General features: G+C 46.4%; 3 protein-coding genes and 1 non-coding gene across 4 annotated transcripts; 3 read left to right on the top strand and 1 right to left on the bottom strand.

The window, feature by feature from the left end:
* Window positions 1-8692: 8692 nt before the first annotated feature.
* On the bottom strand, window positions 8693-31152 carry DNAJC8 (DnaJ heat shock protein family (Hsp40) member C8). Its single transcript, XM_052663406.1, has 9 exons — window positions 31060-31152; window positions 27596-27697; window positions 20228-20284; window positions 17027-17093; window positions 16415-16509; window positions 14803-14874; window positions 12001-12092; window positions 10920-10995; window positions 8693-9514 (listed from the first exon to the last, which is right to left on the bottom strand). The coding sequence occupies exons 1-9, from the start codon at window positions 31135-31137 to the stop codon at window positions 9392-9394; spliced, it is 762 nt and encodes a 253-aa protein (XP_052519366.1). The 5' UTR covers window positions 31138-31152; the 3' UTR covers window positions 8693-9391.
* Window positions 31153-33938: 2786 nt separating this feature from the next.
* ATP5IF1 (ATP synthase inhibitory factor subunit 1) lies at window positions 33939-36031 on the top strand. Its single transcript, XM_052635578.1, has 3 exons — window positions 33939-34108; window positions 34207-34298; window positions 35760-36031. Exons 1-3 carry the CDS (start codon window positions 34022-34024, stop codon window positions 35908-35910), a joined length of 330 nt encoding a protein of 109 aa, XP_052491538.1. The 5' UTR covers window positions 33939-34021; the 3' UTR covers window positions 35911-36031.
* A 14088-nt stretch (window positions 36032-50119) lies between these two features.
* Window positions 50120-65609, top strand: SESN2 (sestrin 2). The gene is given in 10 exon segments (XM_052661542.1): window positions 50120-50532; window positions 58327-58392; window positions 60147-60344; window positions 60800-60982; window positions 61095-61307; window positions 62091-62241; window positions 62955-63073; window positions 63673-63863; window positions 65295-65500; window positions 65503-65609. Coding segments are annotated over 10 exon segments (1497 nt in total). The 5' UTR covers window positions 50120-50469.
* Window positions 58062-58134, top strand: TRNAG-CCC (transfer RNA glycine (anticodon CCC)). The gene has a single exon. It is a non-coding gene; the product is annotated as a tRNA-Gly (tRNA).
* Window positions 65610-71162: the final 5553 nt, after the last annotated feature.

Here is a 71162-nt window from a genome sequence, read left to right as displayed (position 1 = left end):
CGGTAGACAGGTGATAAATGTTAGCTAGATTTTTAATATCAGCTTGTGCAGAGTCCCAGGATCGTCAGGAAGCAGCACTCAGCCAGCCAGGAAAGGCGTCCCCCCAGCCCATCATGCTCCATGACGTGGCCAGGACCCCCAGCTCTGCTCCTGGCTGCCCTCTCCCTGCCCCTGTGCACAAGCAGGGCCCAAGGTGGGAGGTGAGAAGTGGGGATAGCATTGCTGACTGGGCCCCAGCCCCTGCCTTAGCTGAGCAGTGCCACCAAGGACCTCGGGGCCCTGTTTGGGGATGTGAGGCGCTTCTAGGATGTGTGTGTGATTGCATTGATCTCTGTGTATGTGCGCATGTGTCTATGTGGAGTAGGTTAGTCTGCTGTGAGTGAGCAGTGGAGGGTTTTCCTGTCTGGGCGTCTTATGTCCTGCAAGGGTTCATGTGTTGTGTGAAAGTGAAAGCGTTAGTCGCTCAGTTGTCTCTGACTCTTTGTGACCCCATGGACTGCAGCCTGCCAGGCTCCTCTGTCCATGTGGATTCTCCAGGCAAGAATACTGGAGTGGGTTGCCATGCCCTCCTCCAGGGGATCTTCCTGACCCCAGGTCTTCTGCATTGCAGGCGGATTCTTTCCCATCTGAGCCACCTGGGAAGCTCTCATGTGTTATATGAGTCAGTGCTACTGTACACGTGTGTCTGTAAAGATGTATTTCGTTCTGGGGGTAATGATATACATCCCATGAGGGACTGTCGTGTCAACTGTGACAGCGTATTGTGTGTCGTGAGGAGTCACGGGCTGAGTCAGCAGATGCTAAGGGTCTGTCGTATGATGTGTGTTTGTGAAGGGCTGTGGATGGTGTCTGTATGGGGATGACACTGTGTTTTCTATCAAGTGTGTGAGGAAATGCCATGTCTGTTGGTGACTGTGTGTGATAAATATCTATGAGGAGTGAAAAAGGATGTATGCTCTGTGAGTGATAAGGGTGTTGAGTGTCCATGAGGCGGTGCTGAGGGGAGGGAAATCCCATGTGCGCCTGACCAGTCTCAAGGATCCCGAGGAGCAGCCAGACAAAGCAGCCAAATCTGACCCTCTCACCCAGGCCACCAGCCTCTTACCTGAGAAACTGCAGGAACAGTGGTCCAGGAGGTGGCAAAGAGGCTGAGGGGGAGGCGGGGGCCGCCGTCCTGCTGGCTTCTCAGGGGACTCAGGAAATGGGGCCGGGAACTGGGAGGAGGCAGAAGGCAGGCCCAGACCCAGGTGCATGACTCACTTTATGCTCCAATCCCCAGTGAGCAGTGGTAGATAATGGATTAGGGAATGCCTGGCTGCGGGCTCTACTGGGTGGACACAAGGCCAGGAAGCCAGGTCCTTGGGTGGGGCCCCAACTCCAAGGTCACCAGAAATACCCACATCCGCAGGGAGTCTTTCTCTCTCTCTGCACATCAGCTCAGCCAACAACACTGGACTGGTCCATCCGGTGCAGAACTGCTCTGGGAGGAAGGGCTAGGCCTGGGCTGGCAGAGGAGGAAGGAACTGGGCCCCTTGTCTCAGGGGAAGATGGGCCCTGACAAAGGTCCCAGCCCTGTCTCAGGAGCCCAGGCTTCAGTGGGTGCAGTCTCGACTCCAGTGACCTCCAGGATGCTAGAAAAGGCCCAAAGCTGCTCTCTGAAGATAGCCCCGTCTGAGGGGATGCACAGGCCGTCTTGCCCACAGGAAGCCACAGTCTAACGGGTGTGATAACCTGCCCTCAAGTGCTCCCAACCAAGGAGGAGACAGCCTGCCCTCAGGGATGCCCAGTTTGTTAGCGAAGAGGAAATTCTTCTTCCTGAAGCCAGCTCGTTGTAAGAGAAGACACATGTCTGCCCTCATGAGCCCCCAGTTTGAGGGAAAAGAAAGATCCTTGCTCTGTGGAGTGTCTACTCTGACCGAGGCAAAGCACCACATTTCTGTCAAAGCCTAGGACTCTGCCTGGGCTCCAGCTTTGCACATTCTGTGCTGAGAGTTACTCTTCATCTCCACCTTCACGCCCCGCCCCAACCTGACCTTCCGAAATATCTGATGGGGCTTAGCAGGAAGCGAAGCTGTCAGGCCACAGAGAAGAGAAAAACTGGGTGGTGGCATTCTCAAATACTAACTCTATGAATCTATGAAACTAAGGTTTGACCGCTGCCTCTGGTCTTCAGCTGGAGCCTGCTCAGAACCTCGGTTTCCTGGGTCAGTAACAGTCACACATACTCCCTCCATTATCCTGACACAACACCTGGCACGTAATAGGAACTCAGTAAGTGAACCTGTCCCCTGAAAAATCTGTATGCGGGTCAAGAAGCAGCACTTAGAACCGGACATGGAACAGCGACTGGTTCAAAACTAGGAGAGGATTACATCAAGGCTGTATATTGTCACTGTGCTTATTTAACTTCTATGCAGAGTACATCATGGGATATACCAGGCTGGATGAATCACAGGCTGGAATCAAGATTGCCAAGACAAATATCAACAACCTTAGATATGTGGACGATACCCCTCCTCTTGTAGAAAGTGAAGAGGAACTAAAGAACCTCTTGCTGAGAGTAAAAGAGGAGAGTGAAAAAGCTAGCTTAAAAGTCAACATTAAAAAAAAAACCCAAAGATCATGGCATCCTATCCCATCACTTCATGGCGAATAGAAGGGGAAAAAGTGGGAGCAGTGACAGATTTTCTTTTCTTGGGCTCCCAAATCACTGCAGATCCTGTCTGCAGCCATGAAATTACAAGACACTTGCTCCTTGGAAGAAAAGCTATGACTAACCTAGACAGCATTTTAAAAAGCAAAGACATCACTTTGCCAACTCCGTATATTCAAAGCTATGGTTTTTCCAGTAGTCATGTACAGATGTGAGAGTTGGATCATAAAGAAGGCTGAGCACCAAAGAACTGATGCTTTCAAACTGTGGTGCTGGAGAAGACTCTTGAGAGTCCCTTGGACAGGAAGGAGATCAAACCAGTCAATCCTAAAGGAAATCAACTTTGAATATTCATTAGAAGGACTGAAGCTGAAGCTCCGATATTTTGGCCACCTGATGCGAAGAGCCAATTCATTGGAAAAGACCCTGATTGATGCTGGGAAAGATTGAAGGCAAAAGGAGAAGGAGGTGGCAGAGGATGAGATGATTAGATAACATCACTGACTCAGTGGACATGAATTTAAGCAAACTCCAGGAGATAGTAGAGGACAGAGGAGCCTGGAATGCTGCGGTCCATGGGTTCGCAAAGAGTCGGACACAACTTAGTGACTGAACAACAAGAAGTGACAACCACTTTATTTACCTAAGTTCCTGCCTGGTGTTGCTAATTGGAAGTCAAATCCATTCTCCATATCAGACTCAATTAGAGAAATTGTTAAAAATGAAAAGCAGTTTTTAACTGTTGAAAAAAAAGAAAAGCAGTTTCTCATATTCCACTTCAAGAGTGTTTCTGAATCAGCAGTGCTGGTTATGGGACCCAGGAAATGCTTTTTTTTTTTTTATTAGAGTGAGGAGGGACGAGGACTACTTTATTATTATTATTTTATCTTGGCTATGCTGGGCCTTCGTGGTGGCCTGCGGACTTCTCTCTAATTTCAGAGCACGGGTTAGAGCTTAGGCTCAGTGGCTGTCAAGCAGGGGCTTAGTTGTTCCAGGGCATGCGGAATCTTAGTTTATGGGCCCGGGATCGAAACCATGTACCCTTCGTTGGGAGGCAGATTCTTAACCACTGGACCATTAGGGAAATCAGAGAAATGAATTTTTAACAAGCACCCAGGTGATTCCAAGGTAGGAAGGTCGTTGCAGAACAGGCTTGGAGGGAGGCTGGAAGAAGCCAGGGACTAGGCAAGGAGAGGCCGATTACCAAAAGGCTTTTGCTAGCTAGGTTCACTTGCTTAAGCCAGAGGTGTAAGGTGAAGATTTTGACATCTCTGGCGGAAATCCAAGCTCTCTCCACCCCACTACCTCCCAGTGGACTCTCTGCCCCTGCCTGAGTTTCCAATGCTGGCTGGATTAACCCGGAAGCTTGTTAAAGATCCAGTAGTCTGTCTCCTCCACCCTGAATCCTGAATCTGAATCTTCAGGGAAACCAGAGAATACTTTTTAACAATTTCCCCAGGCGACCTCCACCCTCTGCTTTTCCACCCAACTCCTGGAGCAGGAACCACCCTCCCGGAGGAGGGTTTGGGGAGAATACCCTGCACCCCGCTGTGCCAGGCAGTGGATTCTCTGATCTCCTTCGCCCTTAGGGCAGCAGATTTAAGAGATGAGGAAGCTGACGCTCAGAGAAGCTTCAAGGCTCCAGTCTGCCTGACGCCAAACACAGGCCTGCTGCCTGCAAGGTCTGTCTCCATTTGTAAGGTCTGTTCTCCAATGAACAGAATCTCAATAAACAGAATCTCATTTGAGTTCATGGAACAGGGACACAGAAGGTATTTTTAGCCTCATTTTACAGTAGAGGAAGCTAAAACCCAGAGAAGGTAAAATGACTGGCCAGGATTACAAAGCCAGTGAGGGACAAAGCAAGGTGACCCTGAGCCCCTTCTGAGCTCTTTCCTCCACACTCAGGGCCAGATGTTCCCACTGTCCCCAAACCCATTGGTGAGAAGTGCCGGTGACCTCCTGCAAGGGGAGAGATGAGGTGGATGTGCTAGGATGAAAGCGGGGCTGAGGAGTCACTGAGGTTCCACCCAGGGCAGGTCCAGACCCATCCACACACACACACACACACATACTCTCTCTCTCACACACACACATACACTCGCACACACACTCACACTCTCACATACACACACTCTCACATACACACACACACTCACACACACACTCTCACATACACTCGCACACACACACACTCTCACATACACACACATACTCTCAGATACACACACACACACTCTCACATTCACACACACACTCACTCTCACATACACACACTCTCACATACACACACTCATACACACTCTCTCACACTCACACACACTCATATACACTCGCACACACACACATACACAGACTCTCACATACACACACACACACTCACACACCCATTCACACTCGCTCACACTCACATTCACGTACATACACACACTCTCACACACTCATACACACACACTCTCACACTCACTCTCACACTCATACACTCGCACACACACTCTCACACTCTCACACACACACATTCACACTTGCTCACACTCACTCTCATACACATACATACTCTCACATACACACGTACACACATTCACTCACACTCACACATACACACATACATACACACACACTCACACACATTCACACCCGCTTACACTCACACACACTCTCTTTCATATACACTCATACACACACACTCTCTCACATACACAGATACATACACACACACATTCATACTCGCTCAGTCACATACACTCACACACACTCACACTCTCACATACACACACACATTCACACTCACTCACACTCACACTCTCACATACACACACACTCTCTCTCACACACACACACTCTCTCTCCAACCTGGAGTCCGTGAGAGGGGCCAGAAGGTGGTGCCCATCTGTGGCAGCCCCAGACAGCCTCGAAGCCGTGGGATTGGGGTGGGGGGTTTTGAGTGTCCAGACTGATGCTTTCAGTGGTTACTCCTCATTTTTATGTATTTTTCGGTTCCGCCGGGTCTTCATTGCTGTGCACGGACCCTCTTTAGTTGTGGCAACCAGGGGCTACTCCTTGTTGATACACAGGCTTCTCATCACCGCGGCTTCTCTTGCTGCGGGACAGGGGCTCTGGAGCACACGGGCTTCAGTAACTGCATCTTGCAGGCTCCAGAGCGCGGACTCAGTAGTTGGGACACACAGGCTTAGTTACCCGCAACAGGTGGGATCTTCCCGGATCAGGGATGGAAACTGCGTCCTCTGCACTGGCAGCAGGATTCCTTTACCACTGGACCACCAGGAAAGTCCTACACCTCGTTTTATTTTTTATTTATTTATTTTAACCAGCTATCCATCTTACTGATATATGTATATATATATATATATATATATATTTTTTTTTTTTTTTACTTTACAATATTGTATTGGTTTTGCCATACATTGACATGAATCCGCCATGGGTGTACATGTGTTCCCCATCCTGAACCCCCCTCCCTCCTCCCTCCCAGTGCACCAGCCCTGAGCACCCTATCATGCAACGAACCTGGACTGGCAATTCGTTTCACATGTGATAATTTTACATGTTTCAATGCCATTCTCCCATATCATCCCGCCATTGCCCTCTCCCACAGAGTCCAAAAGACTGTTCTATACATCTGTGTCTCTTTCGTTGTCTCGCACACAGGGTTATCGTTACCATCTTTCTAAATTCCATATATATGCATTAGTATACTGTATTGGTGTTTTCCTTTCTGGCTCACTTCACTCTGTATAATAGGCTCCAGTTTCATCCACCTCATTAGAACTGATTCAAATGTATTCTTTTTAATGGCTGAGTAATATTCCATTGCTACACCTCTTTTTAAAGGGTCGGTTCTCACTTGACATGTGATGAAGCTGAGGCCTAAATGCCCGGGTGCGACCCCTAACTGGCTCAGTGTAGGGTGGCCCACAGGCAGCAAGCAGTGAGCTGCAGGCGGGGAGATGGGCGGTGCTGGGAACACCTCTGTTACTCACAGCAAACTGCAGGAAGAAGCGTTAAGTGGTTCATCTAGCCTCTCATTCTTTCTGCACCCTGGCGTGCCTCCATCCAGCCTTTCCTGCCTGAGGAGCCCCCTCCACTATTCACGGATGAAGGGGCTGGACCACTTGCTACAGCCATGCCTGGCCTGAGTAACATAGCTGGTGTAGTGCCTAACACACACCTCTCTCTCAGGAAAAGTCATCGTTGAAAAGATTGCTCTGAGCAGGGTTATGGGAATGGGCTGGGACCACTGCTGACCTCCCAAGTGGGTCTGTGGCTACCCTGTGCCAGAAGGGAAATGGAAAGGCGTTAGTCCGTCTGGGAAAAGAGGATGTCGTGGCTGAAACCCAAATTTCTTATGACTTTCTGATCTCTCTGGTCTCACCTCGCCCCACTTCTCTGCTCCAGGCATGACAAAAGGGTGTTTAGTTCCATGAATTTTCTACACTCTTCCCTCCGGGGCTTTGCACACACCGTTCCCTCTGATGGAAACATCTTCCCCTCAAGCCCTGTCCTAAGCCAGTCAATCTGCCTTTCTTCCTTTCTTGCCAACAAGACTTTACTGGAAATAGTAGGTATCCAGTCCCAAGGGCACACCCTGGTCTATGGGCTGCCCATCCTCCTTTGCTGTTTTCCCAGATTTACAGTTAGAGGTGGCCACATTGTACACTTTTGGGCCAATGACACCTCCAGGGGCAAGTTTTGCTTGCTGGATGCCTTCTGCTTGGCAACAGGTGTGAGCTATGGTGCTGCCACCACCCAAGACGCTGCAACTGTAAGGTGGTGAGTCCTGAGAGGAGAGAGGGGAGGCCAAGGAAGAGCCAGGCTCCTCGGTGGCACTGCTGAGGTCATGAGCAACCGTGGAAACAGCCTGCCGCCAGACTTCTGTGAGAAGATAGGCCCCACTTGTGTGCAACTTCAAAAAGGTCACTTCCTCCAGGAAGCACTCCCGACTACTTAGAACAGGACCAAAGGTACCCTCCTCGGAGAGTAGATGCACCGAACCTTTCATGCCGGTTCACCACCCATACACTCCAGGAAGATGAGGTCAGTGGCAAGGGCCCATGGCGTTCATGTTTTATTCCTAAGCCAGGATATTTGTTGGGTTCACAAGCATACCTGGAGCTGATCACTGACACAACCTCCTTGGGGACAAAGATAGGGCCTGGTCCTCATGAGCTTACAAAAGCCAGTTGAACTGTGACCACCACATAACCTCCAGGGAAGGGGTGGGCAAGTACACACCCATCCTGGAGTGATGGGGGGCGCTCAAGCTAAGAGACACTACGGATGTTTCCAGCGCAGTGAGGCCAGCACTGCCTCAGACATCACTCCGCAGGCTGGCCAGCATTGCCTCAGACATCACTCCGCAGGCTGACTAAACAGTTTCCTTTCTCCATCCCGGTCGGGTTTTAGTTAAAACCCCACCCAGCCACCCTGGTGGTCTCATCACCTGCAGTTTGGACTCAGCTGGACTTAGAAGGACAGTAAGACACCCAAGCTTCTGCCCCCTCCCGTAGAGAAGCAAGTCAGAAGTTGGAGGATCTCTCAACACTACAAGACATTGTACCTCGGTGATTACTAAAACTCTTTACTGCAAAACTTTGTGAAAGTCTAGCTTCAAGTCACCCAGTCTCTATCTTCACATTTCAGGTGTCACCTTTCTTTCTGCATTGCCCCTCCCGAGGGCTAGTCCTGTCTCTCTCAGCCAGCAGGACACCAGGGTATATATACCATTGACAGGATGCATCCATATACTATTTCATTTAATCCTCAAAAGAATCAGTATTTTCATTTCACACAGAAATAACACTGGCAACACCCGCTGAGCACTATGGCAGCTACCTTATATAAGCTGTAGCTAATCCTCCCTAAAGGGGCCAGTGATCTATATTCCCATTTGCAGGTGCAAAAAACTAAGGTTCAGCACGTAAATGGTCAGAAGCCAGGTCTGTCCAAATCCAAAGCACTCTGTGGCTGGGCCAAGCCCAACAAGAGACCCACCCGTGGAATAATAATACCTGAGCAATAGTACATGGGTGGTTAGGGTATAAAAATTTATTACACATACAGAATATTACCACTAACAAATGCAGACAGGCGAGGACACCATGGTACGGGATGGAGCACGGCTAGCTCTTTGGAAAGTGAACAGGTCGGGTGGCTTGGAGCCTCATGCCACGCGGGTTGGCCAGTCAGATGGGAAAGCACATGCCGAACTCCAGGGACGTCAGGGCGTTCAGTGACCGCTCTGGGTGTCGGCGGCCTTCCCATCTGATCTGGGGCTTCGAAGGACGCCACGCCCAGAAGCAAGGAACTGAAGCGAGGGGGCTTCCTAAGGTGGCCCAGGCTTGTCTCTGAAGTCACGGCAACACCAGTGTCAGCAGTGTGTTTAATTGGATGATTTCCACAAACTACACAGGACGCTTCTAACCATCACACTTCAGTGAAGTACAAAACATTAAGTTACAGGCTGTGGGAAGAGAAGGCAGCACCTTCCGGTCCCAGTTGGTCTGGGGGGTAAGAGTCGGGGGAGGTTTCTTTTAAACCGAGCCCCCCATTTCAATGTACAAAAGAATTACTCTGATCGGTATTAAATTGTATTGAAAACAAAATGGACTAAAAAGCAAATACTACTCTATGTTGGGGTGAAAATGGGAGGAAAGAATGAGTCCTTCAAAGCAGGAGGGAGACAGTTGGGGAAGGTTCTGTGGCCGTGACCCTTGGCGGTCACTCACGCTGCTCCATTTTTACTTTCGGTGGTCTCAGGAAGGTCCGGTTTTTCTTCTCTTTCTTTCCTTTCGTATTGGCTTGGAAGTTTCGCCAGCTGTCCACGCGACCATCTCGACTTTCCTAAACACAAAAGGGGTCTGAGGTGAAGAAACCAGTTGGAGAAAGGAAGGGCTACACCTGCTCTGCCATCCCCCTTGTATGCTGACCTGGCCTGGTCCTCTGGAATAATCACAGTATAACAAAGCAGAGGTTTCCCCCCACTTCCATGGGGCCAAGAAAGAGTCATACCACCCCCAAGAAGGCAGGAGAAGCCACAAGCTGAAAAGGAGGATGAAATGAGTAAAACTCATGACAATGAGGCTATCCTTTGCTGGGGACCTCTGGCCTAAATATTTAGTGCTATTTCTAATAATAGTGCATGCTATTTCTAATCCTCACGTATGGATGTGAGAGTTGGACCATTAAAAAAAAGGCTGAGCACTGAAGAATTGATGCTTTCGAATTGTGCTGAAGAGAAAGCTGAAGCTCCAATCCTTTGGCCACCTGTGGCAAAGAGCTGACTCACTAGAAAATACCCTGATGCTAGGAAAGGTTGAGGGCAGGAGGAGATGGGGATGACAGAGGATGAGATGGTTAGATGGCATCACCGACTCAATGGACATGAACCTGAGCAAGCTCTGGGAGATAGTGAAGGACGGGGAGGCCTGGTGCGCTGCAGTCCATGGGGTTGCAGAGTCAGACACGACTGAGCGACTGAGCAACAACATTTCTAACCCTCACCAAAAGCTGTGGTGTGTCATGCCACTTCACAAACAAAGACACCAGGGCTCACAGGCTGTATCCTTTTCTCAAAGCCACCTGTCTGGCCAACAGTACAGTCACTCTTTCCCCCACACCCTCCTTCTGCCCACTAAAATTTGGACGGAGATGTGAAACCAGCATAATGCCTGGCCGGCTGTGCTGGGAAGACCACAGGAATCCTTCCCCCTTACAGAGGGGCCTTCTCATTTTCGCTCTCTGCACATATGCGGTGGGACAGAAACAAAGCCAGCATCTCTGGTTAGCCAATCCCTACCCTGAATCCTAAATGTTAACAGAAGATAAGACCAAATGTGGCTCAACTCAGGAAACCGGGCTGAGCCTCTGAAGGATGAACCAGGATGTCAAAGAGGAATCAAGCCCAAAGTCTCTCTGCAGGCAGGACACTAGGGGTTACAAGAACCTCGGGTTCTACTTACAGACCTCTAAGTAGGGCACTGCTCCACGTTTATCCCTAAATTAAATGTGTGAACCACTGTCTTGAGCCCACTTGGCAGCTGTGCCTGTCACACCCCTGCCAACTAGCTCCAGAGCAGAGAGGCGGCTGAGCCAGGACTCGGTCCCCAAAGCCCCTACTCTTCCCCACACGCACCACCTCCCTGACAGTCTGCCCCAGGCAGTCCCAGGACTGCCCGGCAATCAAGTTTCTCAGCTGGGAAGCTTTCTCCCTCTGGAATAAGAGTCCCCCGTCACCTTGGAAATTTACCTCAAAATTTTTCTGCCACTCCCTTTCTCGTTTGGCTTTTTCTTGAGCTTCAATCTCTTCCTCACGCTGTCGCTTCCTAGGAGGAAAACCAAACCACAGGATTTAGATGGCACTTGGAGACTGTGTTAACCATACAAGTTAGGCATCTTCCCCACAGAAGCCAGCGTACAAAGTCAGACAACTCCCTAGGGTTCTCCTGGAAAGGGCTCAGAGCACTTCACGAATGTCTCATTCTAAAACACGCAGATGAGACCGTGGCAGGGCTGTGGGGCAAAATACAGACACTGCCGTTACAGAGACAGACAGATCAGGTCATCAAAGCCCAGCCAACACTAACCGGAGGTTCTGGGCTCAGACCCTGACAAAGCCACCCTGAGAACCCAGGCCACCTTACTTCCATGAGTGGCCATCACAGCAGCAAAAGTTCTCATTCAAGAGGATTTCTGCACAAAACCCTAACCCCAAACAAGCCACTTCACACAATCCCAACTAACAAAACCTAGTTATTGCTGAACACCAATCAACAATACAAAATATGTAAACTAAATTAACCTCAAGATTTTTATTTTTTTTTAACTTTTTTGGTTACATTGCTTGGCTTCTGGGATCTTAGTTCCCTGAACAGGGATCGAACCAAATCCTCAGCAGTGAAAAGCATGGAGTTCTAACCACCGAACCATCAGGGAAGCCCCAGCCTCGAGATTTCTGATGAGGAAGACAAATCACATTTTAGGGCAATAAGTACACTGTAAGAGATCACATTGTACAGTACTAAATACTCACCAAAATTGCAGCCACTATTCACACAAAAGGCTCTGGCCTCAGTAACTGCCTACTTCACTCCAGGAAATCAGGAAGAAAACAACACGCACTCTTGATTATAAACGCCCTAAGGACAAACCTATTCAATATTTCCCAGAAGTCTGACAGAATTCCTTACCCTAGTGATTCCAAAGTTTTCCTATTTCAAGTACTTAAATGATGTACTGCAGAGTAATTGCTTCATCAGAAAAATCCCCAAAAACCATCTTGGTTAATCTAGGTATTTAGACATGGCTTAAACGAATATACCAATATATACCTTTCATGCATCTCTTTGGCTTCTCTCTCTTTCCTTTTAATTTCCAGCTCAGCAAAGAGTTTCATTGTCTGTTTGTACACTGCTTGTTTGAACTACAAAAAAAAGAACAAAAGAAAAGTAAATATTTTATCAGCAATTTGAATTAAATATTTTTTGATAGAGCCTAGGACAAAGGCAAATTAGACCAACAAGGAAAAACTGATGCTGGCTCTCTCCTGGGAGATAAATAACACATACGTCTATGAACTCTTCCACATGAGGATGATACAGAGGAGCTTTGCTCCGGTAAAAAAGCATCAGTGGGGAAAACAAAAGCAACTCAACCTGCTTATCAGAACCATGGAAATTTCAGAGGGCCCTTTCCAACTTGCAAAAATAATCTCCAATTTTTCTTTCTACACATATTTCATAATTAGTCTGAGTGAGGCCACTTGAGGCCTAGTTGTACCACTTGAGGGTGCCATCAAGCAGACTGGTCCTGGAAATCTCTCGACTGAGGCAGAGCTACTAGCTATCCCCATCTTCACCCCATTATCTCTCCCCCTTCTTGCACAATCCCTTATCTCAAGGCACATGGCCACCCAGCATAAATGCCTGCATCTCCCAGGCTTCTCTGTAGCTAGTTGTGGCCATGTAACTGAAGTTTCAGCAAATGAGTTGTAAGGAAAAGTGATGCAGCTGCTTTCTGGAATGTTCTTAGAGGGAGCACACGTCTTCCTTCCTGCCCTCTCCTTCTACCCTGCCGTGCGTGAGGGTGACCACATCTCCTGGACTGCGAGAATGGAAGTCGACACACTCGGTGGCAGAGCTACAGAAAGGAGGACACCGAGGCCTCAAATCACACAGTCCAGCAGCCATGTCCCCAAAGACAGCTACACTGGGGAGAGAAAGGGCACCAACTCGTTCAAACCACCATCATTTGGGGTCTCAGTTGTATGCAGTTGAACTTGTATTCTGACTCACACATTGACAGAAACAGATAACACAATATTATATTTGTAACACAATATAAACACTTTGTATATTTCAATATACAAAGAAATATAAAAAAATAACCCATCATGCAGATTTCATAGGGTTTATATCCTAAACTCAAAGACACTAGAGCAACGGGTGATATATGGAGAAAAAGGGAAATAAAGGAATCCTCAAATTACTATCACTTCTGAACACTGTTACCTGCCAGGCAGTGCTCAAGGAAAGCAATGCTGACAAAGTCCAGTCCCTAATAAGGACAATGAAAGAGGCGATGGAAGCCATATGAATATTTCAATATTTTTTAAAGTTCCTGGATGAACCGTTTCTGGTGATTTTAATTTTTTTTATATTTCTCTGCTTTTTCTGAATTTTCTATCATTAGCATGTGTTCCTTTATAATCGGGGGGCAGGGGGTGGGGCGGGGAGGGGAATAACTAAAAAAAGTTAAGGTTCTTAACAACAGAGAAGGACCAAGGAATATACATGAGTCTTCAGAAAAGACTAAAAAGCATAAAGAGAAGGGAAAGTAGGGCTGAGGAGAAAAAAACTACAATACTGAAATGGAGTAAACCTAAAATTCAGCAGAAAAGATGGCCTAACAGTTCTCAAGAAGCAGTGTTGCCACACAGAAGAGGGGGCCAGCTGCTGATGGAAGGAGCTGATAGGAAGCAGCCCTAGCAGGACAGCTGCCCCTCTGCGAATCGTTTAAGATAAGCATGTGGGTCAAGTTACTTGACCTAACTTGAGGCAAGATTAAGATGACCTGACATTTTTCAGGCTAGTGAGGCAATGAGACACAAATATATAAGTAGAATCTCTCTCTTAACCAATCCCCACTGAAGAGCCCACAGGATCGACCGATGCTTGCCATTTCCCTGAAGCATACTGTTACCTGAAGCACGACGGGTGCCCACAGCTGGGAGACAGCTGTGCGCCCAGAGTCACTGTGGCTGCTCCCAAGCGGACCATCCCAGCTGCAACTGCACTGTGCTTAGGCGACTTAAAACATCACAGAAATGGATGAATGTGGTCATAAAAACAAATGCTTGCTGGCGCGTTTGTTTGCTGGCTCCTCCTGACTGCATGGGCTTTTCTCTAGCTGTGGCGAGCAGGGACTACTCTCAAGCCGCGGTGCACGGCTTCTCACTGGGGTGGCTTCTCTTGTTGCAGAGCACAGGCTCCAGGCCACACAGGCTTCAGGAGCCGCCGCGCGTGGGCTCCGTAATTGAGGCTTCTGGGCTCTAGAGCTCCAGCCTCAGTAGCTGTGGCACACGTGCTTAGTTACTCCAAGGCCTGTGGGATTTTCCCAGATCAGGGATCGAACCCATGTCTCCTGCACTGGCAGGTGGATTCTTTACCACTGAACCACCAGGGAAGCCCTTGTTGGTTCTTTTAAAACCAAGTGGAATGCTTTAGAAAGAGTCAAACATAAGACTCTAAAAATAACTGCTGTTGAATTCAAGGTACAGGTGAGGTATCTGAAAACAACAATCTAGGATTCTGCTCTTGGTCTGCTTCATAGGTACCTCAGTTTGCGATGTTCTTCAGGAGAAATTAAAAGCAGGAACCATGGACGATGCCTTGAGTGTTTTATAAAGTCAAGTGTGAGCGCCAATAAGCAGACACATCCTCAAAGGAAAAGCCATAGTCCTCTGTCCCCCAAAGAGTTGGATTTTTCAAAAGGCAGAATGCATGTACGTGTTAACATTTTAAGGTAAACTGCTTCCAGCATGCGCGCATCAGTCTTCACACCTCCCTCTCTTTAACCCAGCGGCTGTGAAGCATTCACACGAGATGGCGTGGCCTTTCCCATTTCGAACCTACCAGCTCGGGGTCATCCTCCTCCACATTTGTAGGCTTTCCTTCCTTCTTTAATTGCTTTTTTCGCTCTTTCACCTAAAAAGAATTTTTTTTCCATCAAAAAATGAGCACTTATACTTTGACAATATCCATTAAGCTGCACACATATGATGTGTGCACCTTTCTACAGTTGTAACAAAAAGTCTGCATTGAAAAAAGATAAGCCCCTGCCTCCCCTCCAAACCAGCAATGCAATCGAAGAAAACGAGGAACCGGGGTCCCTTCTCCAACCTCATCTAAAATCCAACACACCAGGGGACAAACAGGGGCGCTGTCCCCAACTCACATCCCAGGCCAGATCCAAAGAGTCTTTGACACAGTGAACAGATTATGCATTTATCTTTCAGGGCTCGTGGTTATGTGTTTATAGCAAAGAAAGTAGATCTGTCAAGTTTTAAAGAAGCTACAGAATTTGCAGCATCAAATATGACTGTTTTCTGGCATTTCTACACCTGCATTCTGGGTAACTGTCACCGGGAAACCTCCTTAAACCAACAATTTTCACATCATTTTGGCCACCATTGAGATCCCCCCAGAAAATAAATATATCCATTCACATAAGAATGGCATTTACTCCAATAAATTACCATTCAGTCCAGCAAAACGCTAAGTGCCTTCCAAGCTCAGAAAGGCCCTACTGCCACCCTGTGGTCAGACAGCCTAAGAGTGGTGGCTTCTTTACAGGCAAAATACAGAGGAAGGGTAACAATTACAATAATTCGTGGACAAATGGTCAGGTCCTTTCCTGGGTATCTACCAGAATTTGGCCCTCGAATTCCAGCGTCTGACCAACAAGACACAGTTATGGCAGTCTGTCTCTTCTTTTTACTCATTTCCTTCATCTAAACTGGCCTCATCACTATGACTGGTTATACAGTTGTTACAGATACCAAAGCTCTTCAAATAAAGGGTCACATCTATATTCATTCCCAATAGAAACTGCCCTTATAAAACAGCCTCAAGAGTTTTGCCCCAGGTGAAAAATTAAAACAAAGACCCTTCTTAAGATAGCTAGTTAGAAAATAGTTAAGATAGTTTCTTAACACTTCCCACCACTCAGGAGATTTAGGCATTTAGGCAAAAAAATAAAGCCAGCTATAAGTGAATTCATTTCAGGTGAGTCCTTCCCAACCCTGCTATAACACAGACATGTACCTCCTCCTGTTTTTTTATAAAAATGTACTCACATGCCCTTGCCAGACTTTCTCAAGCCCCTGTTTCAGCTCTTTCACAGAGACAAGGATAACAGTCCAGGGCCAAGCAGCAGCACGGCTGCTCTAATGTTCCACTCTCAGAACAGGGCACAGGGCGGAGAAGACAAAAAGAGCTTTCCACACATGGGAGTGCTAGGGAAAGAGCTAGGTGCAGCGTCCTGGCCATGCACCCTCAGTGCCAGGAGTGAAGGCCAGCTTCAGGCACACACTGTGCATGACCACAACCACCGCAAAGGAGCGGAGGCCACAGGGGCAGTCAGGCCAGGCAGGCGTTGCTATGTCAACAGTAACATTTACCCTCCTGCAGGGTGCCGAGGCGCACCAATACTTCCTGTAAACACAGCAGCACTATAAATACTTACGGTGTGTTCCACGTATTCTTTTCCTGCCTGAATTACATCCAGGGCCCTCTTCTTTTGTTCCTGATCCAGTAGCAACTTGTAAGCTTTGTCCACAGCTAATGCAAAACATTGAAATTAACTGTTTCTGCAAACACCCTCTCAAAGTCTGAACTCTACTCAGGCAGTGCAAATGGACTTGTGCCATCTACAAGCATTCCCTACTTTGTTAAATTATTTACTGTTGTTACACTAATTTAAAAACATACAACTACGGCAATGACTTTCTTTGAGAGCCTTGGAAGAAAATTAAATATACACTCAAGGCTAATTACACCATATCTAGATTTAATTCAGTGATCAAATTCTTCCAATTACTTTTTATGTTCAAAGGAAAAAAAGAATGAGCCTACCCAGTAATAGTCTTTGTTGGCACACAAAAGTTTTAACTAAGCAAAGTTAAGGCCTATTTCCAAACAGTAACATTCTGCTTTGAATGACAACTATTCTGAAAACCACAGCTTCTTCATGACCAGAAGACAAAACTACAACATTCTTTTCTTGATCCAGGACTAGGAACACTTAGTCCTTAGCATTGACACAATGTTACTCACAAGCAGGTAAATTTACAAATACCTTCAAAAGCCTTTTGTGCTCTGTCAGCATCATCTTGATTTTTGTCAGGATGCACCAGTATGGATAACTATAATCAGAGAAAAGTTAGTTTTTCAGTAAGAGGAACTTTTAATAACTCTTCACCTGCACTGCACCTCTCTACAACCAAAAGCTCTAAGATACTAGGGCAAAAACTGTTAGCCAGAAGCTTTTTTTTTTTTTTTTTTTTTTTTTTAATTAATAAATGTCATAAAATGCCCAGAGGTATTATACTAGTCCTTAATAACATTCAATTATCCACAGGTAAATGCACACAGGTGGAAAACAGCTAGCTGAGAACAAATATCAGCCTGGCATCATGAAGATGCTCTGATAATTTGGGTGAGGGAAGGGAAAAATGAAAAGTACCAAGTTCCTTTTATGTTTCTTACATGGAGCACTACAGAGGATTAAACAGGTCTGAGATATCATCTCTTTCCTGAAAGAATTTCTAATATGAAGCAGCAGCTCTCAGTTCCGGCTGTGCTTGAACCTTGTGAACATTTTTAGGAATACAGGGGTCTACTTTCCAGCCTGAGACCTTCTGAATGAGTCACTGGCATCTGTACTTTTTAAATGTCTTTTAAATCTCTATAGACTGTGTATCACAGACTTCCCAGGTGGCTCAGTGATAAAGAATCTGCCTGCCAATGCAGCAGATGCAAAAGATGTGGGTTCCTTCCCTGGGTCGGGAAGATCCCCTGGAGTAGGAAACGGCAACCCACTCCAGTATTCTTGCCTGGAAAATTCCATGGGCAGGGCAGCATGGCAGGCTACAGTCTACGGGGTGGCAAAGAGTCAGGCATGGCTGAGCATAGCAGAGCAAGAGACTGGGTATCAGATGATATTATACAAAGGAACTGGTGTTGATTTGTTAGGTGTGACAGGCAGTTATGCAAGAAAATGTCCTTTTGGGGAGGGGATATATGTATACTTATGACTGATTCACACTGTTGTACAGCAGAAACACAACACTGTAAAGTGATTATACTCCCAATTAAAAAAGAAAAAAGAAAATGTCCTCTTTACTTTGGTGGGATAACTGCTTCAGTATTTAGGTGTTAAGTATCACGGTGTCTGTAATTTACAATTCAGCCAAAAATACACAGCTACTGAAGGAAACTACTGCATACAGATGGTGAATATATGGGCTCTCATTGTTTTATTCTTTCTTTTTAAAATATAATTAAAACTTCTTATGACTAAAAAATTAAAAACAAAACCCTTCACAGGTGACCCTTTCAGACAGCCAGGGTTAAGAACCACTGACCTGTCACTGACAGACAGAAACAGCTTGAACACAGGGATTGCATTGGGATGAAAGCAAGTGGGCCTCTAATGCTAAGCCCCAGCACTACCAGAGCCGGAATCCTGGGTTCCAATTCCAACTGCAATCACCAACTCGCTGTGAGACCCTGAGCAGTTCACTTACTCCGCCTCAGTTTCCTCCTCTGTAAGTGGGGCAATACTATATACCTTTAGATCACTGGATTGTTGTAAAGATGAAATGAGATAATGCAAGTAAAGAACTTAGCGTACCAATACACATAAACAATAGCACATAAACAAGACCTAGTCTAACTGCTCATGCGTGTAACCTCATTCAAATCCTTATTAACAATCCCAAGGTAGTCACTAGTGTTACATGAATTTTACAAATGAGGTAACAGGGCACAGAAAAGTTGAAAGTAACTTGCCAGAGCTCACAGTGCTTCTAAGAGGTACAGCCAAGACTGAAACTCAAGTCATACAGCTCCAGCACAGACTCTTAACAATTAGGGCCTATTAACGACTAAATAAAAAATCAGAGTTATTTGTATTGTTACATAAATAGTCTAAAGGTTTGACTATGAATTTGAATAAATGCTTACTTAACTGGGGAAAACTGCTAATGTGCTACACTAGAAAACTAGAAATTTTAGAAAAAGAGGCAAACGCTGAACATAAGTGCAGAGTAGAACTCAGGAACCAAAAAAAACTATCAAGTTATATCATGGGAAATGACTGGGTGGGCAAAAATTAAAAACACCTTGGCTTAATAATAGATCTGAAGACAATTATGAGTCAGCAATGGAAAGGCAATGACTGTACTGAAAAACCAATCACAGGGAACTCCCTGGTGGTCCAATGGTTAAGACTCTATGCTTCTACAGCAGGGCGTGCAAGTTTGATCATTGGTGGGGGAACTAAGATGCTGCATCCTTCACAGTGTGGCCAAAAAAAACTTTTTAAAATAAAGTACATAAAAGATGTAAGTTGAAGAAAAAAGAAATTTTAAAGGCATGAAATATAAAGAAATTTTAATTTCCAAAGACATTAGAGGAAGTATGATTATTCAGCTCATAGAGGAAAAGGGTGGGGGTTACTCAGCTGTCAAAACTGGACTGAAAGTCAAAGCGTTAGTCGCTCAGTTGTGTTTGACTCTTTGTGACCCGATGGACTGCAGAACACCCAGCTCTTCTGTCCATGGGATTCTCCAGGCAAGAATACTGGAGTGGGTAGCCATTCCCTTCTCCAGGGGATCTTTCCAACCCAGGGATCAAACCCAGGTCTCCTACGTTGCAGGCAGATTCTTTACCGTCTGATGCAACAGAGAAGCCCCAGACTGGAAGGGTGTTTTAAAAGGCTACTACGAACTCTACAGCCTGAGTTCCTGAATATTAGAAAGAGCAATAATCAGAGGTCTTGGATCTCCCTTCTGAGAGAACTTTCTGAAAGCACTCTTTGTATTAAATCAGGTATCTTTTGAGTATTCATATAGGTTCACAAAAGATAGAATTATTGAGGAATGGGATCTTAAAAGTAAATCACTACTATGAATCATTTAACATGTTCTCTCCTAGAGAGATGATCCCCTTACCAAGCCAGGGGATTTGGTAAGTACTGTATAATATGACTCCGTGAAAGCGTTCTATGCTACCTTGTACTTTCCCCTCTTAATTAAGGGGTTGGAGAGAGTCTATTTGGAGGTAAAATTCACCCTATTCATAGGTAAGCTATGATCATTCAATTATTTAAGATTAAGTCACTGTAATTTGTTTTGAGAATTACAAAATTTAAGAAAAAAAAATAAGTTAAAAGTTCGCCCAAAAGTTGTTTAACAGTAAGTCCGAAGAAAATCACATGCTCAACACATTTCCAAAAGGCTCAAACTCTACCTATTACAGGAACAGAGTACCATACCTGCCGAAACCTCTTTTTTATTTCTTCATCTGTCACTTCAGGATCTATCTGAAGAACCTGGAAGAATCAAAATCAAAACTGTAAAAGAGATTAAAAGAATTTATAGATTTAAGAGATGCCCAATAATTATAATTGACATCTAACAGTTGTCAGTGTTCTAGAACAGTTCTAAAAAATGTTGAAGAAACAGAAATGAGTAAACCTGTAACACAGTAACAGCTATAGTGTTTCAGGGTTCTCAATTAATTCAGTGGTTACTTTCACTCCATCAGAAAAATAATAAATTACCCTATAACCAGTACATGCTTCCAGACCATGAGAAAAATGTTGCCTCCTCCTTCATTCACTCCTTTTCATTAAGTAGAGCACCCACCCTCTACTTATCTTTGCAAATGTGGAGAAAGTATAGCAACCCAACAAGGAAATAATTAGGCTGGCTACCTGTTCGTTTTTCTTAAACGAGGAAAAACTGTTGATTTTCAAATAAAGCACCCCCCCACAAGACTACCTGATTTTTTTTTAACAACAGTAAAAGATGTTTATCAGTTTTCACAATCAACTAAATAAAAGATAATTACAACTGCAAGCCATAATGTTAACATTTATAAAATTATTACATACAGTTTGGAGGCTTAAGTAGAGTGATGTGGTTAAGTGGAGATACACGTACTTGCACACGTGTTCATCCATCCAGGCAGTCTGTCTTTTGGTTGGTGCATTTAATCCATTTACATTTAAGGCAATTATCAATATATATGATCATATTACCATTTTCTAAATCGTTTGGGGTTTATTTTGTTGTAGGTCTTTTCCTTCTCTTATGTTTCCTGCCTAGAGCAGTTCCTTTAGCATCTGTTGTAAAGCTGGTTTAGTGGTGCTGAATTCTCTTAACTTTTGAGTGTTTGGAAAGCTTTTGATTTCTCTGTCAAATCTGAACAAGAGTCTTGCCAGGTAGCATATTCTTGGTTGGAAGTTCTTCCCTTTCATCACTTTAAATATATCCTGATTTTTCACCTCAATTCAGAAATGCAACTTGGCTCCATGTTAAAATTTACACAGCTCAATGGTTCTCAACCCAGAGTGGAAACCCGAGACCAGTGCCTGGGGCTCACTCTGGGAAACTCTGATTCCAGCTCAGCAGAACTAGCGTACAGCAAAATGGCAGGGACATCTGTTATTTTTTGCACAATACGGTTTAAAAACAAATTTTATCATTCTTCTCCAACCCTGGGTATCCTGGTGTTGACATTTCTCATCAAGGATTCTGATCCCACCACCACAACATAGATTCATTCAAACATTTACACAGTAGCTACTACCTGCTGAACATGCTGCTATATCCTTAGAAATGCAAAGATAAGTAAGGGAAAACATTTTTTAAATTACCATAAATACAGTTTTTTAAAGAAGGGTTCATTATAAGAAATACAATTAAACCAGATGATTTCACAGTTTACTCCATAGATTCAACATAGCATCTATTTATTTACTTAGTATTCAAGGCATAAGGAAGGGCAGAGGGTGAGAAGGTCTGTTGGAAATTCAGAAGAGCAGGCCCCACATCAGTGAGACTGAATCAGAATCAAGATTTCAACAAGATCCCCAGGTGATCTGAATCATATTACAGCTTGAGATTCCTGGTTAGGAAAGATGACAGAGGTCAGAAATAAGTGTGTTTGAGGTTAATAGAACTGATGATCAGTCATTAAAGGGGATAAAGAGAAAAAAAGATCTTGAAATGAAAAATACATACCAAAGAAGTTAAAACTGAAAAATAATCTGCCAAACTTAGTCAGATGCTTACAGAGTCTCAGAAAAACTTGACAACAAGTAATGTCAAGATTTACAGCAAGCTGTCCAAACATTCAAACAGCCCACCTACAGCAGCAGAGTTATTGGTAGACAAGGAGGCTGAATGACCCCTACATTCAAGAGACTTCTGAAGGTTACTACAAGAGCACACCCATTCTCAAACATCAGGCATACAACTGGGGATGAGGGAAAAGGAAAATCTTTAAAACAAAGACTTTTCAAGAATGAGTGTGCCCAACCATACCACCCCAGGAGAGAAAGGAATTGGGAGTGGGGGGAGTCACTCAAAAGGAAAAATACAGCTAAATAAGATTTACAGACAAAGGGAGATAACTGCACACACACAAATATTTAGAGAACCCTACCTTTCCTGGTTCTGAAAAAAAGGAATGCATTGGAACAAACAAATGGAAGTCCAGCACACCCAAAGAGGTGTTCAGATGAATATCAAAGGATAGAGATCATCCCGCCTTCACAAAAAAAGAAAGCCTCAATAAAGCTCCAGTCTAGAACCAATCATGCCAAATGTATTTCATAAACTTTGACTGGTTCCCTGGTTAAAAACTAAAATAGTTATAACCGAGGGTTTTGGGGGCTTTTTTAAGGACAATTAGAGTTATTTGAGTGTGGACTCTGTCCCCGATGATGTTTACTGAATTGCAGTAATGTGGTCTTTCCTAGGTGCGGTAATAGTGTTGTGGTTATGTGGAAACGTGTTCTTGTTTGGAGAAGAGGAATGCTAAGATACCTAGGCATGAAGCATCAATGTCTACAGCTTCCTTTCAGATGATGTGGCAAAAATGAAGTGGGTATGTATACATATAGGGTTTCCCAGTCACTCAGTGGTAAAGAATCCACCTGCCAATGCAGGAGACACAGGTTCGATCCCTGGGTTGAGAAGATTCCTGGAGAAGGAAGTGGCAACCTGCTCCAGTATTCCTGCCTGGGAAATCCCATGGACAGAGAAGCCTGGTGGGCTACAATCCATGGGGTCACAAAAGAGGTGGACATGATTTACCAACTAAACAACAACAAAAATGTATAAATGTACACATACCCACAGACACATGCCAAAAGTTATTTTTCCAAGACTCAGATCATAGATACACTGATCACTGCAACATGTAGTCACTGAGTGCCTTCAAAGTTAGCTAATCCAACTCCTTTCCTATCTTTAAGCACTGGAGGTGCCATATGTAGCCGTGAAACACAGTAAAGACAACAGGCCTAAACCAGCCCCGACCTCTTTGAAGCCAGTTTACACATTCAATACAAATTATAAGCGACACGGATTGCTAGATACTGTGCTCACTACTGTTCTCTTGGAATTTAAGGTCCACAAAGGAAGGAACAGACAAGTCACAAGTAACTCTTACCAACATGATAAATACTATGTCAGTCAGTATGACTCTAAGGAAGCACACAGGTCTGTTCAGACTCTTGGAAGATTTTTCTGAGCTCCTACGATGTCTTTGGCTTTGGGGATGCTGCAAAGAAAAATCCACAGTCTTGGACCTCAGAGAGTGAATAAATCATCACACAGAAAGGCAAACGCTTGACTGTGGCATTTACATCAATATAAGTTCCTGAACTCAAACCAAGTGCAACTGTCACCTTTAGGATCTTCTGCTTGAAAGAGAAATCCAGTCTTAGGTCATTTCTGAACTCTCTGACCTGTGAATAATGTGCAAGTTCCAGAGTCCTGTGAGACAAATATCTTTCTTTCCAACGTGCCAAACAAGATAAACAGAAAACAAAAGTCTGTGGTGCTGCCTTCCGGGGCTTTAAAGTTAAACAGAAAAAAGAAACATGAAGAAGGCAGGACTCAGCAGGAGCACAGATTCATCTAAGCTTATGAAAGGAAGTGGGGGAGGAAACATTCTTAGAATGCATAAGAGAAAGATGCTCGCTTAATAGCTGAAGGTTAGAAATATGTCCAAATAGGGAGCTGCACTGACGGCAGGAGGCGGGGGCAGGGAATGCCCTGTGGATTAGAATTCCTGTAATAAGACCCCTCAGCGTCCCTCTTCTACCTGCTGCTCAATAAAATGGTACACAGGACGACTACTCACATTTCAATTTACAGCCAACAGGACAGCTATTATGACATCACTTCTTCTTACCAGGAAAAGACCAGTCTGCTTACTTCTAGAGAAAAGTCTGATTCATTTAGATGTCTCCAGTTGTTGCATGAAGAAACAGAAGTATTTCCCTAAACGGAAGATTTTTTTCTAAATGGAAGATTTTTTTTTTTTCCTCAACAGAAAGATTTCCTAAATTTCTAGGAATACCTAATCCTGACCTAGGGCCAAAAGTCAACTTTACAAGAAGACAATGAGGGTGGAGGGTGGATGAATCAAGAATTTGGGATTAACAGATATACACTTCTATATATAAAACAGATAAACAGCAAGGACCTACTACTATATAGCACAGGAAACTATATTCAATACCTTGTAATAAGCTAAAATGGCAAAGAATCTGAAAAAGAATATATATTTACACACACACACACGCATGACTGAATCACCTTGCCACACATCTGAAACTAGCACAGCGCTGCATGTCACCTACACTTCAATTTAAAAAGACGTCGACAGTGACAGCCATGCTATACAGTGGCCAGCATATTTGTAAAAAAAGAGAAAAGGCAAAAGTTCTAACGGACAGTCATGGAGTCCTGCAGACTTAAACACCACCTTGCACCTCCTCAAGTGTGCCAACCCTACCTAGTCTTTACACATTCACACACACTTCCTACAGGACAGGAGCTGTGGAGCAGCAAGTTCCATTACTGGCAGGACAGCAAAATCCTAGCATTCACGCTAGTCCCAACAGTGTTACTCCTCATCAACCACATCTCCACAGAACACACGAATTATCTTAACGAATAAAGGGGTAAGCTATACAATCAAGTGATCCCCTTTCACAGTATACACTATCTCAATTTAAAACACAACAGAATGGATATACCGTCAAATTCTTTCATCACCTTTCAAATATATCATCTTCTTCTCTGTCCTCCCCAAAATCATAACTAAACGATTAATGATCAGTTAAGTTACACTTAATTAATGATTAGTTGTGATTAAGTTTCAGCTTTTTCATTTTCTTCTTCTCTTTCAAATATGTTAAGTGGGACCAGGTAAAGTAGACATCCACTTCAGGTAGGAAGTCAAGATGGCCAAAGCAGAGCGTCAGTCTATCTGGGACAAAGAAGACAAGAACCCCAGGAGGAGTGTCAGCCAGTCACGTGGCGCCAGAACCCAAGCTGGGTGAGAAGAGCATCCACAGAAGGGTAGCTCGACGGGAAGTGCCAAAGTGGGTTGAAGAGGGCATCTCTATGGACAGGCAGCCTGCCCCACGGTGTCAGAGCCTAAGCAGGGTGAGACTGCCAACATGGATGGGCATAGAGTGCAGCAGCCCAACAAGGACGTCTCCATGAAACCCAAGCCTAGCATGGGGGTGTGCAAGCCGAGGCACCGCGAGGTGGGTGTCCACAGAGGAGGGCATCAAAGTAACAGAGCAGCCCAACTGGGACCAGGAGCCCAGGTTTTACTGGCACAGAGAGCTGGAACATGAGCAGAGTGAAGAGGACCTCCATGCAGGGAGTGACCTGGAGTATGAAGTCAGAACCCAAGTAAGGTGGCGAGGGTGCTCCCAGAGGAAGGTAGCCTAACACAGGGTGTCAAAGCCAGAGCAGGACAGGAAGGATGCCTGCCTGGTGGGGAGGATGCCGGACCCAAGAAGGATGAAGACAGCTCCCGGCGGCTGGAAGGCAGGCATGGAAGGCAGAGCCAGGTGAGACCCACACCCAAGGTGCAGGTGACCTGGCAGTGGAGTTGAGAGTTCAGAGGTAGGGAGAGGGGTTTCTGCATAGCGAGGCAACCTGCGGTTGGTGTGAGAGTGAAGCAGGCAGAGGAGGGCATTCACATGAGGGAAGGGATGGGAGATCAGATTCATACAGGGGCATCAATTAAGTAAACATATATATTAGAGACAGTGGCAGGGCCTTGGTTAAGAATTTGACTTGCAATGCAGGAAACAAGTGTTTGACCCCTGATCAGGGAACTAAGTTCCCACAGGGCAAGGAACGATTAAGCCTGTGTGCCACAACTACCAAGCTTGTGTGGCACAGCTAGGGAGCCCACACAACGCAACCAAATATTCCATACAATGCAGTGAAGATCCTGTGTGCCACAACGAAGACCCGAGGCAGCCAAATGCATAAATAAAATACCAGTACTTTAAAAAATAAAGATAACAGGAGCCAGACTGCTATCAGAGAAGGGAACTATGAACACTGGAAGAAAAACGTCCTGGAATAAACCCTGTGTTGTTGGGTTGAACTTTTATGTAATACCTGTGTGTGTGCGCACACACACACACACACAAACGCCTTAGCCCTATCTACCAACAGGGCCTGGGAGTAATGACAATGGCAACGGGCATGCTCAGCACCCAAACCTTGACTTCTAAAATTCATTCTTCATTAACAGGAATTCAAGAGATCCTCAAAGAAATGGTTAATTCAAGGCTGGGTTCAGAGAAGTACAAGAGTGCCTATGAATCAAACAGTGATTGAAAAAAAAAAAAGACAAGCGCTGGCTTGAAAGTAACCTGCTGGTCAAATCTGGGATATCTGAGCATCAGAATAAATAATACTGAATCATAACCCACTGAATAAAATAGGAAACCCCAGGTCTACACTGACAAATGAATAAACTGAAACCTCGACAAGGACAGTACATTCACACATTCTCAAAGTGTTCCTAGAAAGGGGAAAAAAGTTAATTTCATAAGCAAACCTAGCAGGCACTTCTTTAAGAGATCAACTTAACATCATTAGTAATAGGCTAAATCAAAATCATGTTCCACTTTACAGGTGACAGAGAGAATGCAGTGTCACTTCTGTGCTATTCTTGTCAACATTGCATAAACTGAATCTAACGAGAAGCCACTATGACAAGAAGTCTGCACACTTCACTGAAGAATAGTCCCCACTCACAACTAGAGAAAGACCCCTTGCAGCAATGAAGACCCAGTGCAACCAAGTAAATAAATAATACTTTTTAAAAAAATCTATACTTCAAAAAAAAAATTTTTTTTAATAAACAGGTGTTTTCTTAGATGGAATTATACATGACTCTTCTTGCTGTTTGTATATTTCTAATTTTTATAAGAAACATGAATTACTTTTACCATCAGGAAATGTTTGAAGTTATAAAACTAAGGAAATTCAAAAGTGTACATCCTTGTCTATATGATCATTTTTTGCTTGTTGAGTTATTTTATGGTTGTGAAACAGGAAAGTTTTAACAAATAAATTAAATCAAAGACCCTAAATTTACCAAGGCTAGCTATTCCATCGCACCTGAAAATAAATCTATATATATCTGCGTTACTAAAAGATGACAGCAAGCTCTGCTCACAATAAAGCCACCCAAGTTCAATTCCAACTATGCATAGTACCAATTAGGTATGTGTTTGAAGTAAGTCTGCCCACAGCTAGGTAAAATTCCTTACTGCAGGCCACGTTAACATCAGACAGCTCACCTCAAACGGGTTCAAATTGAAGTAGGAGGAACCAGGGCGAGTCAATCTTTCAATCTGATTTTTGGACGTTAGAACTGAATCTCTCTTCTCTATTTGCTTCACCTAAAATAAAGGGAATAAAAACCTCATTAGTAAAGCTCAGTAATGAACTATAAATTGTCATCTCAACAAGTAACTCACCGACATGGTCGGCAAACATTTATTTGCGTGTCTACATGTTCAAGGTACTTTGCTAAACACTTTAGGAATAATTACAACAGCTACCAATTACTGACTTAATATAATGTGAAATTACAAAAACTTTACAGGTGTTGATTCCTCTCAACAATCCCTTATGGTAGGTACCACCATTATCCACATTTTTCAGATAACAAACCTAAGAGTTTGGTCAACTGACTTGTAACCACTCAACTTTTTTGTAACCACTCAGATTTTTGCCCAATCACTTAAGTTATAAACCAGAATTTTAACCCCAACAGTTTGACTCCAGAGCAGGGAGCAAGAAGATTTAAAAATAAATATGTCACAGCTATTACCTTCAAAGAGTTTCTACTCTAATGATGGAAGATGTACTTGTGAATGTTCGAACTTAATTCACAACTTTTAAAGAAAGGAAAAATACAATTACACTGAAATAGACACTAAAAAAAATACACCTAAAAAGTATGTGGGAGGGAGCAAATAACTCTACCTTTCGAACTCTAATAGAAAAATCCGTGACCTGAATACGATACCAAGGAGAACAAGCACCAGGCTAGCCCCAGAAAAACATCCTTGGTGCCACTGTCAGAACTGAAATTTTAGTTGGAATGAACCTCTGGCATAGTATATATACTATCTTTATTTCTATGGCCAAAACAGAGTTGGAAAGGATTTCAGTAACAGGAAAAGCTGCTCCTTCTCAGCACCTTCCCTCTTAACTCCTGTAAAACAGCACGCCACTCCCCACCTTCGACCGTACTCTCTTTTTCCCAGTCTCATTTTTCCTCATAGCACTTACCACTACCTAACACTATATTATACATCTGTTCATTATTCAGCCTTCTCTGTAAGATGAAAGCCCTATGAAGACGGGATTCTTCTTTCTGCTGTCAACTACCATTTCTCCAAGGAGCTAAACAATACAGGACGAAGTGCATATCAGGTGCTCAATAAACATTAGGTGAATGATGATTAAATGGTCCTCCTTTAGACATTTTCTCTCATTAAACAAACCATGCCAGTGAATATGTAGATTAAAAAAAAAAAGGTGTCTGCAGGGCAAGCTCTAGCACTGCTGGAGTTTCCTAAGAGATATGGCTCATTTCAATGGGGCCACAAAAGGGAAAATCAGACACCCACTCATGTTTGTACAGTACCTAATATGAAACCCATAGCCCATGAGCATATAACTCATTTCATGAAAACCGTTCTGTTCATAATCACGAGTAGCTAAGATGAGCGCAAACTACAGCAAAACAGTCATAAGTCATTGCCCCCAGGAGAAAATACTCCGTCCCACACACACAAAAAAAACACACCAGTCATCTGTGCAATACAGCTCACAAATGAAATTGACATTAAAATTTAAACAAACCAGGATTGCTTTAAAAAAAAAAAACTAAGAAATTAAAACAAGTTCCCCTATAATTGTTCAGTACCCATCATTGTTAGTCGCTCAGTCGTGTCTGACTCTTTGCAATCCCATGGACTGTAGCCCGCCAGGCTCCTCTGTCCATGGAATTTTTCAGGCAAGAATATTGGAGAGTAGCCGTTCTCTTCTCCAGGGAACCGTCCCCGCCCAGGGTTCAAACCCCGGTCTTCCGTATAAGCAGCAGATTCTGGGCAGACTCTTTACCATCTGAGCCACCAGAAAACACTGGTACCAGCAAATTAACACTTCAAAGTGAATGAGACATTTTGAAAGTAGACTATAAATGGACGTACTATGTTGTTTTAAAATGTATTATTTCGGAGAAACTACTATGTAACAAAAGTGAAGTCGCTCAGTCCTGTCGGACTCCATGGTGTACCCTGCCAGGCTCCTCCATCCATGGGATTTTCCGAGCAAGAATACTGGAGTGGGTTGCCACTTCCTTCTCCAGGAGATCTTCCCGACTCAGGGATGGAACCCGGGTCTCCCGCACTGCAGTAAGACTCTTTACAGTCTGAGCCACTGCTGCTAAGTCGCTTCAGCCGTGTCCGACTCTGTGCAACCCCATAGACGGCAGCCCACCAGGCTCACCCGTCCCTGGGATTCTCCAGGCAAGAACACTGGAGTGGGTTGCCATTTCCTTCTCCAATGCAGGAAAGTGAAAAGCGAGAGTGAAGTCGCTCAGTCGTGTCCGACTCTTAGCGACCCCATAGACTGCAGCCCACCAGGCTCCTCCGCCCACGGGATTTTCCAGGGAAGAGTACTGGAGTGGGGTGCCATTGCCTTCCCCGTCTGAGCCACTAGGGAAACTATGTAGCAAGCACTGTTACAAATACCAGAGATAAAAGGTGAATGTAACATGGTGCTTAACTCTGAATACATCACAGCCAGGTGGCGAGCAACTCCATTCCTCAAATCCACACCAAGCTAAAGAAGTTCACATCCAGCCTTGTTTTTAACTTTCACAAAGTAGCTTCTTCTTTATATTTTATGAAACTTTCTTTGAACCCTCATTAAAACTCGTTTTAATAATAAACTTCGTTCTACAAACGTGAAAATTGATTAGCAAAATCAATGGCTTGAAAGAATTGTCACAGTCACGTTAACAGCCATGCAAAAATCCAATCCGAGGTCCTATGACTCCAAGAGCCATCCTTTTTATTCATTCATCCACTCATTCATTCATCCACTCAACAAATATTCACTGAGTAACTACTACGCAGTACCCGATGGAGATGCGACAGTAAATGAGGCTCAAACCAAACTTACTTCGGTCCTAACATGATACCAAACTATTATCTGCTCTAAGACCCTGAACAAATTATTTCACCTCCCTAAACCTCAGGTATGTCATCTGTAAAATGGAGACAGTGCCTACAAGGCATGATGCACAATGCCTAGCGTTCTCGAATGTCAGAAATAACTACTACTAAAACTCACTACAGAGGACTAAGAGGAGAGAGTGCTTCCGTTCTGAATACAATCGGGGACCAACCCGTTTAACCAGCCTCCAGTAGACCCACTCTCCCAGCCGTAGAAAGCACCCGACTACGTGAACTTGGGAAACTCTGCGCGCGCCCAAGCACTTCGTTGGCCAAACTCGACACCTCCCCGCAGACGTCAGACCCCCGCCCCTTTTTAGTTTTCCAGGGGATCCCCCCTGCAGTATCAGAAGGAGACGCACACACACCCCGAGTCCCCCACCTCCCAAAAGGCCAGACAGGAGGGGCCGCCCAACGGTCCAGGCCAGGAGGATCACTGCTTTCTCCCACTAGGAGGATAGCCCCGGGCGGGGTCGCCCCGGTGCCGCCATTCCTCACTCCGTGTTTACCTCACTGTAGAAGGTCATAAATGCTTCCTCCGTGCTGCCTCCTCCACCCGAAGCCCCGCTCTCTCCTGGAGCCGCCATTTCCCCGGCCCAGCGACCACGTGATTCTTCTGCGCAGGCGCCACCTCACGTGATTCTTACAGGCCCGCCTCTCTAACCCCGGCCCTTTCCTTGTGTCTCTTAAAGGGGTCGCCGCCCAGCCAGATACCTTTAAATAAACTTTTCAATTGGGGTTCCCCAGGTGCCGATAGTGGCAAAGAACCCACCAGCAGCAGGAGACATAATGAGACAGGGGTTCAATCCCTGGGTCGAGAAGATCCTCTGGAGGAAGGCCTGGCAACCCACTCCAGCATGCTTGCCTGGAGAATCCCATGGACAGAGGAGCCTGGCGGCCTACAGTTACGAAGAGTACAACACGACTGAGGCTACAGCCCATACAGTCGCGAAGAGTCGGAGACTGAAGTGATTTAGCACGCATGCACAGATGCCATACAGTTAACCATTTTAAAGTGAACAATTCAGTGGTCTTCCCAGTATTGTGTAATCACCACCTGCCTAGTTTCAAAACAGTTGCATCGCCCCAAAAGGACACTTAGTACCTAATAAGCAGTTGCATCGCCCCAAAAGGACACTTAGTACCTAATAAGCAGTTTCTTCCCATACTTGCCAATGTCTCTATGGACTTACTTATGCTGGATGTTTCATGTAAATGCAGTCATACAACATGTGACCTTATGTGTCTGGCTTCTTTCACTTAGCATGTTTCCCTGGTTCTTTCGAAATATAGCACACATCATTACTTCATCACTTTTACGGCTGAATAGTATTCCATCATACGTGTATACCACAATTCGTTTATTCACTTGTCAGTTGATGGACATTTGGGTTGTTTCTATCTTTTGGCTATTGTAAAATGGTTCTGCTATGAAGGTGTGAGTACCAGTTTTCTACTGGGGGGAGGTAGGTACCTAGAAATGAAATTGCTGCTGCTGCTGCTGCTAAGTCGCTTCAGTGGTGTCCGACTCTGTGCAACCCCATAGACGGCAGCCCACCAGGCTGCCCCATCCCTGGGATTCTCCAGGCAAGAACACAGGAGTGGGTTGCCATTTCCTTCTTGAATGCATGAAAGTGAAAAGTGAAAGTGAAGTCGCTCAGTCGTGTCCGACCCTTAGCGACCTCATGGACTGCAGCCCACCAAGCTCCTCCGCCCATGGGATATTCCAGGCAAGAGTACTGGAGTGGGGTGCCATTGCCTTCTCCCTGAAATTGCTGAGTCACATGATAATTCTATACTTAACCTTTTGAGCAACTGCCAAGCTGTTTTTCGAAGTGGCTGAACCATTTTACAATACCACTAGCAATGTAGGAGGGTTACAATTTATCCACATCCTCACCAATGCTTGTTTTCCATTTTTTTTAAATTGCAGCCACCCTAATGCCTCTATGGATCTTTTGCACAAACTCACCAAGACCTTCCACTGGATGCCCACCCAGGAGATAATCAAAAAACATTATCTGAGAACCAGAAGCAGAGTTTCTGAAACAGATGCTGTGCTGTGTGCTTAGTCACTTAGTCTCATCTGACTCTTTGCAACCCCAGGGACTATAGACCACCGGCCTCCTCTGTCCATGGAGATTCTCCAGGCAAGAATACTACAGTGGGTTGCCAGACCCTCCTCCAGGGATCTTCCCAACCCAGGGATCAACGTAGGGATCCTGCATTACAGGTGGACTCTTTACCATCTGAGCCACCAGGGAAGCCCTCTGAAACAGGAATGGCACTGAAGTATCTAGAGACACACACAGTTATCACTAAGTAGTGGGCTTATGCGTGATTATTATTTCTAGCCTTCTGCTTTCATGCTTTTTCAAGTTTTGTGAAATGAACATTTGAAAATGTGCCCCGCAGCCATTTCCTCCCATGTAAGTCATACAAACCAGGGCTAGTATTTTTCCAGCGAAAAGGTGATCACTAAAAACACTTCAACAAAGTCACAGAAAGCAAAGAAGATATTTTTATAATCATGAATGAGATCTGGCCCAACTCTCTCAACTAAAGGAGAAAAAAACTGGACCCAGTGGGAGAAAATGACATAGGCAAAGGCTATGAACTACTATTATCTTGATGACATTTGTTAGATGGCTAACGGAAGACCAAGGTAATGTCTTCCCTAGACGCCTACCTATGCTCTTTTCAACTTGATTGCACCACACTGCAAAAGTCCTGTTATCAAGTCCATTTTTGATAACACATCAATGCATCTCGCAAATATTAATTCAGTAATGACAACTTCATAAACTCGAAGGCACAAAAAGAACAAAACAGTGAGCTATTGATAGAATGACGGAGGGCAGAGAAGTTTTCTCTGAGCTGAAGTTTTAGACTTGAGAGTGAAATGTCAGTGCAACAACAGCAAAAAAACCCATAGATTCATACATCCAAAAAAAAAAAAATCCTCACAACTCTAAATGACTAAGTAAGGGCACCCTGGACGTCAACATCATGGACAGAGCCGCCCCCCGCCCCCTTATTACCCATCTTATTGATGCTAGTAGTCCAGAAAAATGAAGGCTTCCTTTGGGTGTTTAACAATAACGTGAGAGTAGGAATGGTGAGGTGGGGGTGGACGCCACGCCTAGTTCTGATAGATCCAAGAGCCGAAACCTTGGCTACAGCCTCTCTGTTCCACCTTTTCCCCAATCTCCTCCATTATTTTTCTGCAGTCCTTTGACCCTGGAGCCCTTGCTAGGGGTTGGCTAAGAATGGGCCCGCCCCTTTGCTGGATTCGTCACAAACTACAGGAACCCCGCCTCCCCCTCGAATGATTCGCTACCCCTGGCTTCATCCCGCCTCTCCAGCGAAACGATTGGCTGCCTGGCCAGCGGGCCGTTAGCGCCTGCGGAGAAGCTGCGCCTAAGGAGAAGCTGAACTTCAGGTCACTGGAGGGGTGCTTCACTGACAGCAATGGCAGCCACGGCGTTGGCGGCGCGTACCCGGCAGGCCGTCTGGAGCGTCTGGGCAATGCAAGGCCGAGGCTTTGGCTCGGAATCGGTACGCCAGCGGCAGGGTCCGCTGCCCCAGCCCTGAGCGCGGATTCCTCCTCTCGCTCCCGGCCGCGTCTCTACCAATGCCCCCGTCTCTCTCCGCAGGGAGATAGTGTTAGGTCCAGTGCGGGCGCGGTCCGGGACGCCGGTGGGGCCTTCGGAAAAAGAGAGCAGGCCGAAGAGGAGCGATACTTCCGGTGAGGCCCTGGGGACCCCGAGTCCAGCCCTAGATCCTTCACGGCCTTCCAGCCCCTCTTCAATTGTCAGTTGCCCCCACGCATCCCTCCCTGGCGTCCTGCGGCGTCCCATCCACACCCGACCCCACCCCACCCCATCTCACCCTCCCAGAAAGACCTAACAGGCCCCTGAACCTGTTAACACCCAGTGCTTGAGGGCCCTACTGTCGCCACCTGTGGGCTCCCGGTGGCCTGCCGAATCCCACGGCCCCCATATCCAAGTCATTTCCACCTGCGGGTCTGCAGACCTCGACTTATCTCTTCCTGAGTTATCTGCCGTCTCCACTCATGGAGGTCTACCCGCATCGTGCAGAATGCCCCCTAGATTCCTCCCAGAGCATCTAGATCCGACGGTTCCACTATCTGCAGACTCACTGAGCCTGATTCTCTCAGTCCTCATCCCAGGCCTTAGCTTGCCAGCCCCGCAAGGATGAATTCCCTGATTCTTCAGACCCTCAGCCATTTCTAGACCCTTCTGCTTCTGCAGCTCGCGTCAGCGAGTAGGATCGTAGGAGCATGTGGCAGCTGCACGTGGTTTGGACACCTATCCCCCCTTTTCTTGGAGATTTGGCCCGCTCAGCCCAGCCCAGCCCAGCCTTTAGGAGCATGGATTGGGCTGGGCCTGTCTACCCTGTTTACCAGCCTCGAGTTATCTTATACTGACTTGTATCCACAGTGGGGAGCAGCGTGGAACTAATCTATCTTCTGCTCTCCTTGGCCTATCTTTTCTGCCCTCTCTTGCTCACGATTAAGGATTATCGCCATGGCACCTGTCATACCAGAGAGATAAGGTGCAGCCCTTAGAGGCCATCTAATTGGTCTCCCACATTTTACATTTATGGAAGACAGAAGCCTGTATATAGCCAAGCCAACATTTGAATCATCCGTTCTTGAGACCTAAATTGGACTCAAGAGACCACTTTTATTTTTCCTCCCCTTCATTTTGGCCTTTTACAGAGGGCCTTGCAGTCCTCAGGCAAAGACAGCCCTAGATAAACTGTGGTAGGACACATATATTTGTCCTTTAACTATGCACCTTTATATCTCCCCACCTCCTTTTGCTGTTTTCCCCCCCAGAAAGGGATTCTGTTCTCTGGGTTGTTTCTCGCATAAGTCCTTCAGGTAGGGACTTAAGTCACACCTCTCTGGAGTTTTCTACTGAATCTGAAAGGACTCCTTCATTAGCGCAGGAATTTCAGGCACTAGCACCAGGACAATGGAATCATTTTTGGCCATCTCCTGTAAATGTTGTATCTTAGGATGGAGTCGTTGTTCATAGTGGGGCTTGAAGAGGGTAGAAGAGGATGGTGAGCCAGACTCCTGTGGGGTTGGGATGCCTTTTTGCCTTAGGTGTTTCAGGTGCTTAGAGATCTCTTTGGGGTGAACAATTGGGATTAAACCAAGAGCCACTCTGTCCTGTAGAGCTCGTGCTAAAGAACAGCTGGCTGCCTTGAAGAAACACCATGAAAATGAGATCTCTCATCATGCAAAGGAGATTGAGCGCCTGCAGAAAGAAATTGAGCGGCATAAGCAGTCGATCAAGAAACTAAAACAGAGTGAAGATGACGACTAAGTGCGCCAGATCTCCATAGAATGGCACCTATTATTGCCCACTTCTATGTAGACATAGTTCTGGTTTAACCAAAAGCAATCTGTGTGCTTCCAAAATATTATAATAAACTGTCATTAGTGAACTGTGTCTAATGTTTTTGTCTGAAGAGGGGTAAGGAGACACACTACTGGGCCACTAAAATGAATCAGAAGACAGGGTCCCTGCAGTAGGGAACTTGGAGCCAAAGCACAGTGTGATGAGTGCTGTGCAGCAGAGGCAGGAAACAGCATGACGGGGAGAACAGAAAGTCCCTTTTCCCCGTCAGACACTAGGCAAGAGGCAGCGGAGAGAGCTTCCTAAGGGATAGATGTCAACGTATAAAGTCAAGAGCAGCCTGGAAAACAGGAGTGGTTGCTTCAGTTCAGTTTAGTCGTTCAGTTGTGTCTGACTCTTCGTGACCCCATGAGCCGCAGCACGCCAGGCCTCCCTGTCCATCACCAACTTCCGGAGTTGACCCAAACTCGTGTTGATTGAGTTGGTGATGCCATCCAACCATCTCATCCTCTTCTTCATCCCCTTCTCCTCCTGCCCTCAATCTTTCCCAGCATCAGGGTCTTTTCCAATGTGTCAGCTCTTCACATCAGGTGGCCAAAGTATTGGAGTTTCAGCTTCAACCTCAGTCCTTCCAATGAACACCCAGGACTGATCCCTTTTAGGATGGACTTTAAAAGTTGTAATTCAAGGCACCATCAGTAATACCATTTTGCATTTATAAAATGGATTAGACAACTCCGTGTGAACTAATTACCCTTGTTCTAATTATCCTCATGCAGATTGAGAAGGCTGGAGTTAGAAATCGTGTCACCTTGGCATCCAGGTGTTTAGACTCCTAATCTGTTAACAGCACAGAATCAGAATTATCACTGAAGTTACATTTTGCTTTTCGAGCATCCTCTTGCTTTAGACTTCAAGGCCTTGATTATTATACAAACTATTTGTGTAACTCTTATAGACAAAAATGCAAAAAACAAGTGACATATGGGCCGTTGGCAAGATATTTTCAATTCACCAGTTCAATAGTAGATCATTTGCCCCAGAATTGTGATGTCATTTGTTTTAAGACAGATGACTTTTTATTTACACAAAAGGCCTTAGGACCATTGAGTGATAACATCTTGGACAAGTCGTTGACCCTGTCCTTGCAGACCAGACACTTGATGGCTGTTTCCAAAACTTACCCATAGTGCTGCTGATGGAAAGTTTATTTCTAGATACTCTTGAGGTATGAGTGCTGAGATTCTAGTGGCCAGCAACAAAATGACGTTAAAGATGAGGTACAAGAAATGGTCATATTAACTCACATACCTTTTTAAAATTTTAAAACACTGCAAAATTTGAAATTTTAAAAACTGGTTGAGGAACACATAACATCTCCCATTTTGGACTTTTGTGACAAAAAAAAAAATGGCACACAAAATCTTGGGAATTCTCTGGTGGTCCAGTGGTTAGGACTCTGCTTTCACTGCCATGGGCCTGGAGTTTGATTCCTGGAAATAAGATCCCACATGTCCCAAGGCCAAACAGGCAAAGAAAAAAAAAATTGAAGATTATAGTGTTTTGTGACTTTTTATAATCAATACTTTCCTTACTGGGAATGATGTTCCTAAGTTGATTCCTCAACAGCAGTGTATCGTCTACTCTTGTCCTATGTTTTAAATGAAAATCAGTCTAATGATGATTGAATCAAAGAGTTGAAACTTTAAAGTGAAGACAAGGAATCATGAGTTCAAATTTTTTTTTTTTTTTTTTGCTTCACCTGGCAACATGTGGAACTTCCCCTTGAGGGATCAACCTGAAACCCCTGCAGTGTAACTCCAGTGGTTAAAACTGAGTTTCAACTCTTAAAAAAGTTTTTGGAGCTGCCTAATTTAAAACTACCTGAGCTTTATGAAAATGGTAACTCATGATCTTTTTGTTAGGACATACCTGTGGTTAGTTTTCCTATCATAGTAACGGAAAGATACAACTATGTTTTAAAATACTTTAAAACTTTTAAACAAATATATGTTAAAATCCTAAGGTAATTTATGTGATATGAACCAGTTACCACAGACACAACACAGGCCATGAGATTAACCAAAGGTCCAGAAGCACACTCAGGTGGTTCTTAGAATTTGAGAAATACTACAGCAAGGGATTCTTAAAGAAGCCACAAAGCAGCAGCAGCAGCATCACCTGGGAACTTGTTAGAACCGCAGATTCCCAGGCCACATCCCAGACCTGCTGAAACTGAGGGTGGAATCCAGCAATGTCATTAAACAAGCTCCCCCAGGTGATTCTGATGTGCCCTGAAGTTTGAGGACCATTCTAAATTCTAATGAAATTTGCTGACATTCTTGAGCACAGGGCACTTTTAATAATCATCAGACATAGGCAACATATGTGTCAACATAGGCAGATTATTAAGTACAATGAAGATAACTATATATTTAATATTTTAAATATTATATCTATTTGGTTGTGCAAGGTCTTAGTTGCAGCATGTTGCGTCTAGATCCCTGACCAGGGATAGAACCCGGGCCCCCTGCTTTGGGGCATAAAGTCTCAGCCACTGGAGCACCAGGAAAGTCTCTAATAGAGTTCTTAATATGAATGCTATTTTAGGACTTTTTAAAAAATGTATTAAGAATTATTCTGTACAAAACATATTAGCATTTTCGAACATTGCATTCCACAGAATACAATTTGGAAAATGCTACACTGGTTTATTGCATTAGTTAAAATCTTTTTTGTTTACAAGTAACAGAAACCAGCACTGGCTGGCTTATGGAGGAGAAAAACAGTAATTTACTGGAAGAACAGGCTATTGCCTCACAGAATCTCAAGACCTGAACAAACAAAACTCAGGAAAGGCAGGGGCCAGAGAAGCCCTGAAAAGTACAGGAGATGTGTCTAAGTAGCTTTCTAACCACCTGTGTCAGAAAAAAAAATTTTTTTTCTATGGAATTTTACATGAGATTATTTAACAATTATTTATAATTGCACAACTATTTATGGAGCACTTTATAATTATTTACTCATTAAATCTCATGATATTTCTGGTAAATAGGTTCATACACCATAAGCTTAATTTTATAACCAAAGTAACAAAAGCAGGGAATTGGGAATAACTATCTCAAGGTCACACAAGCAGGTTTGTGCTGCGCAAGGACTTTACTTCAGAACTCCTGTTCCCACAGTCTTGAATTGCAGTGGTTCAGCTACCCGTTAGCTCCCTCCTCAACGTGGAACAGGTTGTGGGTGGTGGGTCTTGCCAGGACCATTGGGGATGACCCAGGGTTATTCCACTATTTTCAAATATGCACTGCTGCATATTCTATGGATTCCAGTTTCATACTTCTAAAATGTATTCATTTAATTTTTAATATAAAAATTATATTTAGTATCTACTACATGCTGGACACTTGTTAAACACTGGGAATTCAACTACCAAATAACTCCCACGGCGGTCCTTATGGAACCCACAGCCTATTGGCAAAGTCAAGTGGTTAAACAACAATGTCGTTTTAATGGAGTGAGTCTAGAATGTTGGGGGAGGTCGTGGGACAGGCAATCAGTGCTGACCTGGGAGAGACATAACAGCAGCCAGGTAAACAGGAGAGACTGGCATTCAAGACTGAGTGACAGCATCTGGCATTGAGAGAGGTCCTTGGCTCCTGGGGGTCGACAATAGTTTAGCCTTTCTATCTGCTGCTCGGAGGGATTGTGGCGGGGATGGGGAGGTGGGAGTGTAGTAAGTTCTGTGACTCTGCCCAGGGCTGAGCTGGCCACCTGTAAGCTGACTCAGTCACTGTGTCCCACTTCTCAGTTCTTTCTTTCTTCTTTCCATCCTCTCTCCCTCCTTTGCTCCTTTCCCTCTTCTTTTTAAGTACAGTCCTTTCCTAGAGCAGAAAACACCTAAACCACTTTTACCCTTGAGGAATCTTCAACCTCAAACATCAGAAAGGAACAAAAAGCTTGGGAGCAGGCAAAGGAACAAAGAAGTACAAGGAGACGTATGCCAACGCTTCACACGCTGGGCCACCCAGCACAATCTCGCAATTAGCAGATGCCACAGGTTCCCCCTTGCTCATCATCCTTTTTATTAACTTGAGATAAAATTCACATGACATAAAATTAATCATTAACCATTTAAAGTGTAAAATTCAGGGGCATTTAGTATATTCACAATGTTGTGCAAACATTGCCTCTATTTAGTTCGAGACATTTTCATCACCCCAGAAGGAAATTCCGTACCCATTAAGCTGTCACTCTCCATTTCCCTCTCGACCCAGCCCCTGGCAACCGCTAGCCTGCTTTCTGTCTCCGTAGACTTGGCTATTCTGAATCAACATGCAAATGGAATCATACAATATGTAACATTTTGTGTCTAGCTTCTCTCACTTAGAGTAAGGTTTTCAAGGCTGGTCTGTGTAACATGGTTTAAACTTTTGTGTATTTATTTTTGACTGCACTGGGTCTTCGAGGCTGCACGTGGTGAGCAGGGGCTCTAGTTGCAGTGCCGGGGTTTCTTACTGCGATGGCTTCCCATGGCTCTAGGGCACACGGGCTTAGTCGCCCTGCAGCACATGGAATCTTCCCAAACCAGGAATGGAACCTATGTCACCTGCATTGGCAAGTGTATTCTTAACCACTAGACTACCAGGGAAGTCCCATTCCATTTTTAAAAAATTATTTATTTTTAATTGAAGGATAATTCCTTTACAGTATTGTGTTGGTTTTCTGCCAAATGTCAACATGAACCATCCATAAGTTTACATATGTCCCCTCCCTCTTGAACCTCCCTGCCACCTCCCTCCCCATCCCATACCTCCATTCCATTGTTTAATAGCAGAATAATATTCCATTGTGTGGCTATATCACACTTTTGACTATCCATTCATCAACTGATGGACATTCGGCTTGCTTCCACCTTTTGGCTGTTGTGAATAGTGCTGCTAAAAATATTCCTATACAAGTATTTATCTGGACACCTGTTTTCAGTTCTTTTGGATAAATACCTAGGCGTGACACTGCTGGATCATAGAATAATTCTATATTTAACCTACTGAGGAACTGCCAATCTGTTTTTGCACAGCAGCATTTTGCATTCCCACCAGCAATGTACGGAAATCCAGTTTCTTCATACCCTCACTGACACTTGTTACACGTGATTTTTTTGATTCTAGCTATCCTAATGTGGGTAAAGTGGTAGCTCGTCATGGTTTTGATTTGCATTTCTCTGATGACCAATAATATTGAGCATCTTTTTGTGTGCTTATTGGCCACTTGTCTGTCTTCTTTGAATAAACATCCCTTCAAGTCCTGTGCCTATTTTGAATTGGATTGTCTTCTTGTCATTAAGTTTCCAGAATTTTTTAAATTAATTAATTCATTTGACTGCACCAGGTCTTAGTTTCAGCACACAGGATCTTTAGTTGTGGCATGCAGACTCTTAGTTGTGGAATGTGGGATGTGGCTCCCTGACCAAGGGTGGAACCCAGGTCCCCTGCCTTGGGAGCTTGGAGTCTTAGCCACTGGACCACCAAGGAAGCCCCCAGAATTCTTTATATATGATGACTGCTGCTGCTGCTGCTGCTGCATCACTTCAATCGTGTCCGACTCTGTGTGACCCCATAGACAGCAGCCCACTAGGCTCCTCTGTCCCTGGGATTCTCCAGGCAAGAACACTATAGTGGGCTGCCATCTCCTTCTCCAATGCATGAAAGTGAAAAGTGCAAGTGAAGTCGCTCAGTCCTGTCCGACTCTTCAAAACCCCATGGACTGCAGCCTACCAGGCTCCTCCGTCCATGGGATTTTCCAGGCAAGAGTACTGGAGTGGGGTGCCACTGCCTTCTCCGATATATGATGGCTGCTGCTACTGCTGCTAAGTTGCTTCAGTCGTGTCTGACTCTGTGCGACCCCAGAGACGGCAGCCCACTAGGCTCCACCGTCCCTGGGATTCTCCAGGCAAGAACACTGGAGTGGGTTGCCATTTCCTTCTCCTACTAGACCTTAACTGGACTTCCCTGGTGGCTCAGACGGTAAAGCGTCTTGCCTGCAATGTGAGAGACCCGGGTTCAATCCCTGGGTCGGGTAGATCTCCTGGAGAAGGAAATGGTAACCCACTCCAGTATTCTTGCCTGGAAAATCCCATGGATGGAGAAGCCTGGTAGGCTACAGTCCGGGTGCAAAGAGTCTGACAGGACCGAGTGACTTCACTTTCACTTTCAGACCTTAATTAGCTATATAATTTGCAAAATTTTCTCCCACTCTGTGATTTTAAATGAGGTCATGAGAGTGGGACCCTCACAATGAGATTAGAGCCCTTCTAAGAAGAGACATCAGACAGCTTGCTTCCTCACTCTCTGCCATCTGTGGACAGCGAGAAGGCAGCCATTTGCAAGCCAGGACGAGAGCGCTCCTCAGAACCCAACATGCTGGTACCTTATCTTGGACTTCCAGACTCCAGATTCTGACAAAAAAAATTTTGTTTTTCAAACTTACCCAGTCTACGATATTTTGTTATGGCAGCCTGACCTCAGATAGGCATCAAAAATATTCACAGAAATAAACTTTGAAAAGTTTTTACAGTTAGCATCAAGAGAAATATACTTGTTCACAGTCTTTGACTCATGAATTTGCTCCTAGAAACTTAACCTAGGAGACTAATCAGGAATATAATGCAATATTTTGTATGTAAGAGTTTCATCTCACTTTGACATAAAATATTGAAAAATGTCTAGCAATAGATATTAATGAATGTGACACGTGAACATTCTACAACCATCAAAAATTATGTTGTAGGGGAATTCCCTGGTGGTTCCGTGGCTAAAGCTCAACTCTTTCTGCCACAAGACATCAAGAACCTTCATGAAAACATCAAGAGCTTCATTAAAAAAAAATTACTAAAAAAAAGAAAACCTATCAGTAAAATCACGTTATTATGAATTTTAAACAAATTAAGTTTAAAGAACATTTAATTTTTGAAAATCATCATGAATTATAGTAAGTAGAAAAAGCAGGCTCCATCGCCATACATAATTTTTATGCTGTTTAGTCGTTCAATTGTGTCGGATTCTTTGCAATCCCATGGACTGTAGCCTGCCAGGCTTCTCTGTCCACAGGATTTCTCAGGCAAGAATACTGGAGTGGGTTGCCATTTCCTTCTCCAGGGGATCCTCCTAACACAGGATCCAACCCAAGGCTCTTGGGTCTCCTGCATTGGTAGGCAGATTCTTTACCACTGAACCACCTGGGAAGTGCACATAATTTATATACTGTAAATATAAACATAGTTTAAAGAATTAGTATATAATAGTAACATTATATATATATATATAATAAATATTCACAAAAATAAAAGCCAATGTGTTAACATTGAATCTCTCTTGGTAGTAGGATTAGAATTTCAAAGGGATTCTCTCTACCACCTTCCCCCCGCCCCCCAACTTCAGTTCTTTGAAAGTATCTTTTATTTTTTAAGATACAAATGTACTACATCTTGGCTTTTAAGCGATTATTAAATAAGTGTAGTGTATAAAGTCTTTTAATTTCTCTATTATCCCTTTACCTCAGAGGTAACTGGATCCTAACAGTTTGTTGCAAACTGCACCTATTTCCAGACTTTTGTTGCCTCTGTGTAATCACCGACATATCTACGACATCATTCTGAATGTATCACTGTGCATTTGTTTTTTGTTTCTTTGCTTTAACCTAACATTAAATTCAGCACATCTTTTCACTTCACGTAGAGCACCTACAATACAGCGTATAGCTATCTCCTTCTGCTTCTGTGCGGCATTATGCTTCCTGTGTAGACCAATCTGTTTATTACTTAAACCAGTCCTCTTTGATGACCATTTTGGTTGTTTCTAGGTTTACACTTTCACAGCAATAGAACAATGAACAGGAGTAATACCGGTTTAGGGTAGAAAGCGTCAGAAACCTTTTTTTGAAGGGGGGGAGGGGATATCATTTCGGGTTATTTCTTTTGTGGCTTTATCCTTTTCTGTACTTTCCAGTATTCTGCAATAATATATGTTACATAATTTGGAAAGGAAAAACATGAACTAAAACCAAAAGTTGATTAACAGAAAAAAAGGAAAGAAGTGAAAAAAAGAAATGGAAAGCTTACGGCGTAGTCCTCTCCCCCTCCCCTGGGGGCGGGATCGGACGGAGGGAGGGGCGGGCTGCCGCAGTCCGCACCAATCAGAGACCAGTTGATTAGCGAGAAGAATTTGGAGACACTCCACGCCCAGCAATCAGCCTCGGGGTTATGCTTCCCTCAGCGGCCTGGAAACCAGCCTGGGCCTATCCCGAGTGCCGCTGCGGGCTGCTACTGGCTGCCAGACAGCCCCGCCCACCTTCCTGCTCATTGGCAGCCACGGTCTTCATTAGGAGAGCCTGTTGCTGAGCGAAAAGAAGTAGGCGCCGCAGCTTTGGCTCGGAAGAGACTATTAGACCGCAAAGGTACTGGGCGCCCTTGGGTCAAAAAAGCAACATGACTAACCTTCTTTTATTCAGTCCCTGCTAAATGCCAGGCTTCGTGCTCCAGAGTTTTAAATTTAATTGTCATGACCACTTTCTTGAACACCCGACTATCTACCAGTCACTGAGCTAGGTACTTTAAAATAAGAACAGTTTAGTTCAGTCGCTCAGTCGTGTCCGACTCTTTGCGACCCCATGAACTGCAGCACGCCAGGCTTTCCTATCCATTACCAACTCCCCGAAGCCTACTCAAACTCATGTCCATGGAGTTGGTGATGCCGTCTAACTATCTCATCCTCTGTCGTCCCCTTCTCCTCCTGCCTTCAGTCTTTCCCAGCATCGGGGTCTTTTCTAGTGAGTCAGTTCTTTGCATCTGGTGGCCAAGGTATTGAAGCTTCAGCTTCAGCATCAGTCCTTCCAATGAATATTCAGGACTGACTTCCTTTAGGATTCACTGGTTTGACCTTGCAGTCAAAGGGACTCTCAAGCGTCTTCTCCGACACCACAGTGAAGTACTATTTAAATGATCATTACTGTTTATTGAGCACCTAATTTTCATCAAGCCTGGTTGAGAGATTCATATGCATTAACTCTTATCCACACAATAACCCCTGAAGGTAAACGTTATAGCTCCATTTTATGAAACAGGAAACAAGTTCAGAGAGGTGAAGTGACTTAACCATGTTCCCACAGTTCTAAAGTGTTGGAACTAGACCCTTCAATTCTGACATCCTGCTTCCAAGTACAACTGTGGGAGGGGAGGGGTGGATAACAAAAGGCTTCTGCGGGTAGGAAGAGGTGGAAAGGGATGGTGGCAAGGCTCTGGGGCACTGCTCCAGTGATGGGCCTCAGGGTGATTGTCTGCCAATGGAATATATACAGCCTCGGGGCCTGGAGGACAGGGGGAGAGACGGTGAGCAAAACTCCAGTTTGAAGACACTTCTCTCTGGAAATGGGAGGCTCTTGGGGCAGTCTGCAGGTGGCCCTAATTGGGGGCCTGGATCCCAAGGTTCTAAATTCTGCTCTCTGACCAGCTTCTTGGGAGACCTTTGGCGAATGCCTTCTCTCTGGACTTCAGGATTCCTGCCTATAAGGTGAGAGAGTAAGTCAAGATAACATGAAGTGAATTTGGGCAAGGGGCAGAGGAAAGCGGGGTGGTCTCCGGGAAGTCTGGTTCCTGCTGGCAGCAAGGGAATCCTTATAGTCTTAGCTGTTGCCTGGCCTCTTTTAAGGATCTGACAATTCTGGGAACTCAAAAATCTACCTTTTTCCCCGGTTCTGAGCTATAACAGAGTCCTGCCTGCAGGGTGCGCTGAGGGCTCACAGCCTACTGAACCAAACTGGAGCTCAGGTTTTGTGTTTTATTTTTTAAAAGGGGTGAATTTTGTTTTTAATTTATTGGGGTTTTCGGGCCGCATCTTGATGAACTTCCTCCACCGAGGATCATCTCGCACCCCCTCCAGTGGAAGCAGCAGAATGTTAACCACTGGACTGCCAGGGAAATCCAAGAGGGTGAATTTTTTGAAATCTGAAGATTTCTGTCCTTAGGATACAATCAAGGTACCTGAATTATATGTAATGCCCAACACCATTTCTTCTCACACTTCCTCTGGAGAGTTAGAGCTATTTTCAATTCCTTTGTTTTCCAGATGAAGAAATAGATCCTAAGAGATTGAAAAAAAAATCACTTTGGATCACATGGCTAAAAACTAGAACCCTAGTTGCCTGATTCCTGGGCTGGGCTCTTCGGAGAGGGTTGGTTCTGCTTTCAAGAGTCTGTGGCTGTTCTGCCCCCTAATGCACAATTCCTGGGGACAATGTCAATTTTGGTTGTATAGCTTGACAGCTCAGGACCTGTCAGCCAGAAGGCCCTCCCTCAGCACCTAGCAGAATGCCTGCTGAATGAGTAATTAAATGAATGAATGTGTGAATGAGCCACAGAGATTGAGTCTGCTTTGGTTTTGTCAAATAAGTCACCCGGAGTTGGATTTCTTTCCTGAAATTCCCTCAAGGCAGAAATGATATTCTAAAATGGAAGGGGAGGGTGTGGCAAACAATAAGAGCTCAGAAAATTACATCTGAGTTGATAAATTATAGCCCCAGATCTGGTCAGGGTATAAAAATATTCTATCATATTGCATTTGGGATTAGAAAATTAATTTATGAAGAATGAATTCAGAACAGATGAGAATTCCATTAGGGTTAAAATCTGTGAGAGGGTCTGAAGCTAAAGGAGCCTCAGAAACATTTCAAATAGCATCTAGATGTACCTTCAGGACTGGAATCTGACTGAGGAATAAAAGAAAGCTTTGACCAATCAGTGGCCTCAACAGAGGTGATGCAAGAGTGGAGAGAAGGGCAACAGAAGGTGGATCTTTCCTGAACCAAAAATATGAGCCATGGGGGAGGGGAGGAACAAACTTGGCAGTATCACCTGGGCTGGAAGCTTCAGTGCTGGATTTCCAAGTCCGGCACAGTTCCTGATACACATTAGATGGTCAATAAATGTTTAGTGAATGAAAGAGTGAGGGAAGAAGCCTGAGCCCCAACCAGCACGTTCGCTGTGGAGGTGGTTTAGTGATTCATCTTTTCACTGGCTCCATTTTGCTCAGATTCCAACTAGCCTAACTACTTTCTGATGATAATTTGGCTTTTCATGGTATAAAGAGTTTCTGGCCTATCAATTATGAGCCACTTAACAGTTACGTTTCTCACTCCCAATTAATATATTGGAATTCTGCTTTAGGCATCAGTTCCTTGTGCCAGCCTGCTTCTTACATATTCAGGTCTTTCATTGGTGATGCAGTGGAGTTTCTGCTTTGGAGTCATTCCTGTCTAGATTTGAATTCTTACTCAATATATTACTAAGCTGTCTGACATTTGCCAACACACCTCTCAAGCCTCAGTATCCTCATCTGTCAGATGGGGGCATAATGCCTACTTCATGATATTGTGGTGAGAATTACATGAGATAACAGATGAATCCTGGACTATCCTTGGAGCTCAGTAAGTAGTAGTATCTGTGTTCCTTCCAAGCTTTCCTTCAAAGGAGATTGGGTCACAAAATCTCATTCAATTGAGAATATCAGTATCTCTTGCATTTCACAAATTTACTGACTTTGTAAGTGAAGCCTTGGGAATGATTTAGTCGTTTCCTTGAAGGTTCTAAAGAGTCATTCTACAGAGGAGGGCAACTCATATTCATTAATATAGAAGTAGTTCCCAAGGACTCACTGATGCTGCAGCGCCAATACTTTGGCCACCAGATGCGAAGAACTGACTCATAAGAAAAGACCCTGATGCTGGGAAAGATTAAAGGCAGGAGAAGGGGACAACTGAGGACAAGATGATTAGATGGCATCACCTACTCAATGGACATGAGTTTGAGCAGGCTCCAGGAGTTGGTGATGGACAGGGAAGCCTGGCGTGCTGCAGTCCATGGGGTTGCAAAGAGTCGGACATGACTGAGCAACTGAACTGAACTGCGGACTCACTACATGCTAGTGGGAGACAGAAACAATAAGACACAGTTCCTGCCTTCAGGGAGTTCTGACACAGTCTGGTGCAGTCAAAAGAAGACATTATGTGACCCTGATACAAAGTTTTACTTTTCTGAGTTTGGGTTTCCTCACTTTGCAAATGTGGTCAGTAACATTCTACTGCTGGTTGCAGAGAAGGGGTAAGACATGCAAATATGATAACAAGACTGCATCAAATTTGAAGACCAATGGTACAAAAATGTAGAAACAATGTGTTGAGGAGTTAAACAGTGGTAGAGCTTATTTACAGCTCAGTTGGAAAAAGCAATACTTTCTGTGCTGCTGCTGCTGCTGCTAAGTCGCTTCAGTTGTGTCTGATTCTGTGCAACCCCATAGACGGCAGCCCACCAGGCTCCCCCATCCCTAGGATTCTCCAGGCAAGAACACTGGAGTGGGTTGCCATTTCCTTCTCCAATGCATGAAAGTGAAAAATGAAAGTGAAGTCGCTCAGTCGTGTCCGACTCTTCAAAACCCCATGGACTGCAGCCCACCAGGCTCCTCCGTCCATGGGATTTTCCAGGCAAGAGTACTGAGGAAGTGGCATTTTAAAGCTTTCATTCAGACCACAGTTACTAATAAAGGCATTAATTGCTGGGCTAGAGTTCAGTGGCCAGAGATTTGCAGAGAGAAAGGCTTGAAGATCAAACAAGGAACATGAAGGTGGCAGGTGATTAGGTTAGAAAAGATATATCGAGGCAGATCTTGGCAGATATTGAATGCCAGTATAGGGGTTGGACCTTCATTCTGTGACTGATAAAATACCTGTAAAGTTAATCTAAACATTTGACATTACAGAGTATATTTTAAAAGTAAAAGCTGAACCTGACATATTTGAGGAGGGTGAGTTAGAGGGGAATTCAATAAGGAAGATTTAGTCAACAAGGGCATGTTATTGGCAGGATATTTTGTTAGGTGGCACAAAGCAGAAGACAACGATGTCAAGATGTGGACCCTGCCCTCAAGGAGCTTATAATCAAAACTCATGTCCACAGAAAAGTACAACACAAGGTACACTGTAATAAGTGTTATAACAGAGCCCCAGCCCAAGGGTCTCAGCTTGGCTGAGAATGAGGTTAATTTACCTCTCCCAAGAGTCTGACCAAGTCAGGCTTGGGAAGCCTCAGAGGGGCTGTTGGAGGTCATTCAGTCCACTTGAGCTCCTGCTGGGATTCTCTATCCCTGGTAAACATTAACTTTGAAACGAAAAGTGGAGCTCTGAAGAAAAACTGTCAAGAGGCTGTGGGAAGTAAATAGAAGAAGATGAAGTCAGCTTTGAGGTGCTGGTAGAAGCGACTTCTCCCAAATGGAGAGTTGAAGGCCAGGAAATGGATGAGATGGGGAGGGAGAGTGTGCCTGGGGAGAGGAAAGATGAAAACAGAAACTAGAGGAACACCCACGTTCCAGGAGGTGGGAGGAGAAAGAAGAGTCAGAGAAGGAGTGGCCAGAGAGAGAAGGGAGCATGGGGTGGGGGGTGGGGGACAGTAGAATACCTTGTCACCAAGTTTTTAGAAGAGGGTGGAGAGAAGGCAAGGTGGGAGGCCCCAAGGGAGCAGAATAGGGGAAACTGCAGCAACAGGGTTTGAGGTTAGACATGAAGTTGCCAAGGAGATTCCAATGAATGAAGGCTTCTCCAGAGACTCCAGAAATAAGCTGGATTCCCTGTGTCTGGTACATTCTAAGGTGGAGCCTTCCCAGAGGCCAGAAAACCAGGGCTGTGTGCTCCGATCTCCAAAGATCGGGCGGTCAGCTCTGTAATTAGCACTACCTCTCCTAACCCGAACCAGTCCCTCCAGGAACCGAAAAGCTGAAGAACATATTTGGGAGGGATTTCACACCCATGTGTTTCTGGCCCAGCCCGGTGAAGTCCCGTTTCATCATGCAGCTTTAGTGACTCTGCGGGGCTGTCACTCTCATCTGGTATTGCCAACATTCTGACTAAAGCCTCTTGCAAAAGTTTGCAGCATTCGCGGGAGGCTGACTACAGCTCCCAGAATTCCCCGGGAGCTTCCCGGTGCCGATTGGCTGAGCCCCAGGCTCCTGAGGGGGTGTTCCCCCGCCTCCCCGGGAAACAGGCATCTGATTGGCTGCGGTGCAGGGGCTTTTGTGTCCCCGCCCTTCCCCAGGGACCGCAGCGGGCAGAGCGGTTCTGCTGGTGTCAGATCCTGGCAAGCGCTGGCAGTTCCGAGGCGGAGATGCTGAGGAGCGCTGGGTTCGCTAGCAGCGCTGGCCACTGCGGACTCCCGAGGAGCTCCGGACCGTGAAAATCCCTGCGCAGCGGCCAATCCCGAGGCCATTCACCCCTCCAGAAGCCAGACAAGCGGAGAGTCCAGCGCAGCGGAGGCTTTTCCCGGATCCTGGGCTTTCGGAGCGTTCTGGAACCCCGAGAGACACCCCCGCGGGCTCTAGAAGCTCCCCCAGCAGCCCCCAGTCCCGGCTTCCCGCGCGCGTCTGTCTGAAAGCCCCTCGGGTGCACGGGCGGTCGCCGAGCCGCGTCTGGGTCCTGGCGCACACCATGATCGTTGCGGACTCCGAGTGCCGCGCGGAGCTGAAGGGCTACCTGCCCGGGGCTGGAGAGGTAAGCAGCGGGCGAGCGACGCCACTCTTCCCTCGAACCCAGAGCCGCGTCCAAGCTTCGGATTGCTGCGAGCTGAGTCTGTGAGCCGCCCCCTCGGCCGGAGGAGGGGGAATGGAGCGCGTAACCCGGAGTGGGGTTGCATCAACCGGCAGCCTCGGCCCCCTCTGCCTCCGCCTCCTCCCCCCTCCCCGGAGCGGGGGGCGGAGATGGGGTAGGGATTGTAGAGCCCTCCGCGGCTCCCTCAGACTCCCTGCCAGAGAGAGGGGAGCCTTCTCGAGGTTATCTCGGGTTTGGGCCCTCGTCTAGGGAGTGTTCAAGTCCAGGCAAATCCCGGCGCAGCGGCCGGACCACTCCTCCTCCCCGCCCCCTTCCGCAGGTCCCTTCCTCTAGGCTGGGGCTAGAGGAACCGTTTCTAGGTAGGATGTGTACCGGCTCCAGTGCCCCCGCTCGGTGATGGGAGTACTTGGTGCTGGCCCACGAAGGTCGACCCCGTCCCTCGCCCCCACCTGTACCCCCGATTTGCACTGAGGGCGCGGGAGCTCTGGGGCCTTGGCGGACTGCCGGGTATGCCGCGGTGAAAGCTCGCAGAGGGGAAAAATCCTGTCCGCGGCTCCCGAAGCCAAGCGCCGATTTGGCTGTGCCCTACTAACTGATCTGACGTCCCAGAAGTTTGTTTTGCAGAGACTGCCTTTACAGTAAGGCTGGGAATACGGCTGCACCCAATCTGACACCCCCCTGCCCCATTACCACCACCACGGACCATGAACATCTTGTTTATTACGCACCTACTGGATGGCAGGCTCCGGTTCTGCATTTTCTCTGAGTCCTCAGGACTTAAACTAGCAGAATATGAGCTATACTGTTACCCCTCCTTTAGGAGATGAGGAAATTGAGGCCCAGGAGGGGCTGTGGAGAGGCTTCCTTGGCTCACCCTGCAAAGCAGCTCATTCTTTGGCTGTGGTATGTTTAGGGTTTCCCAGTGTGGTTGGCTCAGCAGGGAGTTTTGCTTGTTTCTTTGGTTTCCAGGCCTGGAGCCTGCTGCAGGTGTCTTACTGGGGTTGGGAGTCAGACCTGTGCTAGTCCTGAACTGTGATCCTGGGAATAAATGGCTGCACTTTTCTGAGCAGCTTGGTTTCTTGGGGTCCTCGGTTTTCTGTTAGCTTGTCACCCCACCGCCCACCCCCCCCACCCCCACCCCCACCCTCACCCCCGCATGGTTTAGGAGCCCAAGTGAAGGAAGGAAAACTGCTCCTGCCTCTTCTCAGCTGTGTGACTTTGACCAAGTCATCTTACTCTCTGAGTCAGTTTCCTTCTTTGTGAAAAAAAAAAAAAAAATAGAAATAATTTTCTTTATTGAGAGCACCTGGGCACTAGAGCAGGTGTGTCCCCGGTTCATGTCCCCCAGCCCTCCTACTTTCTTGCTCTGTGACCTTGGCCAAGGGATCCCTTCTCTGATCAGCAGCTTCCTTCCATCGGGTTTGGCCCTGTCTCCGAGGGATTGTTGGGAGAGTTAACTGAGAAGACATGCAAAGGCCAGTGCACAGTGCCTGGAGCATAGCAACTAAGTCCTGCGTCAAACACGCTAGGTATTGTTAGAATGTGGCCACAGCATGTATTTCCCCTTCCCCAGAGTGTCTCTTGCAAGGGGGTGTCTGAGCCCGCCCCTCCTTCCTGAGGCGAATGTTGGCCCATCTCTCTTTGGGACAGCGTCTGGGAAGTGATATGGGGAGAAAAGCGAGCTCCAGGTGGACTGGGCCGACTCCGAGGGCGGGGCCTTTAGATGGAAGCTTGCTAGCTGTCAACAACAGAAGGGGTGGGGGAATTGGTAATGTCAGACCCCCTTCTACATATTCTTCTCTCTCAAGAAAAGAGGACCTTGGGAAGATGTCTGTTTTAAGCAGAATCTTTTAGAAGACAGTAGGGTGCTGAACTTACAGAGCCCTGTGCCCAAGCCCTAAGGGAAGCTGGACAAGTACATACAAGTACATACAAGGAATGTACAGTCCCCTCAACTCTCATACTGTGACACACAAGTCAAGGCCTTCAGACACTTCACTCTAGTACTGTTGGTGTGTTCTCAGGGCCCTCCTGAGCTCTTGAAACATCACTGCTTCAAGGAAAGTCTTTCCTTCCCCACCTCTGCATACCTGGTTCCTGTCCCCCTTCTTCATTGCAAGAGCTGTTATCCCAGTTATAGTGTAGCAGTTGTGTAATCAGGCATTTCTTGTCTGTGTACCTTGCTAGACTGGAAACACTGTAGGCCCCGTCACCAGCACTGTTCTTAGCACCTAATAAGTGCTCGTAACTATTTGCCCTTGTTGGCTTAGCTGACCCTTGTGAACTGTGCACAGGCTTTGAAGTCAGATCTGAGCTTGCCTGTCTGGAACAGGTCTCCAAAAGAGCCTCAGTGAGCTGTCTCTGAAGAAGGGATCAGTTCAGTTCAGTCGCTCAGTTGTGTCTGACTCTTTGTGACCCCATGGACTATAGCACGCCAGGCTTCCTTGTCCATTATCAACTCCTGGAGCTTGCTCAAACTCATGTCCATGGAGTCGGTGATGCCGTCCAATCATCTCATCCTCTGTCATCCCCTTCTCCTTGTGCCTTCAATCTTTCCCAGCATCAGGGTCTTCTCCAATGAGTTGGCTCTTTGCATCAGGTAGCCAAAGAATTAGAGCTTCAGCTTCAGCATCAGTCCTTCCAATGAATATTCAGGACTGATTTCCTTTAGGATTGAAGAAGGGATAAGAAGACCTATTTCCCTCCAGGTGGTTGTGAGAAATCAGCCAGATCATGGTGGGGAGATGAGTTTATGACACCACTCACACATACCTCTCCCAAAGGAGGACTCTGACTCCCTCTCAAGTGTAAACCCAGGCAAGTATCTTGAATTCATCAGCCCACGGGGAGGGAGTCTCTACCCATGCCCAGCTGGCAGAGTAACCTCGAAGGAGTCTGTAATTCAGTCCTGGAGATGGCAGGCCTACCAGGAATAAAGGCTGAGGCTGATCCAGGTGGCAGACCAAACCCTTGCAAGCCAGACTGAGCTGAATTCAAATCTTGAGTTGGCCACTTGTCAGCTGTGGCTTAACCTTTGGAACTTTAATCTTTCCTTGTGTGCAGAAGAAACCCCTACTCCCACTCCTGAACTTACGAAATTAAATGTAACCAGTGTGCTAGTGTCAGACTAATATGAAAGGGAATTGTGAGTTGATGTGTAAATCGGGAGCCAGGCATGGAGTGCTGAAGTGATTGATCCTCTCCTTACAACCACCCTGATGCCGTCTCAGTTGAGTGACCTCCCAGCTAACTGACTTCAGTGTTCTCGCTGCCCTGGGTGGTCCTTTCAGTTGAAACTCACTGGTTTTTTTCTCTGCCCCGCCGTAGCTGAGTTGCCTTAGGTGGGTCACCTGCCCCACTCTCGTCTCCCCTTCTTCATCCATATAGTCAGGGAAGGGATCTTGCCTTTATCAGGTGTGTGAACATGGATCCTGAGCCACATGTGGCTATTTAAATTTAGATAAATTAGATTTTATTGAATTTAAAACAGTTTTTTAGCTGCACTCATCGCATTTCAAATGCTCGGCCGCTGTATGTGAAACTGTTAGTCGCTCAGTTGTGTCCGACTCTTTGCGACCGCGTGGACTGTAACCCACCAGGCTCCTCTGTCCACGGGATTATGCAGGCAAACATACTGGAGTGGGTAGTTGCTCCCTTTTCCAGGGGATTTTCCTAACCCAGGGATTGAAGTCGGGTCTCCTGTGTTATAGGCAGATTCTTTACCATCTGAGCCAGCACAGACACCACCAAGGAAGTGACGTGGGGCTATCATCTTTATTGGACAGTGCAGATGAACAATATCCATCACTACAGAAAGTTCTATTGGACTTGCTGTGCTAAGTACTGGGGTCACAACAGGGAACTTGATCCAGGGCGTGCTCTCAAGGTGTGAAACAACGCAGGATAACTAGGGCTGTTACTGGGGCAGTGGATCCCCTGGACATGTGGACAGGAAGAAGGAGCCTCTCACTCCTGGTGAACCCCAGAGGCAAAGCCTTGGGGCCACTGAGACCTTGAGAAGTTTACAGAATGGGAATAGTTTCTGCAGTTGAGGAAATCTGATTTGTATCCTAACCCTGCTACCTCTTTCCTGGCTGAGTGACCTGACCTCTCTGAACCTTATTCCCCATCTGTAAAATGGGAACTCCTCAAGTGCACATGAAATAAAGGCTTAGCCCATGGCAATCAGTGTTGTTACCTACCATTATTATTGACTTCCTACCCCAGGAAATAGGGAAGGGCTGGTTTGGAGGTGTCATTTCTTGGCGGTGGGCCTCTGCTCTGTCCACTTCCTCTCAGGTTTGGGGTATCTGGGTTGGGGAAGCATGCAGAGTATTGGAACTCTGGATTAGAATCTACTCAGTCTTGCCTTCAGGGCTTTGAACTTTCCGCTACCTTTGCCTGGAATGCTGGTTCCCTTTATCTCTATAGGCCCTTTACAGGCCCATCAACTCATTTACATATTTGATATTTAGATACCAGCTTAAAGGTTGTCTCCTCAGTGGCTTCCCCTGTCTAGGACTGGAATACTGCACATACTTCTCCACCCCATTATACACTCTTTTATTGCTTTTTTACTCTATAGAATCTGTGATTTGAAATCCTATTCGTCATTTGTTTAATTGTCTTTCTCCTTTGAATTTACACTCTCCTAGAATTTACACTCTGGTACTCTTGCTGCCTGTAATGTAGTCATAAAAAATATTTGTCAAGGGACTTCCCTGGTGGTCCAGTGGCTAAGACTCCATGCTCCTGATGCAGGGGGGCCTGGTTTGATCCCCTGGTTAGGGAACTAGATCCCACATGCCACAACTAAAGATTCCTGATGCTGCAGCTAAGACCCAGTGCACCCAAATAAATAAATAAATAGTTTTAAAATTTTTCTTTCGAATGAACAAATTAATTCTGGTTCTATCTGGAAAGCACTTTGCACAGTGCCTTATACTTGAGAAAGCAATCAATGAATGGAGTGAAACAATGGCCCTCCCTGGCAAATTATGCCAGGTCCCACCCAATTAAGTTAGAATTGCTGGGCCTTGGCATTGGTATTTTTTTTAAAAACTTCCCAAAGGGATTCTACCTGTACAGCTTGGGTTGAGAAGCCCTTGTTTGAGATAACAATGAGGTTAATGATCGCTGACTTGCTAAGTGCTTGCTGTGATAGAGGTACTGAGGTAAGGCCTCCATAGGCATTATCCTCATTAAATCCCCATGACTACCCAGTGAAAGTAGGTACTATTATTACCCCATAATTCGGAGAGGAAACTGAGGCTCACATCACTAGCAGATAATAGGGGATGGAGTTGTCTTTTGAGCCCAGGCATTTTGTGTCAACAGTCCCTATCTTTTAAAGGTACTCTGCTTTATTGTCCAAATCATTATCATCATCTTCACTGAGGCCGACAACGTTGGTAGATCCGGACCTATCACGTAAATATCCACAGGCCTCAGTTTCTTCCTTTGAGAGTTCCTGGGGCAGACTTTAGAGAGGGAGGGGCTTCCCGAAACTGTTCTCTGGCCCTCCCTACCTAGTACCCTGGTGGGCCCTCCCTGCCCCCCTGCCCCGCCCGACCCCCCCAGTTCCTTCCTGCCCTTCCCCACCACACCTGGCTGTGGTTTTCTGTCTGTCCTTAGGTCGCCTGAGGGGGAGGCCCAGTTTGTGGAGTCAGCAATCCTTATCTCCCAGACAGAGCTGTTAGGCTTTTTCTCTTTGGTGAGGGAGGAGGAAAGCTGAAACAGGAGTGCTTGGGGATTGTGCTGGTTTCTAAGCCAGACTTGGACCAGCCTGGTCTGGTAGATCCCAGAAGTATGGGTTGCGAAGGACCTGAGCAGTCAGCCCAACTGCCTTCTTTGTCCAAGATTAAAGCTCAGAGAGTCTAAGTGACTTTCTCGGAGTCACACAGCAAGTTAGTAGCAACAGAATTGGTACTCATACCGGGGACTTTTGTACCCTTGTTCTTTCCTTTGTGGTCTTTCAGAGCCCCAGAGCTCTGCCTCCCTCAGGGGGCTTTTCAGTTCAGCCCCTCAGTCCTCTCCACCGTTTTGCAACCCCATGCACTGAAGCACACTAGGCTTCCCTGTCCATCACCAACTGCCAGAGCCTGCTCAAACTCATGTCCACTGAGTCGGTGATGCCATCCAACCATCTCGTTCTCTGTCGTCCCCTTCTCCTCCCACCTTCAATCCTTCCCAGCATCAGGGTCTTTTCAAATGAGTCAGTTCTTCACATCAGGTGGCCAAAGTATTAGAGCTTCGGCTTCAGCTTCAGTCCTTCCAATGTGTGTGTGATGGGGTGGCTTTTAGCTATGTGAAAAAGAAGGTTCACTTATCCTTAGTCTCTGGACACCTGGGGATTAACACTAAGTCTAGATTGGTGTGAGGAGGGGTGAGTTAGGGCGACATCATCTCTGTTCAGTGAGGATATGACTCTGGCTTGGATAAACTGTTTCTAAAGCCAGTGCTGAGACAATCCCTGCCCCCAACCCCTGCCGCCCAGGTATCAAAACAAATGAGTAAATAAAATTGGTGGTTTCCATAGAGGCTCCTACACCCATGTCAAGACACAGCTGCTGCCATCAGCATTGCCCTCCATGTAGCTCTGGTTTCTTCATTCACAGACTAGTGTGAATTACCTGGCCCTGCTCTTCACAAAATGTAATCTGGAAATACGGAGACCTAAATCAGATAATTAGAAGGCGATGCTTTCAGAAGCAAAAGCACTGGGAATTGTGGGGTCACAGATGAGGGTCAGAAGAAGGTGCTCAGACCCTGGAAAATGGAGTTAATTCCACAAAAGGTGTGACCCCTGAGAGGGATCTGAGCCACTAACTATTTGGAAGGCAACAGGAGGTGGAGGCAGGATTTTAAGCCAGTTGATGAGATTTGCACTTGAGAAAGTTTACTCTGGCTATTGAAAGTTTTCCCTCGTTAGTAACCACCACAGTCATGTACTCACTAGATCTGCTTCTGGTCCCCGAAGTAGGGTTGCGGATGGATGCTTTATTTATTCATTCATTCTATTGTCTTGGGAGAGGATGGAGAAGGGGCGAGGGCTGTGGAGGCAGGTAGACCATTGGTGAGGCAGTGGGTGGTGGTCCAGACAAGGGTCAATGGTGTCTACTAGAGGTGGTAGTGGATGAAAAAATGACAGTGAAGCTATATCATAGGAATCTAGGAGGCTTGGTAACCTGGTTTCAGGATATAAACAAGGGAGTTTCTCATACAGGTTCTCCAGGGGTACCAACAGGTGGCCTCCTGGGAAAGTGCAACACTGTGGCTGTATAATTTCCTTTGCCCCAGCCCCTGCAACTCAGTAGGGGGACTCCTGGGTTCCTTCCCAGTTCCTGAAGAACTCAGCCTGTGGGGTGAGCTCTCTTGCTTGTTTACCCTTTCTCCACCCACCGAGCTGCTCTCTATCTCCACCTGGCTCCTGGTGCACCAGAAAAGTGATTCTAAAACTCACTGTGGGGATTTCCTTGGTGGTCCAGTGGCTAAGACTCCACACTCCCAATGTAGGGGGCCCAGGTTCGATCCCTGGTCAGGGAACTGATCCCACATGCCACAGCGAAGATCAAAAATCTCATGTGCCTCAACTGAGACCGGGCATAACCAAATAAATAAATATTTAAAAATAAAATTAAAGCTCAGTGTGGCCCCTCCTTATTGTGGTAAGGAGAGAGAACTATCTTCTTAGTCCTCCCTTTTACCTCTGACTGACCATGATGTGTTTCCTTCAAGGAGCAGAGAGAGAGCCGCGTCCGACGAGGCCCCCGAGGGCCCAGCGCCTTCATTCCAGTAGAGGAGGTAAGCTTGGCAGGGGTTAGGATTGTTGTTGGTCCCTGGGAGGAAAGGACATGGGGCACTGAGTGGGTGGGTGGGGTTTTCTGGTCTCTTGAATTGCAGCTTTGAAACTACCCCTTCAGGTTGCTGACTCATTTAATCCACAAAACAGCTCTGCTCGAAGCAGGCATCTCAGCCCCATTTTACTGGGAAGAAACAAGCTCCAAGAGATAAAATGCTAACAACACAGCTAGGTAATGAACAAACTTGTGGTTCCCAGAACAAGACTTGTTTTTCCTTAAGAAAGCGGAACTATCTGTAGTTATCTTCTCACCCTTGAATGTACATGTATTAAAGTGTTTTTTTTCCCTAACTTCAAGTGTAATGGATGTTCATTATTTTAAAATTCCCAGTGTTTCAGAAAACTTCAGTTTCTTGTAATCCCAACCCCACTGAGATAATCACTGTTAACCATTTGCCACTGTTTTCCAGACTTCTTTTCATTTGGAGCCAAGGTCATAGTTTGTAACATGATTTTGTTAGTGTTGTTCATTTGAGGAGTTGGTTTTTTTTCTCATTGGTTGTTATGTTTTGTTATTTCACATAATACATCAGAGACATCTTTCATCTACTGAGTCAGATCATGCATTCATTTATTTAACAGGTGTCTGTTGAATGATTAATCTGTCAGGCACTGTTCTAGGTGCTGGGGATACAGACAAACAAAACTCCTTGCCATCACAAAACTGCCATTCCAGTGGGGGGTTTGTGGTGGGGAGAACTTCAAAACACACGCACAGACAAATTAAAAAATAATCGTTTCCTTCTTTTCCTTTGGCCTTCACTGAACAAAGACAAACATTTCCTTGTCCTCCTTGCCTTCCTAAATGTGTAGGCCAAATAGTTAACGAGCTGTTAAGAAATGTCTGACCTCTCCAGTTCCTTTCACCCTTTGTAAATGGATGAAAGCACACAGCCACCTGCTGTAGCCCAGAATGTTAAACTCAGATATTCTTATCTTTTTTTTTCATTGATAAATAACTACTCTTCTTCTGTAAGAGAGGAAAGAAATAGTCTTTGAACTTAATTGGGAATTGAATCCTGGTTCTTCATTTATCAGATCTGTAACCTTGAGCCAAGAATGAAACCTCTCTGGGCCTTGATTCTCTCATGTGTCGGTGGGGGAAAATAATACTATTCACCTCACAGGAAGTTGGGAAGAATTGATGAGATAATATAGACAGGGAAAGCTCCAAGCTCAGATCCGGTGTGGAGAAAGCGCTCAAGAAATGTGAACTGTTTTGCATCTGCTTCCAATGACTGCACAGCTTTGCACCATTACTACCAAGGGCCCAGGTTCAATCCCTGGTTGGGGAACTAAGATCCCACAAGCCATGGGGCGTGGCCAAAAAAAAAAAGAAGCTCTATGAAAGTGGGAGAAGCTGTATTCTAATCTCTGTGCCTGAGTCTTTGTATCTAAACTTGGAGAAAATAAGTCTCTAATTTCATAGTTATGAGGGTTAAATGAATCAATATATATAATGTGTTTGAATAGCAAGCATTGTATAAGTATCGACTACTATTGTATAAAGTGTCCAATAAGTATTTTATTAATCACTTAATGAAATATCTTTTCCTCCGCTGATCTCCTTTTTGTTGGACATGGTGGTTGTCTTCCGTTTCTTGCTATTAAAATCACAATGAATGCAGTGAATATGTTGGTTTCTCTGGTGGGGAGGGCATGAGGGAGTCACCCTTTCCTCACATTTGCTTGGCAGGTCCTGCAGGAGGGACCCGAGAGCCTCGAGCAGCACCTGGGGCTGGAGGCACTGATGTCCTTGGGGCGGGTGGACAACCTGGCCGTGGTGATGGGCCTGCACCCCGACTACTTTACCAGCTTCTGGCGCCTGCACTACCTGCTGCTGCACACGGATGGGCCCCTGGCCAATTCCTGGCGCCATTACATCGCCATCATGGTGAGCTGGTCTGAGCCTGACTTTCGTAGGGGTGGATTCTTTGTGGGGTGCAGCCCTCAGATCTCTTTGCTGGGGGCTTGATTCCACAAACAGGAGAAGAGGAGGCTCAGAGCAGAGCCCTAGCTTTATCTGACCCTCCATCGAATTTTAGATTTTTTTAAGTAGGAAATTTAATTTTTATTAAATTTAATTTTATTTTGTGTCAGAGGATCATTGTTTTACAATGTTGTTTTAGTTTCAAGTGTACAGCAAAGTGATTTAGATATACATTTATCCATTCAAAAAGACACTGTCTCACTCAGGACCACCCAACCAGCCGCAAAGCTGGGGTTAGAACCTAAGTTTCCTGCCTCTCAGGCAACAGTGAGGCTTATGACGTTTCCCTCCATGGGGTGCCCACCCCGAGCAGGGCACAGGAAGAATAGGGTGACCTGGGCTCTGTCCACCACCTCCAGGCTGCTGCCCGCCACCAGTGTTCCTACCTGGTGGGCTCCCACATGGCCGAGTTCCTGCAGACTGGCGGTGACCCTGAGTGGCTGCTTGGCCTCCACCGCGCCCCTGAGAAACTGCGCAAGCTCAGCGAGATCAACAAGCTGCTGGCCCATCGGCCATGGCTCATCACCAAGGAGCACATCCAGGTGCAGTGGGCAGGGAGGCAGGTCCCCAGGGGAGCGTGGGGCTGGGATGGGGCTTGGCAGGCAGCCCGGGGCAAAGCAACTGAGCAAGTCTGGCCTTGCCTTTTCTCTCCAGGCCTTGCTGAAGACGGGCGAGCACAGCTGGTCCCTGGCCGAGCTCATCCAGGCCCTGGTCCTGCTCACACACTGCCACTCGCTGGCCTCCTTCGTGTTCGGCTGTGGCATCCTCCCTGAGGGGGACCCTGAGGGCAGCCCCGCTCCCCAGGCCCCTTCACCCCCCAGTGAGCAGAGCACGCCCCCTAGCAGGGACTCGCTGAACCACTCCGGGGTAAGTCAGGGTCTTGAGTCTTGCTGGGAGAGGAAGCGGGGGGCCCTCCCTGTCTGCAGCTGCTTCCTTATCACACCCTGGGAGACCTTAGAAAAGTATTTTCTTTTCTTTTGTTTTTTTTAAGGTGTATTTATTTATTTTTGGCTGCACTGGGTCTTCCTTGCTGTACCGGGGCTTTCTTTAGTTGCAGCCAGTAGGGGCTACTCTTTGTCACGGTTCGCAGGCACTGGAGTGCAAGCTCAGTAGTTGTAGTGCACAGGCTTAGTTGCCCTGCAGCATGTGAAATCTTCCCAGATCAGGGATCGAACCCGTGCACCCTGCATTGGCAGGCAGATCCTTAACCACTGAACCACCTGGGAAGCCCCAAGTCATTTGGTTCTGAAACTCAGTTTCCTTATGTGGAAGATGAGAATAAAGACTCCTTCTTCATTAAGGGTTGTGAGCCTGAGCTGAAATAACCATGTGACTAGCCTCAGCATGGAACCCCTTGGGCTCAAAGCAGCTGACTTTCAACACTGTAACAATACAAAGGTTGCCTCTTATTCTGTAAAGTGGCCTTGTTTGTGTGTATTTTAAAAATACAGATACTTTAAAAAGCCCTTTCTTGTGAGGGGAGCTGACCCTCAGAGAAGACCTGTCTATAGCTGCTTAAACATTACTTCCAGAAGCACAGGCCATGTGAGCTGTCCAGCACACAGAAGGCACTGCATGTGAGAAAGATGTGTGGGGTTTCTGGAGTCAAGGGAGAAGGGGCGGATGGTCACTGCCGGGTCAATCCTACAGGGCTTTGAGGCTGCCCGCGATGTGGAAGCTCTAATGGAACGCATGAGGCAGCTGCAGGAGAGCCTGCTGCGGGATGAGGGCGCCTCACAGGAAGAGATGGAGAGCCGCTTTGAGCTGGAGAAGTCAGAGAGCCTACTGGTGACCCCCTCAGGTACAGGGTCACAGGCATCCAAGTTCAGGGGCTGCCCCCTCCTTGCACCCTCTCTGCTGGGAAGCTGGCACCTTCATGTTACTGCACCTCGGTAGCCACACCCCAGCCACCACTTCCAAGAAGTTCTGAGCATGGGCTCTGGGGTCAGGCCTGGGTTTGAATCCTGGCCTCCTAGCCTTTCTTCTTTCTTTTTGGTCAGGCCATGTAGTATGCAGGATCTTAGGGATCTTAGTTCCCTGACCAGGCATGGAACCCATGCTCCCTGCAATGAAAGGCAGATTCTCAACCTCTGGGCCACCAGGGAAGTCCCTGTTAGCTTCCCTGGCAGTGTGACCACTGATAAGTCACTTGCTGTCTCAGGTCCCAGTCTCCTCCTCCGTGAGGGATTCATGTGTAGGGAAATGAGACAACAGAAGCAAAGTGCTGAGCACAGAGCCTGGCCCAGGGTAAGCGGCTCCATAAGTAGCCACTGTTGTTAGGATTGCTGTTATTATTACGGGGGCCTTAGCCCCTGGACCACGGGTCTGATTTACCACCTCCCCCAGGCCTGGCTCCTGCCGAAGTCCTGGTTCCACTCACTGTGGCGAGGGGCGTTCTTGGGCCCCGCTATTACACGTTCCCCAGCACCCCCTCCCCACTGATGATTAATGAGGGGTGGAGGCCTCTGTGCTCCATGCCTTGGCTTCACTGTGACCTCTTTCTGACATCCTCAGTGGACATCCTGGAACCCTCTGCAAACCCAGATATGCTGTGCTTCGTGGAAGACCCCACTTTCGGATATGAGGACTTTACCCGGCGAGGGACTCAGGCACCCCCCACCTTCCGTGCCCAGGTAGGTTCCCTCTACTGGTCTTAGCATTGCTTTTTTAAAATTAATTAATTATTTTTTTTGGACCGCTCTGGGTCTTCACTGCTGTGTACATGCTTTCTTTAGTTGTGGTGAGCAGGGCTACTCTGTTGTGGTGTGAGGGCTTCTCATTGCTGAGTACAGGCTCTAGAGCACAGGCTCAGTAATTGTGGTTCAGGGGCTTGGTTGACCCATAGCATTTGGGATCTTCCCAGACCAGGGATCTAACCCATGTCCCCTGCTTTGGAAGGTGGATTCTAAGCCACTGAAACTCCAGGGAAGTCCCAGCATTGCTTTACAAACAAGCAGGAATGGGTAATTCCATGAAAGAAGTGGGAGACCCTGAAGGTGAAAAGACCCAGCAGGGTCCTAAGCTCAGGGGATCTTGACCACAGGAAGGAAGTCATCACCAAGCTGCATCCTCCTCAGCTTCTCAGGTCCAGACCAAGCAGCGGGTTAGATTTGTGGGGGTGGAGAGAGGCACTATGGAGATACCAGCTGTGCTGCAGAAGATGGCGTCTCTCTGGCTAGCCTCAGGCCCCAAGGATTCTACTCACTGATTGACCCCTTTCCACGTTTCTCAGGATTATACCTGGGAAGACCATGGCTATTCACTGATCCAGCGGCTCTACCCTGAGGGTGGACAGCTGCTGGATGAGAAGTTCCAGGCAGCCTATAGTCTCACCTATAACACCATCGCCATGCACAGTGGAGTAGATACCTCCATGCTCCGCAGGGCCATCTGGAATTACATCCACTGCGTCTTTGGCATCAGGTAAGTGAAAGTCCCCTCGTCAGGCATGGGGTACCACAAGCCCTCCATCCGAGCTCACAATTGTTTCCTTTTTCTCTTTGTCTTTCTTTCCCTTTCTTCCTGCCTATACTATTCTTCAAATCAAATATATTCCTTGGCTGATTATAAAAGATAATAGCCATCCTCAGTTCTTGAAAGTCTTTAATTCCACCCCCAGGAATAACTAGGGAGATTACACACACACACACACACACACACACACACGTATACTTACATACATACACACATATATACATACAAAGAGAGTTCTGTTTGTATTTCCATTCTAAGTAGCAGTTCTTCTCTCATAATAAAGAAAAACAACAGAAATGCCCAATGGTAAAATTTGATTTTTAGTAAATTTAGAAAAAAAGAGATAATGAAAAGAAGAAAATAAAAATCATTCATGATCCCACCTGCTCTTACTATTGTCAGGTATTGGCTTGGTCAAAGAGTTCGTTTGGATTTTTCCATCAACAACTTATGGAAAAACCTGAATGCATTTTTTGGCTAACCCAATATTTCACTGCGTGGGCTGAGCTGTGCTTTATTGGCCAATCTCCCGCTGGCCAACCTCTTTCACAAGTCTCCAATCCAGGAGAAGCCAAGGATGATGGATATCTTAGGGTGTATATGTGGCACACCGTGGCCTCCCTTGGTGCCCAGCTTCCAGGTCCAGGCTGCTCCACTCTGCAACATGGCCCTCACTCCTAAACCTTTGTTTACCAAATCTGCCCTCTAGTCTAAAACCAGTCGTCCTCATCCACACTGATCCATGATGACTCACCACCTCGCTGGACTGGGGAGGAACAGAATAGCTTCTAGACTTGTCACCAACTTGCTCTTTGACTTTGAACAAGCTGATTGCCTTCCACAGGCTTCAGTTTGCCCATCAGTAAAATGACTACCAACTCCTTTTTCCCTTTCCCTCTTCCTTCTCCAGGGTAAACATTCACACTGATCTCCTGCCCCATCTTCCATGTATGGCCTTAGCTGTAAAGTGGTGACTGTGAGCGTGGAGGCAGACAGAGCTGGGTTTGAATTCCATTCCCAGCTTTGTGACCTGGGACTTCACTTCTCTGAACCTCCATTTCATCTATAAAGTGAGACTGATGAATACAGTACACTGTATACAATAGTTTTGTATCCAGTCCTGTAGTGAAGTTTCGAGGATGCTGTGAATATATGTCCACATGGTCAGTGCAGCGTGCTCAGCCTCTGTGCATTCCCTTGCGAGTCCAGTGGCCTGTGATATATGACATTAGCTGCTTTTCTAAGAGGAACCAAGCTTCTAGCTGCTTCCTACCTTCTGCCTTTTCTTGCTGCTCTCTGTCCCCCTTCTGCAGGGTGAGGCTGGGGGAGAGGAGCTCTGTGGGAGCAGAGGTGTGAGTGATTCTGGATCTTTCCATCCAGATATGATGACTATGACTATGGGGAGGTGAACCAGCTCCTGGAGCGGAACCTCAAGGTCTATATCAAGACAGTGGCCTGCTATCCGGAGAAGACCACCCGAAGAATGTACAACCACTTCTGGAGGCACTTCCGCCACTCAGAGAAGGTGCGGCTCATGGGGGAGGAACAGGATGGAAGCCTGTGGAGGAGGCGAGGGCTCGGGACCATTGAGGTCCTGACCCGGGGATCCAACCTGCGTCTCTTCATGTCTCCTGCATCGGCAGGCAGGTTCTTTACCACGAGCACCCCCTGGGAAGCCCATTTACTCACCTGTAAAATGGGTGTCCTCAGTGGCAGCAGGAAGGACCTGGGTTCAAATCATAACACTGTCAGTTGGGAGCTGTGTGACCTTGGGCAGGTCATTTTGCTTCTCTGAGCTTGTTATCTTGACAATAAAAATTTAAAAACTGCCTGTATTTCAAGGTCACTGGGAGGATGAAGTGAGAAAATGAAGGTAAACCTCTGATCCCAAATAAATGCTCAGAGGTAGCTGTTGTTTTTAGCTTTGGGGGATAAAGAGGTTAGTCATGATTGGGATAAATATGCTTGAAATTCTCCCATAGTCCTTGCACCAAGTTACTCAGAGCCTTAGGAAAGGGAAGGATGAAATGGGTGGTCAGGGATGATGGCACTCTGGCAGGGAAGGGGATGGTGAGGAGTGACATCAGTTGCCAACAAGCCCTCGTCTGTGCCCCCAGGTCCACGTGAACTTGCTACTGCTGGAGGCCCGCATGCAAGCCGCCCTGCTCTATGCCCTTCGCGCCATCACCCGTTACATGACCTGACTCACGTGCAAGATCTGCGCCTGGAACAGCTGACCGTGGGGGGCATCCTTCTCGCTGCAAGGACTTCTCTGTTTGGAGACAGACCCTAATCTCTTACTGTCCCATACCCACCTACCCTGCTCTGGGGGTGGGCCTGGGGTGTGATGTGCAGCCTCCCCAGCCACACCCTCCTCACTGGAATGGACAGGACCATCGCACTGACTCTGGTATCTCAGCTCTGCCCCTGGGGCGTCGGGGGCTGGAAGAGGACCATAGTGGATTCCCAGGTGCCAGCCCCTTCTAACCGCCCTTACCCTCAGAGGCCAAGGGCACAGGAAAGAAAATGGACTGAGCGTGGACTTGTGTGCCAGCAGGCGGGGGCCCAGGCAGCACAAGTACTTTGGCCTTCCTGGCCTGGGAAGTCCCTGGCTGGCCCCCAGGGAGAGGGGCAAACACCTCCAGGGACTGACACTCCAAGCGGCTTCACCTCTCCTCCAGCTCCCTCCTCCACAAGACTTCATTACCTCCCACCTGCCATTCACCCATCAATGTGAAAATCAGGGTCACAGCCGGTCTGTGCATCTGGCTCCCCAGAAGCCCGTTCTGTCCAGCAGCCCACAGACCCCTTGCTCCCTGGTCATGCCAGTCCTAGTTCAATTCCCTTGACTCCCTTTGCCCTCTTACCCTTTTCTCCACCACCTGGTGGAGTGAGGCCCCAGGAGAGAGACCAAGCACATCAAGCAAGTAGATTATCCCTAGAGTTCGAAGTCTCTGTTGGTCACTTTGCCTTCAGATGAGGAGGGAGTATTATATGATAAATTCTCTGTGTTTTGGTTTTACGTGGGTGAGGTTCTTTGCTGCCCACCCCTAGAGCCTCAGGCAGTGTCTGAGGGCAGGAGTGTTTCCCCAGAGCTGACCTACCTGGCGGAGGCTGGCACCCCATGCTGTCTCATCTCCCCTGGCCCTGCCACAGACATTTGCCAAAAAAGTGAGCCTTTCCAGGTGGTTCCAGGGACTCAGGGAGACAGGCAGGAGACCCCAAGTTTCTTGTGTAGGCCCTGTCACGGCCAGGTGAGCCCCATTTCCACAGTTACAGACTGAGGGGTAGGACCACATTTTGTGATATCTGGGCCTTCACTCAGGTTCTGAGCCCAGCCTGCCAGCAGCCAGCTGCACGCATTGCAGGATCCCGAGGGCCTCTGGGGATTTTACACACACACACACACACACACACACACACACACACACACACACACACACACACACACACCCTGCCTGCAGTCAGTCTGTCCGGGCTACCTGCCAAGGACCTTCCCACCCCCATCCCATTTTCTGTCCCTTCTCGGTTGCTTTTAGGTGGATCCCTTGGAGGCAGAAGCAGCCAAGGACTGATCCCAGGCACTCTGTAGCAAACAAACTGTGAATTCTGACTTCCCTTGCCCTTCTTCCAGTCGTAGGTGCCTCCCCTCCGATCGGCTGGGAGGGGACTGAAGAAAGGCAAGGGCCAAGATGCTGCTGCTTCTGACCCTCCTCTCTGGGGCAGGGCAGGAGAGGAGCCTGGTTCATTGTGCCACATTTCATACCCGTGCAGGCATGGGTGAGCGACTGGTACCCCTTTCCGGCCTCAAAGCCCTCCCTGCAGTGAAGCTGGGCAGGAGGAAAGAGGCCCCAGCATTGGGGTTTGGATTCTAGAGGGGACGTGATGACCGGCAGTGTCAAGTGCAGAAATCTTTGCCTTTGCTACCATTTCTGTATGATGAGAAATAAAAGTTCACCAAGGTTTTGTTTTGTACTTCTTGTTAATGGGCTGTTTTTCCATTTCCTGGGGGTCATGGTTCACCTCTTAGCATAAACAGGGAGCTGCGATTGCATCAGGGACCTGACCTAGCAGCCTGTACCCTGCTGAGCACTTGTGCCCGGTGACCGCAGGGTTGGGAGTGGTTGGCACTCAAAGTCTACTTTTGTCCCTTGGGTGTCCAGCCCCGCCACCCCTCTGTGGCTGGCCTGGTGCTGTGAAATAATAATGGCTGTGTTATTTTTCTCACTCAGCCTGGCCCTGGGCTGGGTACTTGGAGGTCATTTCTCTGAATCTGCAGCAAAATCTTTCAAGAGAATTGAGACCCATGGATCAAGTGGCATTACTGAGGCCATGTCAGGTCAGTGATAGAGCCAGGATTCCAGCTGGGGTCAACTTGATTGTGAAGCCATGGCATTTCACCTTGCTGTTTTCCCACTACCGAGATCCTGCTGAGGCAAAAGGAGGATATGTGAGAATTTCTTGGGGGACCCTCTGTTTCTCCTGCCCTGTCACTTCATTCTTTCTGGTTTCTCACCCCTTCCCTCACTCCCTCCCCAGAACCAAGGAGACAGGCATGAGGAGTTAATGTGACTCCAAGTTGTACCAGTGCCATTTAGTAATAGCTGTGTGACCTTGGTCAATCATTTTAGCTTCTCTGGGCATCAGGAACTCCAGCAAACTTATCAGAAAAACCACATTATGACTAAGAGTTTAGACCGCTCCTGCTGGTTTCCCACTTCCTCTTAATGCTGCCGTCACAAAATGAAAACCAGGTCTCCTCCAGGAAGCCTCCCCTGATTGACTTCCCTGTAACCCTTTCCTCCCTTCATCTTTTAAAAATTCCTGTATTTTAAAAAATATTTATTTGGCTGTGCCAAGTCATTTGCAGCATGCAGGATCTTTAGTTGTGGCATGAAAACTCTCAGCTGTGGCATGTCGGATCTAGTTCCCTGACCAGGGACTGAACCCCCCTGTCCCCTGCATTAGGAGCACAGAGTCTTAGCCACTGAACCACTAGGGAGGTTCCTTTTAAATTTGTTTTTAATTGAGGGATAATTACTTTATATTAATGTTGTGTTGGTTTCTGCTGTACAACAACGTGAATCAGCTATATGTCTACACGTATCCCCTCCTTCCATCCCACCCCTCTAGGTCATCACAGAGCACTGAGCTGAGCTGCCTGTGCTATGCAGCAGCTTCCCTCTATCTGTTTTACATGTGGTAGTATATATCCCTGCTTCATTTTTGCAATGTTCCTATACACTTTTTCTTCTTTCTACAGTCATCTGGGAGGGTGGGAGAGAAAATAAGTCAGACTTGGAGTACAGAACTTAGATTCTGGTCCTGACCTATCATTTATTATCCCTGGGAGGGGAAGGGTTAATTAGTTTCACAGTGTCTCAAGTTTGCACAAAAAACCAGGGCAAAACGTTTTCTTTTCCAGGTAGCATTATTGAGTGACTGTTGCCTAATGTAATCGCTCCATCTGCATAGCAACCCTGTGAGAAAGGAGCGGTGGTCCCATTTTACAGATGTGGAGAAGGAACCTCGAGTTACAGCCTAAGAATATGATAGAACCAGGTTCAAATTCCAACCCTGACACTTAATGTTTTACCATAAGCAAGTTACTTCAATTCTCTCTCCTCAAGTTCTTAATCTAGGCAACAGAATTAATATACCTAGGATCACAGGAGGGTTGTGTGGATTAAATAATGCATGGAAAGCACCTAGCACAGTTCAGGTACCTCGAACGAAGTCATTTCGTATTCAGATACCTGCTCAGCATCACAGAACAGAGACAGAATTTGCACCCTAGTCAGTCTGACTCCAAAGCATTACTTTAGTCCCCAGACCCCCTTAGGCCCTCGGTCTGCATCTCTAAAAATCATGTTCAAGTTGATTTGCCTGTAGAATTGAAAACTCTTGGCTCCAGATTGGATCAAATGAATCTGTTTTAAACTTCTGCAGCCTGCAGTCCAGGACCTGGGCATGTTTACCCAGGTCGGAGTTCGGGGAAACTTTCCGGTAGCTTAATTTTTGGTTGGTCTGGCTTTTGAAGACTATTAAGAGTAGGTAGAAACAGAAGCTGGATGAGTCTCCTCTGCTGCTGCTGCTGCTGCTGCTGCTGCTGCTGCGACGCTTCAGTCGTGTCCGACTCTGTGCGACCCCATAGATGGCAGCCCACCAGGCTCCCCCGTCCCTGGGATTCTCCCGGTAAGAACACTGGAGTGGGTTGCCATTGCCTTCTCCAGAGTCTCCTCTAGCAGATTTCAAACATTCACCAGGGCCCTGGGACAAGTGGAATGGAGAAGTGGCTCACAAAATTTTGTGCCTCAGAATCTCCTAGAGGGTCAGTGTTTAGAGGTAGAGCTCAGAAATTTGCAGCTTTAACAGCTTCCCTGCTGTTCTGATGCCAAGGTCATTCTTTCTTTCAACAGCATATGGTGTGCACCTAATATGTAAATGCCCTGGACACAGAGTAGTAGAAAAGACAAGCATGGCTCCTGCCTTCTTGCAATTTATTATCTAGTGGAGGAGACAGATATTAGATCATTACACAACTAATTGTTTCAATTATAATTGCAATCGGCACCTCAAAAGGAGAGATTCAAGGTGCTGTCAGAGTATTTTCAACCTAGCATCAGAAGCTTTTCTTCCAAGGAAGTATGTTGGGTTTCTGCAGAAACGAACACACATCCAAGAGGAGCAATTTCCCACCTACTGAAGCACCTCCTTGGAACCCAAAGTCTCCATGGAACAGTTAGAAAACTGCTAACCTACATTCTTCTCTAATGGATGCTGTTGTGTGCAACACAGACTGTGGCAGGCATGCCTTCCTACACGCCACACTCTGTTGGGAGAGTGGATTGCTGAGTGCCTTTCTGGGAACTGCCCTGAGTGGAAGGGAGCAACCAAGTTCATGGTTATGTCCCACCAGGCAGTCTAGTCTGCCTCCAAGGCCTGGTGGATGGGAGAGGAGTATACGAAGGTCTGACCTCTTTGCCTCTATTTGAAACAACTCAAGGATTGCCCTAGCTCTACTGCTGCCTTCGTGATCAGCTGAGGTCCATGTTGCTGCTGCACTTGCAGTCCAAATTCTGTCTGATTCTAATCCCCAATAAACCTGTGCAACTTTCCATCTGAGTCTGCTCACCAAGGTACTTAGCCTAAGACACACTTATTGCAGATGGTGAAAGTAAAGACCAGAGGGGAGAAATTTCTTGCTTGCGGTCTCACAAGCCTGAACCTTTAGATCCTCTTCAGAGT

The sequence above is a fragment of the Budorcas taxicolor genome, chromosome 2, assembly GCF_023091745.1.
Source record: "Budorcas taxicolor isolate Tak-1 chromosome 2, Takin1.1, whole genome shotgun sequence".
Taxonomy (NCBI): Eukaryota; Metazoa; Chordata; class Mammalia; order Artiodactyla; family Bovidae; genus Budorcas; species Budorcas taxicolor.
The sequence above is the reverse complement of the archived record's forward strand: the minus strand, read 5'-3'. Positions and strand labels throughout refer to the sequence as shown.

Excerpts from the sequence above, each read along its gene's own strand:
- ATP5IF1 (XM_052635578.1), top strand. The coding sequence starts at position 34,022 with ATGGCAGCCACGGCGTTGGCGGCGCGTACCCGGCAGGCCGTCTGGAGC. Across the intron at positions 34,109-34,206 it reads GAGGCTTTGGCTCGGAATCG|GGAGATAGTGTTAGGTCCAG; the intron begins GTACGCCAGCGG and ends CTCTCTCCGCAG. Across the intron at positions 34,299-35,759 it reads GAAGAGGAGCGATACTTCCG|AGCTCGTGCTAAAGAACAGC; the intron begins GTGAGGCCCTGG and ends TCTGTCCTGTAG.
- DNAJC8 (XM_052663406.1), bottom strand. The coding sequence starts at position 31,137 with ATGGCGGCTCCAGGAGAGAGCGGGGCTTCGGGTGGAGGAGGCAGCACG. Across the intron at positions 14,875-16,414 it reads AAGAATACGTGGAACACACC|GTGAAAGAGCGAAAAAAGCA; the intron begins GTAAGTATTTAT and ends AATTCTTTTTAG. Across the intron at positions 10,996-12,000 it reads GCCAAAGAGATGCATGAAAG|GAAGCGACAGCGTGAGGAAG; the intron begins GTATATATTGGT and ends TTTTCCTCCTAG.